We start from the raw sequence: 60,948 nt of genomic DNA, 5'->3' as shown, positions 1-60,948 counted from the left end.
TGGAAACAGTGTTAGACTTTATTTTTCTGGGCTCCAAAATCACTGCAGATGGTGACTGCAGCCATGAAATTAAAAGACGCTTACTCCTTGGAAGGGAAGTTATGACCAACCTAGATAGCGTATTGAAAAGCAGAGACATTCCTTTGCCAACAAAGGTCCGTCTAGTCAAGGCTATGGTTTTTCCAGTGGTCATGTATGGATGTGAGAGTTGGACTGTGAAGAAAGCTGAGCACCGAAGAATTGATGCTTTTGAACTGTGGTGTTGGAGAAGACTCTTGCAAGTCCCTTGGACTGCAAGGAGATCCAACCAGTCCATTCTAAAGGAGATCAGTCCTGGGTGTTCATTGGAAGGACTGATGCTAAAGCTGAAACTCCAATACTTTGGGCACCTCATGCGAAGAGTTGACTCATTGGACAAGACCCTGATGCTGGGAGGGATTGTGGGCAGGAGGAGAAGGGGACGACAGAGGATTAGATGGCTGGATGCCATCACCAACTCGATGGACATGAGTTTGAGTAAACTCTGGGAGTTGGTGATGGACAGGGAGGCCTGGCTTGCTGCAACTCATGGGGTCGCAAAGAGTTGGACACGACTGAGAGACTGAATTGACTGACTGTGTGGATCACAATAAACTGCAAAATTCTTAAAGAGATGGTAATACCAGACCATTTTACCTACCTCCATAGAAACCTGTAAGCAGGTCAAGAAGCAAAGTTAAAACCAGACATGGAACATCGGATAGGTTCCAAATTGGGAAAGGAGTATGCTGAGGCTGTATACTGTCATCCTGCTTATTTAACTTATATACAGAGTACATTATGAGAAACGCTGTGCTGGAAGAGCATAAGCTGGAATCAAGATTTCCAGGGGAAATATCAGTAACCTCAGATATGCAGATGATACTACCCTAATGGCAGAAAGTGAAGAGGAATTAAAGAGCCTCTTGATGAAGGTGAAAGAAGAGAGTGAAAAAGATGGTTTAAAACTCAACATTCAAAAAAGAAAGATCATGGCATCTGGTCCCATCACTTCATGGCAAATAGATGGGGAAAAAATGGAAACAATGACAGACTTTATTTTCTTAGGCTCCAAAATCACTGCAGATGGTGACTGCAGCCATGAAATTAAAATACACTCCTTTGAAGAAAAGCTGTGACAAACCCAGATAGCATATTACAAAGCAGAGACATCATTTTATCCACAAAGGTCTGTATAGTTAAAGCTATGATTTTTCCAGTAATCATGTATGGATGTGAGAGTTGGACCATAAAGAAGGCTGAATGCCAAAGAATTGATGCTTTCGAACTGTGGTGCTGGAGAAGACTCTTGAGAGTCCCTTGGACTGCAAGGAGATCCAACCAGTCCACCCTAAAGGAAATGAACCCTGAATATTCACTGGAAGGACTGATGCTGAAACTGCAGTACCTGGCCACCTGATGTGAAGAGCCAACTCACTGCAAAAGACCCTGGTGCTAGGAAAGATTGAGGGCAGGAGGAGAAGTGGGCAACAGAGGATGAGGTGGTTGGATGGCATCACTGACTCAATGGACATGAGTATGAGCACATTCCAGGAGATAGTGAAGGACAGGGAACCCAGATGTGCTGAAGTCAATGGGGTCACAAAGAGTTGGACTGAGCAACTGAAAAACAACAACAACACCACCACCTAGATGCACTAAAAGTATTATACTCAATGTTGATGGCTCTAAAGACAGATCTATATTAATTAAATTGTTCCAGGCGAATTCAAGGTTCTCTCTTCATCTCAAGGGAGAAGGCAATGGCATCCCACTCCAGTACTGTTGCCTGGAAAATCCCATGGATGGAGGAGCCTGGTAGGCTGCAGTCCATGGGGTCGCTAAGAGTCGGATACAACTGAGCGACTTCACTTTCACTTTCCACTTTCATGCATTGGAGAAAGAAATGGCAACCCACTCCAGTGTTCTTGCCTGGAGAATCCCATGGATGGAGAAGCCTGGTAGGCTGCAGTCCATGGGGTCGCACAGAGTAAGACATGACTGAAGCAACTTAGCAGCAGCAGCAGCTTCATCTCAAAAGAATTTGGAGACAAGCAAGGAGGTCAAAGAAAGGAAAGTGAGACTTTAAGCAAGAATACTTCCTTAGGGGAAGAACAGTCAGACAGGTGAGGAGCTGCTGCACTGGGTTTCTTTGCAGGCCAGTCATGAGGGGTATACAAATGAAGGGGTGGAATATTTACTGGGGAAGGAGGAACTTGGGGGTCTGATTTTCATTCCAACTGCATTTCCCCAAGGGGAGGAGGGATTTTTGTACTTATTTAGCTTAGATCAGAAGTGACATGGCATTGGTGCCTGCCAGGTACTTCTTATCTGCAAGGCTAATTTTACTATAATGAGAGCATAATGAGCAACAGGTTACACTGGGAAGCAGGAGATTCCTGCCTTTCCCCACCTATCTCTGTCTGCTTCTAAGACACTTACCACCCAAAAGATGTGGTCTCCTGTCAATCTGTAGGTTCCTTCCTTTGTCTGCCCGTGTACCACCCCCCACGTTTGTTTACAAGATGCGTGATTTCCTGCCATCTGGGCCCTGCCCCCCTAGCTACCTGCCTGCTGTAACAAGATCAACAAACAAACCTTAATATCAGGTATTAACTTAGAATATTTCCCTGTTCATGTGAACTTGAAACTCTTTGTGTAGCTTCTTTTATATCTAATTTATAAATGCTCAAAGTCATTTTATTTCCAGTTCCCAAATACTCAATTCAGATTAAACAAACAAATAACAGTAATATACAGTAATACACATCATCTGCTCACACTCACATGCCTTTCTGCCAGCAAAACCAGGAGAAAAAGCGATTTGGACTCAGCTACTGAGACAATCAATCACAGACACACACCCCCTCAAGATAAAAGCAATGACAAAAGACCCACTTTGATTAAGAAATCAAGCTGTTAGGGACCTTTGCTCTCCAGATCTTGGGGAGTATTGAGGCATTTTCTTTTGTTTAGGGGGCATAGCTAAAGAGCTCTTGTGTGTGTGTGTTAGTTGCTCAGTCGTGTCCGACTCTTTGCAACCCCATGGACAGTATCCCGCCAGGCTCCTCTGTCCGTGGAACTCTCCAGGCAAGAATACTGGATTGCCATTTCCTTCTCCAGAGGGTCTTCCTGACCCAGAGATCAAACCTGGGTTCCCTGTATTGGCAGGCAGATTCTTTACCATCTGAGCCACCTGAGAAGCCCATAAAGAGCTCCTAATTTTGCAGACACCCCAGGGGACTATAAGAGGGAACAGAGTTCTGATCACTGACATTATTCACAGCCACTGTTGTCAAATATCAAGTAAATGGCAATCAAATTTGCCTCTTGGGGTCACAGTTTCCTAGCCCCCAAAAGGAAGATTCCCAACCAGTGCCCCATCAATCCAAAAGAGAAGAATCCCAACCAATGCCCCCGTTGGAGATGAAGCTGAATGAATGACCAAGGCTAGTTCAAAAGGGAAAAAAATCCCAACCAATGCTCCTCCAGAGGCAAAATCAATGCAATGGAGAAGATACTCTGGCTTCATCACTCACAAGCCCCTTATTCACCAAAGATGTCCCAACTGGTCAATGCAAGTACTAACACACATACAAACAACAAACATAAAGTCCCAAAACAAAGGATCAGATGAGGCCGAGTCCAGAATTTCCATTTTCATTCCCAGACGGAGGCTCCAGAGTGGCTTGGCTCCTGAAAGAGAATGGACAACAAGTGGCTCACCTCAAAATGATACACACAAGAACACAAACAACAACTAAGCTACAGGCACACAGACAGAAAATCAGAGGTGGTGTAGTCTGAAATGCCACTCCTACTCCCAGACAGAGGCCTCCAAACATACTGGGCGGGCTCTTGAAAGAGAACAGACCAAGTGGCTCAATTCCTGAAAGGGAAGCAGCCCAGATGGAGTGGAGAGAATTCCCAGCCTGAGCAAGCTGGAGCAACTCACCCAATGACACCTAATATGGACCACAGCTCTGGATATTTCTCAGCTCCAAATTGCCTCATGTCCTGGATGTCTGGCGCCTGTTGGGGATAGTTCTTCTGAGATCCGTGGAGTGAAATGAGCCCGGGCAGCTGCTGGAGCCTCAGGGAAGGAGCTGCCCTTAGCTAGGGTTGATTCCTAGGCTGGCTTGCCAAAATTGTTAGCCCAAGTTCATGTGCCTGACATGCAGTGAGGCCAAGCAAAGTGAAACTCTGAGTTTGGAGCAGAGAAAGGTTTATTGCAGGGGCAGGCAAGGAGATGGGTGGCTCAGGTTCTCACAAGCCCCAAGCTCCCCGAAGGGTTTCAGCAAAGCAATTTTAAAAGCCAGGTGAAAAGCAGAGGGTTGCAGGATATGGGATAAGCTTGCACAGCTCTCTGATTGGCTGATGGTGAGGGGACTGGGTAGTGTCACAGAGGTTAACCTTACCAGTCCTTAGGCGTCAAGAAGTTAATATCTTCCATTTGGTGTTTTTTTTTGTTGTTGTTTTTTAAATATTAATTAATTTTTGGCTGTGTTGAGTCTCCATTACTTCAAGGGCTTTTCTACAGTTGCTGTGAGTGGGTGCCACTCTCCAATTGTGGTGCACGGGCTCCTTCTTGCTGTGCCTTCTCTTGTTGCAGAACTCATGTTCCAGGGCCTACAGTCTCAGCAGTTGTGGCATGTGGACTCAGTAATTGTGGTTCCCAGACTCTGGAGAACAGGCTCAATAGTTATGGCACAAGGGCTTAGTTGCTCCGTGGCATGAGGGATCTTCTTGGATCAGGGATTGAACCCATGTCTCCTGCATTAGCAGATGGATTCTTAATCACTGAGCCATCTGGGAAGCCCCTGGTGGGGGCTTTTCACATCTGTAAAACAACTTAGGAAATGTGCATCAAATACTGCTATCCAGGTAGTTCAGAGAGGAGCTAAAGCAGAGGATATGGGGGAAAGGCCTGTCCCAGGAAGGCCCCATAGGGTCCTGCTCAGCTTCATACCCAAGCCCAAACTTTGGCAAAATTCCTTGCTAGTTAAGCACCCAAGCCTAAGTTTCTTTCCTGCAAATTCCTCTTAAATCTATTGTTTCTACATCTAAAAATCAGAAAAGCTGCCTGCTTTGGTCACTTCTCAGGTCCTATTTCTATGATACCTCTGAACACAGAAATCAAGTTGGTTTCTTTTTTCCCTGTTAATCTGTCTTGCATCAATTTTATTATTAGTCTAGCTACAAGAACTCAAGATGGGTGTGTATCTGGGGGGAAGGTTCTTTCCCCCACAGTCAAGGGTTGCCTCAGCGTTAACTGTCTGGTCCAAATAGGTGTGTGCACCTACGCTGGCACGATTGCACAGAACCCCATCAGGTGTCTCATTTGGCAGACGCAGGAACAGAAAATGAGAGTTATGAGAAAGAGGTGAGGTGCCAGCGGGTTACATATGTGTGCAACTGGCTGCTGTAGAAATGCCAGAGCATAAAGGCAGGCAGAGAGGCAGTGAGATGGCTTATAAACACTGCTGGAGCAGAGGTGCCATCACTTGTCCTCTGGAGAGCACCCAACATTGCCATTATCTTAGGATCTTCACCACAGCCCGTGAACCCCCAGACACCATCTGATGCACTGACAGGGGGCAACGGAGGCACCAAGGGCAGTGGGGTTTCATTTGAGGCCACTCAGTGACCCACAGACAGAATTAAAATCAGAACTCATATTTCCTGACTCTCTCTCAAGAATCTTAAGTCTACTGGGCTTCCTAGAAGCCATCTTCCCAGGAACAGGGTCACCTGGCAGACAGGGGATTTGAGTTCTGGACCCAGGCTTTTGGGAATATTGGGAGAGGTCTTTTTTTTTTTTTGGCAGAACAATGTTAGAATGTGAGCTCCTTGTCTGTCTTGTTTATCATTTGAGTACCTAGTGCAATATCTGCATATAGAAGTTATTCAATACATACATGTTGGTAAACAAATGAATCAGTTTGATGACTGGAGAGAATTGCGCCATTCTTGGCTCCTCTTGTCTGCTGGTCTTCTTTTTGATGTTAATCTTCTCAGGCACCAACAGGTTAATTTGCTGTGTGTAACTTGGATCTGCTGGGTTTTATCTGTTCTACTCCCCCACCTCTCTTTCTCCTCCTATTTTCCAAGAATGTATCCATCCTTCCCAGGGTTGAGGCGTCTCTTACTCATTTGTTTCATAACATTACACAGCTCTCTGTTTTATCCAGAACTGAAATTACCTTACGGTTCCAGGTGAAAGGGCTGGGGGCTGGTGTCCTTGGAAGATCAGGGGTTCTAAGCCAAGTCTTCCTCCATTATGCTGCATCCTTATATGTCTTTGTGACAAAGCCATCTTAGGGTGGATCAGAACACCTTGGAAGAACTCTACTTCTCTCTAGACAGAGCCTGCAGAATAACCAGCTTTGATCCAGCCCAACCCTGTCACATTCCTCTTGCCCTCCCCATCCACATGCTTCACACTTGCCTCCCCTATATCTCATACTTTCAGGACCAAGATACTTGGCCAGAGCTGGTTGGGGTTGCTCATGAGCAAACACAGCACAAGCGGAAGGAGCTGGGCTGACCACACAGATCTGGGAGTCCCAGATACCAGGTTGAGGAGCCATCCCTCCTCCCCCCCCCCCCCAACTCACTTCGGGCTCTGACTGTAGTAGAGAAAACCAGCAACGAGCACAGACCATTGTCACGCTCTCAGGATCCTCCTCACAACCCCACGAAGAAGGCCATGTGAGCAGAAGACAGATGTGGATGAGCTCAGAGGTGGGGGTGCATCGAGGACATCAGATGTTTCTGAAACTCTCTAGGTGATTCCAGTGTGAATCAGGATGGAGGACTATTGTTCTAGACACAACTTTTCTTTCCTTGGATGTAATCTGATCCCTCCTCACTCCTATCAATAATTCACACTTACCACTCATTCTATATGTCTGACATCCCTAGGAAATTGAAGCAAGCGTAGTAAGTGTCAGGTTGAGGACAGTCATGAGCTCTGGGCTCCTCACTAGGCAGTGATCCCTGGGACCCAGCCACAAGAGGGGTCAAATTCACTGTCCAGAGTGGTACCAGTACAGCAGTTCCAGTATATTTTGGATTGGTCAATCAACCTTTTCTCACTTTCTCTTCCCCTTATTTCCCACTATAATAGCCAATCCCTTCAAATTTCATTCAACAACAATTATTTATTAAGTGTCTACTGTGCTAGGTGCTGGGGAAGAGGAGAGAACCCTGATACAAAGCCTCCCTTGAAGATTTACTGAGCTATGGGTAAAAGTGGGGCAGTGCAGTGGGTGCATGCTGCCAATATTCTCCTAACTCCAGTAAAACCCAGGGCCTGCAGAACCCTCCAGGGTGTCCATCCTTTCACTCATCCACCTGATCACAGGTTTTGCTGAATGCTTGTATTCTGTCTGTCCTGGCTCAGCCATGTAAACAAAGGAAAAGACCAGCTCAGTCTCTGACACAGCAGAATGGGGAGGTTTGAGACCAAGACAAGCATTCTAGATAAGACAATTGCTGCAAGGCAAAATGTGAACAAACCCAAGAAAAGTTGCAGATGGTTAGAAGACTGGCTCTAGTTTGTGTTTCTGAAATGGAGGAAGGGTGTGTAGGAAGGCTTTCTGGAGGAGAAGAGCTTTTGGAAAGCATTTGGAGAAAGGCAGAGGCTCAATGTCTCCATCTCCTTAACCCAGGTAACTACTGGATTGGAGGTTATCTCTAAGTTTTTCTTTGCAGTTGACATTTTCTACTGGGTCCTTAAGGGCATAGCCAGTGAGAGCTCCAGGAAGGCACATTTTGGTTTCAAGAATCACACTGCCAAGGTAGTGCAAGGGGCAGCTGGTAGGATCAGGGGCTAGGAATTGAATGCTGGCGAGTCTCTGATTCTGGCAATGTGGTGACCTCTCTCTGGTGCTAGAAGTGAGGATGGTTGCCAAATTTCAGCCACCGTGTGAACAGCAGGGTGTGTGACGAGTTGTGTAGCCATCGGCATAATAATGACCACCTTTTCACACAAGTTACCTTGAATGTTACACATTATCTCATTTAACTTAAACAAGAAGGTCATCAGTACTTGCTTTTTAAACTCATTTTCCAGATAATGAAACTGAGGCTCAGCTTGCCTGTGCCTTCTTGCTAGAGAGCTTCCATTGTTCCCTCTGGACACGGACTGCTGGGAGAACTTGCATTTATGTCAGGCTAAGACAGGACAGAAGCGACTTAGCAGCAGCAGCAGCAGCAGCAGCATGATGCTTTAAGTCCTTTTTTTGTTTTGTTTTGTTGAGTCATCTTCAGGAGCAAGGTTCAAGCCCTAGAAGGGAGAACCTGGGTCAGAGAAAGGCCAACTCCACTCCCAAGACCATAACACAAACTTGTGTGTACAAACTTTTCTGACCTTGTTTGGGTTAAATGAGATAGTGTGTGTCAAGTACCTGAAGCAGCCAAGGTAGCTTACATGAAAAGGTAGTCATTATTACGCCAGTGATCATACCAAGAATTGCCTTCTGTTTGTTCCTCTAAGGAACCCATTGCCTCGTTTCTTTGAAGCCCACTATCTAGTTTTCTTCATTTGAGTTTTGGTAGAAATCAGCCAGGCTGTCTCCTCTCTGTGAATTTGGGGACTGTTGTCTCTGCCCCATGGAGCTCAGCCCAGCCTGGGACTGTGGCTGACTGCAGGGTGTGGCTGGACTGGGAGCTGGCAGGGTGCCTGGGCTCATAGTATAAGGGAACTTGAGGGCAGTAGGAGGCAGACAGAAACCTGGGCAACTGCGACTCCAGCCATGGTGCCTGTTTTGCTCTCCCTGAGTCTCTCCCACCTGAGCCTGTGGGCTTTTGCACTGGTCTCAGTCTTGGTCTTCCTTAAGCTCACTCGCCTGCTGCTGCGGAGGCAGATGCTAGCCAGAGCTATGGACAGATTCTCAGGGCCCCCCACCCACTGGCTTTTTGGGCATGCCCTGGAGGTAAGTGACTGAGAGGAGGATAGAGAAAGAAGCCAGCCTCCTTTCCCTCTGGGAGTCTGGCCTAACCTGCTGGGGGCCATGGAAGGAGACCCTATGCTTGGGCAGAGGAATGGGGTTCTGTGAGCCGTGATTCCTGTTCATCTTTCCCACTGGGTCTCCCCCTCACTCTCACTTTCCAAGCTGGCCTCAGGTGGGGGTGGGGAATGGGGGTAGAATTTAAAAGCTGGGACTCAGAAGGGCCACAGATTCCTCCCCATTATTCTGAGGCCCAAGGTTCAGACAGAGCTCTGCTAAGGACTCAAGGATAACCTGGGGAAAAAAATTTCCTAGATAGTCTGATCCTACTAGGCAATCTCATTTAGAACTTAACCAGTATCCTCTTGTTCTGTGCACTGTAAAAATTTCCCTTTTTAGGGCAGAAAATGGAAGTGAAGGCAGGGACAAGTGCTCTCACCTAAGAGACCTCCTGAACCACTTAAATACTGGTGCTCCCAGATGTGGAGTTCTCCCTGCCATGCCTATGAACCGGGTCAGGGGCTAGGCATCTTCCTGGGTTCAGATTCTGATTCATCCTTCCCAGTTATCTCAGGGCGGTGGGGACCCTTAGCACCCATTGTCAGGAAGAGCTCTTAGTTCCTACCTCCATGAGGATCTAGAGTAGAGGTTTCTGAACACACAGAAAGGGACAGCTGCATTGGAATCAACTGGGAGAAGCAGATTCCTTGGCCCTTGAGCCCTGAAAACTCTAACATTTTGGAGCTAGGGGGTCTGAGTTAAAAAATGTCCCCAAGTGTTTTGATCTGCAGCCAGGCTTGGGACAGTAGGTATAGCTGCCAGAGGTTAAGGTTTTGAGGGAGGAATTTAGATTTCTACTACGTCTTGAGTAAACTTTTCCCAGAAGGAGTCTAGGGAATTGCCTTTCCTTCATGATTGACACTCAGGATAAGCTTACCTCTGGGTGGGATCAAGAATGTGATTAGTCACTCAGTTGTGTCTGACTCTTTGTGACCCTATGGACTGTAGCCCACCAGGCTCCTCTGTCCATGGGATTTTGCAGGCAAGAATACTAGAGTGGGTTGCCATGCCCTCCTCCAGGGGATCTTTCCAATCCAGGGATCGAACCTGCGTCTCCTGCACTGGCAGGCAGCTTCTTTACTGCTGAACCAGTGGGGAAGCCTAGGCAAGAATAAGTCTCTACAAATAACTGTCTTCTTAGGATGGCCTGGGCTTCCCTGGTGGCTCAGACAGTAAAGTGTCTGCCTGCAATGCAGGAGACCCGGGTTCGATTCCTGGGTTGGGAAGATCCCCTGGAGAAGGAAATGGCAATCCACTCCAGCGCTCTTGCCTGGAAAATCCCATGGACAGAGGAGCCTGATAGGCTACAGTCCATAGGGTCACAAAGAGTCGGACACGACTGAGTGACTTCACTTTCACTTTAGGATGGCCTAGTAACATACCTGCATCCTAGACACACCCAGAAAAGGACAGAAAGTTCTGGAAGATGAATCAGACCCAGGCTCTGCTCCCAAAGAGCTTACTCTCTAGGGAGAAAATAGATACCAGAGCCTTCGCTGCCACCAGGCTACTAGGGGCTGGGGTGCCTCACCAGTGTTTTGCATCAACCCCAGGTTTGGTATCTCAGTGCTTGTCCTGTATGGTTGTCATCTTCTGTTTGCTTGTTCATCATTCCCACTTGACCATGGAGATCTGGTCTGATTTTTCCCTGTCCCCTCAGGGTACAGTACAAACCTCCCCAGAGTAGGTATCACTGGATGAACAGACAGTGAGTGTAGGAGAGTAGGGCAGGGTATCAAGAGAGGAGACAATGATGGAGAAGACAAGTGGAGGGACCAGGATTTATCTGGGGGGCTGTATTAAGTACAGGGATGTTCTCTTCATGGGAAGGTTGAGGTATGACCCTAATGTGGGAAAGAGAGGCATTTAGAGAGACCTTCAATCCCTTTCCTCTCGTGTCTCCTCCTCTTCTCCTTGCCTCCATCAAAGCTGGATTTGCCATCAGCCTGTGGGCTTTCCTAAGACAGAGACCTTGCTCTGTGACCCCCATATCAGTGCTGTCTGCCCTCTTTCCCCCGGGTGCTCCTGCCTTCACCATGAGAATGTATTAAGGACCTGGAACACAACTTAGCTTTGGCTTCCTGGCTCTCACACAAGTATCTGAAGGGCCTTGGCACCAGGAAGGGTGGGCAAGGCCCAGAGGGGTGGTTTCTCTCAGACACAACAAATGTTTCCTGGGGAACCATGGCAGGCCCAACACCCCTGCATTCCTCCAGGGCTTGGCACCTCTGCTCTCAGCTGAATGGACTTGTGCCTTTTCATCCAGGACATGATCACATACAGAGTAACTGCATGTTTGAGTCTCGGGCCTCGTGGTGATGGAAGTAGGAAAGGAAGGAGGAAGACTGGTGGTAAAAGGAAGGGCCCCAGGGGCTGGGAAGAGATGTCCATCAGGATTCACTTCTCCCTTCTTGGCCTCCAGTTATAGTCTGTCCTCTACCCATCAGCCCCCTCAATTCTTAGAATGTATCACCTTGAGGCAGGGGCCCAGAGAGGACCCAGCACATAATAGGTGCTCAGCCACATTGTTGACTGAAAGTTGGGGCCCCTGGGAGGGGCCCGAGGCTCTAATCTGTGTTGGAAGGAGAGAAAGGAGAATGTCAACTCCAAGCCCAGGACAGGTGATCTCCTGGGACTGTAAAAGCCCTCTTCCCTGGTCCTGCTCATTGCTGGGATGGTTCCCTTGACCATGTGCAGGTTAGTGAAGAGTGCTGGCCTGGGGATGTGGCTTATTTTCACTCAGTAGACATTGATCATGGGCCTTCACCATGCTTCCTCTCTGTACTTCCATTTCCTTTTCTCCACATTTAGAAAAGCCCCTTTACCTTGCTGTGTTGGAAGGGGATCAACAGAGATAAAGTAGAGATACACTGCAAACTGCTGGGCAGATAGACATCGTGTGTCAGTCATTATAGGCAGACTCTTGCTGCAGAACACAAGGAAGCACCTGCTTTCTTCATCTTCTTCCTTCCTCCTAAATCAACCCAGTCTTCAGGAGCCAGATAAGGTTCCCTTTGTTCCCAAGCAGCTAGCATTATCTGACCAATTACTCTGGGTCTGGCCCTATGTTGAGGCCAGCGGAGGAAGAAACAAGACTAGAGCCAGGCCCTAGGGTAACCCGGTCTGCAAGAGAGAGATAACACAGCATAGTGTTCCAGATCCTAGGGCCCAGGGAGGGGTCGATGCGCCAATTCTGAGAAGAATGTGGACATAGCAGTCTGTGAAAGTGCGGAAGGGAGGAAGATGATACCTATGATGATACCAAAGGGAGAGGCCAGAAAGAGCACTGTGTGTTTAAGAAATTAATTTGTTCAACAGATGTTTGTTTCTCAAGGTCTTACATGTGCCTGCATAGGTAGTTCTGAGCTTCTGGAGGGGTGAGAGTGAGGGCAAAGAGGAGAAAATAAAACTGGAGTGGGGTTGGAGACAGATCACATGGGACCTCACAGGCCAGGTCAAAAGGCTTTATTGTGAGCACAACAGGGAAGCAGGGAGTAGATTCATGCAAAGGAGTGAAGAGCTCAGATTTGGGTGGAAGAAAGATAAACTTTAGCTTCTGGGTGAAGACTAGATTGGCAGAGACTCAATAGGAGGCAGGGAGAGCAGGGTGGAGGCTGAGGCAGTGTTGATGGTGTGAGCCAGCTGGATGAGGGAAATGAGAGGCAGAGCAGGCTCTCTTGGTGTTGTGGGCATGGGGGGAGAGGAGGCATTGATGCCTTCACTGCGGCCAGATATGAGATGTGTCAGGGAGACTCCCTTCATGTACCAGGAGAAGGGGGACATAGGATTGCTCTGGGAGCTTTGTTAGACTGTGGCATCAACACAGCTGACTCAGAGAAGAATTTGGCAAAATCACCTAAAGAGAGAAAGAACCCCTGAGCCACAAGACTGCTATGTAACCTGGAGGAATCAATTTCTGTGTCTGTCTATGTGTAGAAATGTGGGGATCTGAGACCCAGGAAGTGGGGGCTCAGGGGTTGGCAGCACCTGTCAGTGTCTGGGTATGGGAACCTTAGGTTCTGGATTTGGGGTGTTTCATGGCAGGACCTCTCTCCTCCCCACACCAGCCCCCAACCCCAGAATAGCTACATTTGGTTCTCTGAATTCTGGTTAGCTGATTCCAATGTAAAAGTCTCTTGGTGGATCTGCAGGGGAGAGGGGCAGCCACCACAGGGCGTCTCCCTCAGTATTAACATAAATCTCAGAGAAAACATCATTCCTCGTTTCTGGTTAGTATCAGCATGGATGGTGTTTCCATCCCTAGGTACGGGAGGAGGGGCAGATTTTGGGGGCAAACACGCTGTGTTCACATTTGGAAATGCTGAGTTTGAGGGGCCTGGAGGATGTTATGCAGAAATGTCCACGGGGTAACTGGTCATGTTTCTGGAGCTCAAGAGAAAGGCAAGCTGGGATGAGAGGTCCATTTAAGAACTAGTCAGGTAGATGGCAAAGGAAGCAATGGGAGGAGGTGAGCACCTTCAGGGAGAAGGTGCAGCTTGGGAGCAGACTAGAGGCTAGATTTTGGGGAGCCTCAGTCTTTGATTAGCAAATGATAGGTGAGGAGCTGCTGAGATGGGGCATCAGGAGAGGCAGGAGGACAACCAGGAGAGAGCTCAAGAGAGAGAGGGGAGCTGACCATGTCCCATCACTGCTGGAGAGGTGGGGGCCGAGGCAGGAGCAAGTGGAAACAAGGAGGCAGCTCATTTGAGAAATTGGGTTATGAAGGGAGGAGGGCAATGGGGTGTTAGCTGGAGGAGGAAGCAGAACAAAAGGAGGGTTTGTTTGGTCAAGGGCAAGAGACTTGAACATGTTTAAAATACCAGTTGGCAAGGAGTGGTAGAGAGGGTGTGTGTTAGGCAAGAGAGGGGGGACTGATGGATGAGGTACTCGAGGGGAGGGTTGAAATCTAAAGGGAGTGGCCTTGGACAAGCCCTGGATACCTCCTCTACTGGAATAGGAGGGAAGGTTAGGAGCAGGCAGTGGTTCTTCAGGTCTGGTAGCTGACTTTAAGGGATCTCTTTTCTGATAGGTTCTACTTTGTGAAGCAGAGCAAGACTGCATTACCAGGAGCAAGGAACAGAGGGGTGGAGGGATAGTTGAGGAAAAAGAATTTTTAGAGGGACAGATTCTGGCCAATAATATGAGGCTTTCTAGAAGGTATTTCTGCCGATCTCTGCTCAACTGTCACCTGAGAGAGGGCTTCCTTGATCCTTTAATCCCCTGTCTACTATAGCACCCCTGCTCCCCTTTCTCTTCATTTTTCTTCCAAGAGTTGCCACTACCTGAAATTGTATGCCTGATGTATTTGATTCTTGTTGATTTCCTTTCTCCCCACTTGGCAAGTAAGTTTAGGGAGGGCAGGGCTTTGTCCTATTCACACTATGTCCCCAGGAACTAGCACCATGCCTGGCATTGAGAGTGGGTGCTCCATGCCCATTTGTTGAATATGTGAGTGTATCCCTGGGAGACCCAACTCTGGGCAGCAAAGTCACTCACACAGGGTGAGGGCCAAAGTTTGCACTCCCCTGGACTCCCGGGTGCCTCTTGGATATCTGCCTTTCTGTCTTCTTAGGTGTTGGATTGCTTCCTGTGTTCTGCTCCAACCTGGTTATTCCTGGTGCTGGAGTTCATCTTTGGTGCTGAAGACAGAGACAGGTGTTACAGGCAGAACATATGCAGGGTATGGGACTGGAAAACCTAGACTTGAGAGTTGTGTGCCATTGGGCAAGGCCCATCATACCTCCCAGCCCATATGTGGTGCTAGAAGAGTCACAGAGACCTGTGTCAACCTCATCCAAAGCCTCCCAAGCTCCTTCTGTTGAGCCAGGGGTTGCTTCCATGCGTTATGTATTCACATACATCCACAGATACATGTGCAGTATTCTACTTGTCTCTGAAACAGAAGATAGAGGATAAAGTCACTTACTTGTCTCTAGAGTTGGGGGGGAACCATTTCTCTGCTCCTTGGAGCATCACGCATAGATCCCTTCCTCCAAGTTCCCCATGGCTCCCTGCTCATCCTCATAGTTGAATCTCCAAAGAGTTTGTGTAAATTGAGTATTTTTTTTTTCTCACTGATTTTCATGTTTTTTTCAAGGACACTGCCTCATCCCAATTTTTGTTGCTGCTTCTTGGCAGGCAGTCCCAACCCCTCTGGCTTTGACTACACAGATTTGCTGTCCTTGACACTACTGGGGCTCACAAACATCCCGAGTGCTCATGAATCTGGTGTGTGTGGGGGGCGGGGCAGGGCCCATGGTGTGGGGAAGACTATAGCACCCAAGGGCATCTAGGAATGTCCATACTGGAGGAGCACAGACCCAGGAGGATCTGGCCCCCAACTCCCAAGGGACAGTAGCAGCCCCAGAGAGCAGACTGCAAACTCATGGGGAAGGCCACAATCTGGCAGCTTTTAGTTCAGTGACTAAGGAGTCTTTTTTAATTTTTATTTTATTTAACTTCTTAATCTTTTTTTTTTTGCCACACTGTGTGGCATGGGGGATCCTAGATCCCTGGCCAGGGATTGAAGCCGTGCCCTCTGCACTGGGAGCGGTATGTCTTAAGTGCTGGACTGCCAGGGAAGTAAGAATTAAGATGATCCAGAGATGGTTGGGACTACTACATTTTGAAAGCAGTAAGTTCTTGGTTGCTTGAGATGTTTGAGCTCTGGGGGCAGAAGTTCCCACATGGTGAAGGAGCTGGGTCAGGCAATTCTGGGTCCTGGGAACCGGAGATCCGCATGACCTGCCTCAGGGGAGCCCCGCAGGCTGAGGAAGAGGAAAGCCCATCCCCTCCCCTCCTTAACAATTTGTTTTTCTGAACTGCTACCCCATTTTGTGAACAGATTTGTTTGTTCCCCGTGGGAGAGCTATGGCTGCAGCAGACTGGCTAAGCGGGTATCTTGTTTCCTGATTTGGCTCAACTGACTGATGACTTGGGCAGGCTCATTAACAGGAGGGGCAGTAGGAAGTGCCTCTGCAGAATCCCAGTCGGCCCCACTCCTGTGGAATGGTTCTCTTTGTCTTTGGAATGTACCATTCCCACCTATAAAGAAGGACGATGGTTTGGCAATATTAATATCTCTTTCAGATCTACTCCTCAGGGCAAAACTTCCTCCAGTTCTGAGGAGGCAGAGAAGAGAGTGGTGCCCATGCTTGCTCTTTCCATCCCCTCCTGTTTATTCTTGGTGATGTCTACAATGGGTGCAAATGTGAGGATGAGTGGCATGTGGCTCTGGAGCCAGGGTCAGGGAATTATCTCCACAACTTGTTCTTTTCCTGATTCCTTCCTTTTGGAGAAAAACAAGCTGGCCTAGACCTCGGAGTCCTGTAGGCGTCCCAACTTGGGTCATCTGAGGACTGGTCTGAGATGTCCAGTTATGCAACCCAGAGAAGCTAGCCAGGCAGCCATGACCCCTCGAGAGAGGATATCCCAGCCCTTTTGATGGGGCTGCCCTCCACTAGTGGGGCCAGGTGCCAAGAGCTATCCTCACTCCTGCCAGGATCCAGGGGTGATCAAGGGCATGCAGAAGAAATCTGGGCATGGGGAGGCAGGGCTTGCTCAGGCTGTGTATGTGCTGTGGGTGTGCTATGTGTCAGCATGAGGTCAAATCTCCCATCCTGGGTGGGGATGCTCCCGTCCTCAGGCCAGGGGGACACTCACAGCTAATAAGGAGAAAAACAAGGCACAGATGAACCAGATCAGCCAAGGGTTCCTTCCAACCCTGAGATTCTGTGAGTCTGGCTTTGTGATTTAAGCCTCTCCTTGTCCCCTGTCAACTGAACTTGAGAGGGATGGAGAGAAAGGGCACAGTCATGGTGTTCAAAAAGTCAGCAAGGAAAACCCAGGAGCGCAGATGGAAAAATAAGAGGGACACAGGAGGAAGGGATTATTTCCAGGGATACCAAACAAGAAGGAAGCAAGAAAGAGATCAGGGACACCAGAAGGAAGGTTCCCTTTTACTAATCGGCAGAGATTATGTTGCTCACTTGTAACCTTTTGGACACTGTGTTCACAAGGGCAATGAAATTCTTACAACCCATTATTCTGGGTTGAACTCAGAATAAAGAGTTCAGAGGCAGAGGGGGAAAGGCTCTATGGGGAGATTACACTGGACCCTACAGAGGGCCTGGAAGGAGAGGAACCCCAGAAAAACCACAGATGATTGGCTGGAGGCCCAAGTAGCCAAGCCCAGTCCCTCTTTGGGATCTTGGTCTAGACAAGGATTCCTGGGGCTAAATTTTCAAATGTCCTGTGTTCTTCTTCAAGGTTGTTTCCTGGAAGAAACAACATGGATTAATTGAGTGGGTGAGGACTGTGAAAAGAAACTTTACAAGGAGGAAAAGCTGGGCCAGTCCTTGCACGGCCTTGTCGTGAACAGCACGCCCTAGGATTGTGCAGTATACAGTTTATACAGCTGAACACAACAACCCTGACAGATTTCAGTACAGGGAAGAGAATGTGGGGCTCTAACCCAAGTTAGAGCACTACTAAGCTACAAGCAAAGTGCAAGTCAGTTCATACCTCTGAGCCTCAGTTTTCTCATCTGTAAGATGGGAATAATTGTTCTGCATTAGGTACCTGAAGTGATCTATGAATTCACTCCCATAGCTCCTGATTTACGGGAGATACACAATAATATCTGTACCCTCCCATCCCCTATGTTGTAAGAAAGAATGTGGAAATGAGCAGTGAATCTGAACTTTAGCCAGAGCAGGCAGGATAGGGTCATCTGGGAAAACAAAAAGAAATCTGTGGTACTGTTTACCACACAGGAAGTGCTGATGGTGGCCTTTCTTCTTTCACTTCCAAGATTGAGTGAGACTTGAACTGGTTCTTCATGAGATGGCCTATCTCTGGCCAATGTTTAGACTAGCCAGATGCTTTGTATGCTTTCTCCCTCCTTTCTAGTCTTCTCTGTCAGCTCCTTTTTCATTCTGTTCATCTGGCACACTGTTTATCAAGGATACTCTGTATCTGGTGAGCTCCATAGTGACCTGGGGACGCCCCACACATGATCTGTGCTTCTGGGAAACTCACGGCCCACAGGTGGGGTCAGGTCAGGGGTCCTGGGTGTGAATCCCAGGTCTATCGCTAACAAGCTGTGTGACTAAGCTTCTCATAGTTGACTTGCCCTTAACTCCGAAGTAGGAATTATGATAGTGCCTATCTTATAGAATTTTCTGAGAGTTAAATAAAAGAATTTGCATGTAGTATTAGCTCAGTATCTGAACGCATCAAATGTTCAGTGAATGTCAAATATTTTATTAAATTTTGGGGGTCTTGGATAAAAGCAATTATAGCACAAGGCAGAATACGGGTAAGGCCCTGGTAGGGCTAGAGAGGTCCAGAGGAGGCAGAGATGTCAGCTGGTGGAAGGTTAGAGAGGTCCCCAGAGAGGTCATTCAGGCTGGATGCCAAGGTACAGACAGAACATCAATGGGCTCTCTTGGGTAGAGGGTATATGAAGAGTGAGGAATGGTATATAACAAATGCACAGAGATGATGCCACACCCCAAGAGGTCAACGTAGTTTCAAGCACTCAGACTCACAAGGCTACCAGAGGCACAGTTAGCACTCGTTTCCTCCAAGGATATGGGCAACCAGCCAGCAAGGCAGCATCAGGCATTCCTCACAACCTCCACATAGCCATTAGCCACTGTTTGCTCCTCAGGGGACGGCCAAAGGCAGGGAGATAAGCTCCCCATCCGGGATGTGGGTCAAGCTTGTTTTCGAATCTCCAAGTCCCACCGAATCCCTGTGTCCACTAGCAGTCCCAAGGGTCCTGCAAGGTCATGCACATTACCAGAGTCACCACACTCAGAGAAGCCCAAAGCATGGTGCTCTCATCAGGTGTGCATGGTTCTTTCCAGTCCAGATATTATTTACCTCCCAGGGTTCATTTGGCCATAGCTATGTTGCCTAGCAACACAGTTGATGTTCTACAGTTGTCAAGTTTCCAGGGGAATGGGTTGGAGAGTGTAACGCAAGGGTCAATTTACCTTGTAACAGGAGATAATGTTTGGTGAATGCTTTACCTGCAGTTGGAAGTATCTCAGGGCATGTCCAGACCACACTCTTTATTGCATTTTAGGGGCATTGAGGAGGAAGATGTGTGCAGGAGATGCAGGGATGAGGCTTGGAAGAAGATATTGGGAATGGGAGGGAAGGTTTGAAGGAGAGGAAACTTTTAGTCAGTCGAGGGCTTCCCTTGCCCAGGATCCACATGACCTCAAATAATGACATACCTGCCTTGTGTGTTCATTAATGTCACAGTGACTTGCCCGAGTTCACACATCTGAAAAATAGGGGAAATCAACATTCAAACCCAGATCTGTCAGGCTCCAAAGACTGCTGTGAGTTCTTGGGAAGCAACCTCAGATCTCTGTACTTAGGCTCCTCTTACTTCCCTTGTGGCTCAGATGACCTTGGTTCAATCCCTGGGTTGGGAAGAGCCCCTGGAGAAGAAAATGGCAACCCACCCCAGTATTCTTGCCTGGAAAATCCCATGGACAGAGTATCCTGGTGGGATATGGTCCATGGGGTCACAAAGAGTTGGACACGACTGAACGACTTCACTTTTCCCTGAAATGGGAAGAATGGTTTTGAAGATGCGATGAATCAAGATATAAGGTGCTTAGAAGAAGGCCTGGCACACAGCAGGTGCTTAATGAAGATTGGTTGTTACTATACTGTCTCCCAAACTATGGTGCTAACCCATGGGCAGGCAACTGGAAAGTTTAAAGTGTACTTCTAAAAGGCTCCTTCAAAATAGGGGGAAATGGATAAATGCATAATGGTATACCCCTGAAGTGGAATACTAGGCAGTTGTTGGAAACACTCTGAAAAAAGTGAAGTCGTTCAGTTGTGTCCGACTCTTTGCGACCCCAAGGACTGTAGCCTATCATGCTCCTCCATCCGTGGGATTTTCCAGGCAAGAGTACTGGAGTGGGGTGCCATTTCCTTCTCCAAAGGATCTTTCCGACCCAAGGATCGAACCCAGGTGTCCCACATTGTTGGCAGACACTTTGCTGTCTGAGCCATCAAATATCTTAAATAAAAAAGCCATGTCTTGGAAAGGTATTTATCATATACATAAGGCATATACAGTATATGTATATGTATCATATACATATACCACTTACATAAGGCAGCTCTAGGTGAGTAGATGTGGCTAGAAAAACCTCCGAAGTTGGTCTCTGCAGCCTCGTCTCCAGCCACTGCCCCACCTAGTGGCAGCTCCTGGGAGACACCATACTTTTTCCTACTCCAGACACTGCTTGCTGCTCCCTCTGCCTTAGAGTGCTCTTCCCTTACTTTTCACACGGTCAGCTCCAGTATCATCTTTCAGTTTGACCTTGAATGTCCTCGCCAACAAGAGTCCATCCTGGGTCACTCTATCTCAGCAGGGTCTCCCTGTTAAGTCTCTCTCCCAGCGCTGTGCTTATTTCCTTGTGAGTACTTCCTACTGTCTGCAGTCATTTGACTTTGTTGTTTACTTGTTTATTAACACTTCCCCACCTAGAGTGAATTGGAAGGACTGTGTTTATCTCATTCCCCTGAAACATCTAGACAGTGCTCTGCACATAGTACATCCTCAATTAAAAAAAAAAGTGCCCCATGATTTAGGGGTGGAATCGAGGTGATTTTGAGGTGTATTGAACAACAAGCTGGAATTCTCTAATGAAAACTTTGATGCTGAAAGAAACCTCTTTTTGGCTGCAGTGGAGATAGGTTGGTGACAGGTACCAGATGGAAGTAAGTTGGCCAGTTTGGGTTGCTGTGCTCACCCAGGGGCAATAAAGTGTGGCCTGGACTTAGAGCAGTGGCTCTGGGGCTGGAGAGAGGACTGAGCCCAGAGATGTGCAGGACTGTAACTGGCTGGGAGGGAAGGGCCGCAGGAGGAGGGAGGGGTGCTCCCTGCACCTTCCCGGGCAACCTCCTCTCTTCCCTGCTGGCCTGGCTGGTGATGCTGGGGTCCTGAGTGGCCTGGCCTTCTGTTGCTATTTCAGATCCAGCAGACTGGGAGTTTGGACAAGGTGGTGTCCTGGACTCACGAGTTCCCTTACGCCCACCAACTCTGGGTTGGACAATTTCTTGGCTTCCTGAACATCTATGATCCTGACTATGCCAAAGCTGTGTACAGTCGAGGAGGTGAGGACTCCTGGAAGAAGTTGGAGCTTCCTGAGAGCAGAGGGCTCAGGGTGCCATGTGGGGAGGGGTCCTGGGCCTGCACCCTAAGTCTGGGCAGGTGAAGTCCTCACCTTATTCATCACCAAACATCCTCCAGGAATCCCCCAGTCCCTGTTTGACCAAGCTTCTCTTTCTCTTATAGACCCTAAGGCCCCAGATTTCTATGACTTCTTCCTCCAGTGGATAGGTGAGTAGGCACTTGCCCTCCCTGTCCTTGGTGCTGGGTGACCAGGAGCCTTCCCTGTCTGATCCCTCCTTGCCCAGTGTCCACTCTTATGGTTACTCCATCCACCGGACCACCTGGCCCCAAGTTGCCACCCTAAGCTCAGCTTCTCAGTAGGAAATAGTGGAGGAGGCAGGAGAACTCTGGGCTGCCTGAGAGGTGGGGTTCAGGCAACTTGTCCTGCCAGGGTGTCCTCTTCCCTGGGCAGGCAGGGCAAAGGCTCTGGGCAATGTTCCTCCCCTCATTATCGAGGAACAGCTTCCTGGAGGAGGTGGCACTACAGGAGATCTGAGGAGATTATATTGGTGGTGCTGGCTGGGGCAAGGGCCTGTGGAAAGGAATGTGGAAAGACAGGATCCAGGCTGTCTTTCCAGGCTGCGAGGCTGGGTGCCTGAAAGGCAGACCTGGGTTTGGATGCCAGGCTGATCAGGAGGATGGGAGTGGGGTTAGGTGGGGTGGTGTGTGCTTGATCCCAGGCTGCCAGGGGTGGGGGCAGGATTGTGTGAACTGACCAGCCATCCCTCTCCCATGCCTCCCCCAGGGAAAGGCTTGCTGGTTCTCCAAGGGCCTAAGTGGTTCCAGCATCGCAAGCTGCTCACACCTGGCTTCCACTATGATGTGCTGAAGCCCTACGTGGCCCTGTTTGCTGAGTCCACGCGTGTCATGCTGGTGAGCTCCCTGTGCCAGGCTCCTGGAGGCTGTGCTGTGGGGCCAGCCCCCCGCCCCCCAGTTTTTCCTGGGAGAGGGCAGTGAGGAGAGTTGTTGAGGCCCGAGGCCCTGTTCTGCCTGCAGCAGCAGTGTGAGCCTTGCTCTGCCTGATACTTACTGCTGGCTGTGTGCTGACAACGTGCTGAGGCTCCAAGCCGCCCAACAGCCCCAGCTTTTGTCTCCACCGGGAGACCAGCACTCCCTCTTCCTACATCAAAGGGCCTCTGCGAGACCCCAGGAAAGCTCCTACTGTAGCAGACTGGAGGGCTGCCTGTATCTGAGAATATTAGGAAGACCTTTCATATCTAAAAAGTGTCTCCTCATCCTTGGCCTAGCACAACTGCCTGAACTAATGTCGAGAGTAACTCTAAAATGGATGCTGGGAGTCAGGGGTCAAGAACTAGGCTCAGAGGCTTATAGCCGGATAATCCCTGAGGTTACCTGGGCTAGCCTGTCTTCTTGCAGGAGACTACCCCCTCCCCACCCGCCAGCATCACTGCAGGCCTGACGCACACAGACTGAGCTGGGGAGCTTACCACCTTTGGCCCTCCTCTTCCCTCATACACAGCTGCCCTGGCTGTGTGTGCTGGGTGAGGTTCTGTGGGTTCTGAGGGTTCTGAGGTTCTGTGGGTTCTGCCCTCTGAGCCTGAACCACCCCCCACCCCCACCCATAACAGCAGGATGAGGCCAGGCCAGGGACCCGGAGTGCGTGTGGGGAGGACAGTGGTGGGTCCTGCAGGCACGGTGGGGCACCCAGCCTGGTGGGCCCCCTCCCCTACATCACCTCCCATCTCTGGGCTCTAGGACAAGTGGGAGAAAAAGGCTCGTGAGCAAAAGAGCTTTGACATCTACAGCGATGTGGGCCACATGGCGCTGGACTCGCTCATGAAGTGCACCTTTGGCAAAGGAACCAGCGGCCTGAATGACAGGTCAGGGGCCCTCGGGGCTGACCACGGTCTCCACCCAGGTCGGCTCAGAGGGCATGTGAGGTGGCAGGAATCCTGGGCCCTGGTCTGAGAAGAGAGGGGCGTCCTGCTCTACGGAGCCCCAGCTCAGGTGGAGCCGGGCCTTTCCCATGGCTCTCATGGGAAGCTTGATGGTGGGGCGAGGACGGGCAGAGAGTGCAGTACTTGGAACTGGATTCCACTCACTCGGGGGCTCTGCTGCGGGTCAGGGTCTCAGCATCTCCCCTTCCCTCTACTGTGCAGGGACAATAACTACTACCTGTCGGTCAAAGAACTCACACTGCTGATGCAGCAGCGCATCGATTCCTTCCAGTACCACAATGACTTCATCTACTTTCTCACCCCACATGGCCGCCGCTTCCTGCGGGCCTGCCAGGTGGCCCATGACCACACAGGTGGGCCTTTCCTGCGCCGCCCGCCCACAGGAGGCCTAGGTTCTGGTCTAGCTCCTCCTGGCCCCTGGGGGACCCCTCCCATTGCAGGACCTCTGTTCCCCTTTTGGGCAGAGGGTGGGTCCGCAGGCAGTGACACCCTGTGCTCCCGGCCCAGACCAGGTCATCAGGGAACGGAAAGCAGCCCTCCAGGATGAGAAAGAGCGGGAGAGGATACAGAGCAAGAGGCACCTGGACTTCCTGGACATTCTCCTGGGGGCTTGGGTGAGTGCGCAGTCACCCACCCTTGCCTAGAACATGTCCCTGACGGGTCTTCAGACTGTCCTCCTGAGACAGGGCTCCCTGGACAGCAGCAGGGGCTGTTAAGCATCTTTTCCCTCTTTCTCCAGCAAATATGACCTGTTTCTTGTCCTGTGGTGCTGTGCTGTGCTCTGTCGCTCAGCTGTGTCCAACTCTGCAACCCCGTGAACTGTAGCCCGCCAGGCTCCTCTGTCAGTGGGGGATTCTCCAGGCAACAATACTAGAGTGGGTTGCCATGCCCTCCTCCAGGGGATCTTCCCAACCCAGGGCTTGAACCCAAATCTCCAGCATTGCAGGTGGATTATTTATCGTCTGAGCCACCAGGGAAGCCCAAGAATACTGGAGTGGGTAGCCTTTCCTTTCTCCAGGGGATCTTCCTGACCCAGGAATCGAACTGGAGTGTCCTGCATTGCAGGCAGATTCTTTACCAGCTGAGCTACCTGGGAAGCCCTTGTCCAATGGTATATATCAGCAAAGGCTCAGAGGTGGGAAGGTGACTGGTGTGGTGCTGGGGAGAGATGTAGTGGCAGGGAGGCTGGGTCTACATGAAACAGAAGACCAATTCCAGCCTTTGAAGACTCTGAAGAATCTTAGCAACCTAGAACCTTAGACTTTATACATTACTCATTCATTCATTCAAGGAGGTCATGGCAACCCATTACAGTACCCTTGCCTGGAGAATCTCATGGACAGAGGAGCCTGGGTGGGGCTAGAGTCCATAGGGTCACACAGAGTTGGACATGACTGAAGTGACTGAACACCCGCAGCAACATTCATTTATTCACTCATTCAACTGGTCCTTCCACTCCACAAACTCACTGAGCCCTACTCTTGGTTAGTTCTCACGCTAGGGATGCAGATGCTGAGAAAGCCCTAGCCCTGGTCTCCTGACTCTCACAGTCAGGTGGCAGGGACAGGAGGTAGATGTTGACAAAGACTTCTTCCTCCTCCAGAAGGCATTGTGTGTGTCAGGTGAGCCCAATTGATAGGACTGGGTAAAATCACAAGTCATTTGGCCAGAGGGATCAAAGAAGACTTCCTGGAGTAGGAGTCATCCAAGCTGGCCTTGGGAGAACAGATAGGAATCAAAGAGACGCTCCGAACCCCTAGTCTGAAAAGGAATTTCCCTCCCTCTCCCAGACCTTCATTTGACAGCTACTCTTGTGAGGCCTTGTTGGAACCTACCTCACATGCCTTGGGCTGTCCCATTGTGCTTTCCTGACCCAGGATGAAGAAGGCATCAAGCTATCAGATGAAGACCTCCGGGCCGAGGTGGACACATTCATGTTCGAAGGCCATGACACCACCACCAGCGCCATCTCATGGGTTCTCTACTGCATGTCCCTGTACCCCGAGCACCAGCGTCGTTGTCGGGAAGAGATTCAGGAGATTCTTGGGGACCGGGACACTTTGAAGTGGTGAGTGAGGCTGCGGGTGAGCCCAGTCTGTCCCAAGGAACAGCTGCGCCTACAGGGCCATCCTGGAAACCAGGCGACGGCAGTTAGCCCTTGTCATTTTCCCCTCCAGAGTTGTGGCTTTTGGGGGGAAGCTATGTGTGGACACAGCCCCGAGCCCTTTCTCTCACCGTGGACCATTTTCAGATGTGTCTTGTAAAGGTGGTCAAGAGGCTGACTTTTATGTTGGCTCCCTCTGGTGGCAGAACGTGACTACCCTTCTGAGTTCCCAGATAGATCAGGGAGCATTGGAAAGGATTTGAACACTGAGGATGAACAGAGCTGGGGTAGCAGGAAGAGCTGATTCCCTCCCACCTGCTTTTGGATGGCCAATGTGCAGCCTCTAGACTCCTCTGATGAAGGAGAAAAGGCTGTTGCCCAAACATCATCACTTAGAAACTTACAACTATTTTGTTTCTTCATTCAAGCTTGAGCTCATATCACGACACTGATTGACGCTGACCTCTCTCTGGAGAATGATCTTTGGCAGTTTTGACTGGCCCCCCTCCTGCATGTGCCCTCTGCCCCGCCTCTCCCTGCCTCTTCCCCTTGGGCTTTCGAGTCCTGTCACCTTTCTCTCTAGACTCCTGTGTTACCTCCAGCCCAGGGATAGGACACAGCAGGGGCCACAGAAAATGCTCAGTCGAGGGAAGAAACTTTAGACTCGCTGAGGGAGACTGACTTAGAATTCCAGAATCTGGGATTTGAAGGATGTGGTTTTACTGGTCAGAGGTTGGAAACCTCCTAGGGTGTCCAGCCAGGTGCCAGATGCTGTTAGGAGTGTGGGGGATGAGAGTGAGTGGCCAATACTGCCTTGGGGGAGTTTTTAGAAAGACAAACTCTTGCAGAACCAAAAAGCTAGAGAAAACCACAGAGTGGGGTAAAATTGAGCGGCCCCATGTTCAGAAGAGAGGAATCAAAAGGGGTGGGCCCAAGTTGGCTTTCTAAAGAGATGTGTGAGGCTCAGAAAGGCCAACGGGGAGAACTGGGTGCTCTGGGTTGGGGAACAGTGTGAACACAGCCTGGAGGCAGGGAGTTGAAACATTTATTTAATTTTCATTTTATTCCATCTCAATCTTGAAGCAACTTAAAGGACACATTCAATTAAATGTAGAACACAAATGAAAAATGAGGACCGAGGGAATAAACCCTAGAGTTTGGGGCTCTGTAGTTAGCTGTTGCACAGTCATTATAGCTGGAGCACATTTGAGGTCTGAACTTCCTAGTGGCAAAATGGAAATATCTATCCATCTGTCTATCTATCTATCCATCTGTCTATCTATCTATCCATCTGTCTATCTATCTATCCATCTGTCTATCTATATGTAGTTACTCACCCCCTCCAAGCTCGTTATTGTTTGACATTTATTCATTCAGCCACTGTATGTCAGCCCCTACCCCTTGCCATTCCAGCTCCATGGGGAATGAAGCAGAACCTAAAGAACTGTTCCTCGTGGGGTTTCTGGGGGACACTGAAAGAGTGACCTTGCCTTTGATGGCCAGGAGCACATACACCCCTAGGATCCTGTGCTTTCCCTTCCTAGCTGTGAAAATGAGGGAGGGATGGAGAAAAGTGGAGCCAGGCCCCTGAGTCTGTGTGTCCACTCCACGTCTGGCCTGGACACTTGGAGCACTTGCGTCCCTCTGACTCCCTTATGTGTGATGGTGGTGAAGTGGGGATTCTGGCTGGGCCTGCCTTCCTGCAGGACTGTGCTGCCCCCCAGTCCACAAAGGCCTGCTTGTGTTGCTGGCAGGGACGATCTGGCAGAGATGACCTACCTGACCATGTGCATCAAGGAGAGCTTCCGCCTGTACCCGCCTGTGCCCCAAGTGTACCGCCAGCTCAGCCAGCCTGTCAACTTTGTGGATGGTCGCTCTCTACCTGAAGGTGGGATGTGGTAGATTTCGAGGTGGAGCCAGAGTCCCTGTGGGTGCTCTCTCTACCCCTGTACCAGAGGGGAAGAGACCAGGCTTTGTGTTCGGCCAGCATCAAAGTCCTAGCTCCATAATGTGTGGGTAAATCCACCAACATCTACACCTCTGGTCTGTCTCCTATGAACTGGGGGTGAGAAGGGTCCCTGCCATACAGGGCTGTTTTCAGAATTAAAGAGGCAGTATTCATCAGGGATGTCATGTACCACCAAGCAGATTGTGCCCTGAACAGCTTCAGGAGGCGTCATTCACTTAGACTATGATGTGGTGCAATGGACAAGCTGTACAACTGTGTGTGGTGGCTTTGTAAGGAGCATTTGACTCTGGATCTGACACATAGTAAGCGCCCAATGAATGGTAGTTGTTACTACTGATGGCATACTACTTCTCTTGAGAGTCAGTTAATGGAAAGTGGGAAGTGGGTAATAATCCTTGCCTGTCCTTCCTCGTGGTGCGGTGGGTTTGGTCCTCTTTAACTTTTCCGTTCTACAAATGTCTGTGTCAGGTGCTACACCTGGTGCTGGGGCTATGGGAAGTAGGTGTGCTGTTGATCAACACACTTTGATGTGTTGAGGGTGGGTATGAACTTTCCGTCACTGGTAGTGCTCAGGGACGGACTGGTGCTCAGTTAGGGGCACCAGTTAGGGGATTCTGACCCTGTGAAGAGGTGGGCCTGGCTGTCCCAGGACTGTCTGGTCACCAGTTTTCTGCTCTGCTCTGCCCACAGGCAGCCTGATTTCTCTGCACATCTATGCCCTCCATAGGAATAGTACAGTGTGGCCTGACCCTGAGGTATGCCATCCCTGGGCTCGGAGTTCAGAGGAGGTGGGCTTCTGTGGGGTCAGCCTGCCCTGGGACCTGGCAGATATTCAAGCAAGCCCTGTCCCCTCAGGTCTTCGACCCCTTGCGCTTTTCTCCCGAGAACGTGGCCGGACGTCACAGCTTTGCCTTCATTCCCTTCTCTGCTGGGCCCAGGTAAGGAGAGCCCAACGTCCCTGTCCAGAGGTGAGGATGGAGGATGTCATGGAACATCCTTTGGGGGAACTCTGCGATGAGGAGGGCCATGCTGGGTGTGCGGTGACCCTGATGTGAGGGAAGTTCCAGGGACCCTCTTCCTGCCATTAGCATACTCTTGTCTTTGGCAGGTGGGGTGGGTGAGTCATTCCAAGAGAGACCCCTAAGTCACAACCCACAGTATGAACCTACCTAGTCTGGGACCCTCACTATGCCCCCAAGATCTGTTTCTGAAGACCAGGCCAATCAATCGATCAGTCAATGATTCATCCATACACAGTGACTGATTTCTGTTGGACACTTAGAGCGCTAGTTTTCATCACTCTGGATGTCTCATAGCCTGATGTCATTTTGTGCTGCTCATTGCAGGAACTGCATTGGCCAGCAGTTTGCTATGGCCGAGGTAAAGGTGGTCACAGCCCTCTGCTTGCTCCGTTTTGAGTTTTCCCCGGATCCCTCGAGGCTACCCATCAAGATGCCCCAACTGGTCCTACGCTCCAAGAATGGCATCCACCTCCATCTGAAGCCGCTGGGGCCAGGCTCTGAGAAGTAGCTCTGCTGAGATGAGAGCTCCAGACAGCCCAACCTGTGGCCTCTTCCTGGACGCTGCCCTCTCCAAGCTGGGTTGTAGAGTAGCTGTGCTCCCCTGTCTTCTGTAGGCTTATGGACTAGAATCAGAATAGGCATCTGATAGACAATCACCTCAAAGGCAATGCCATGTAAACATGTGTGTCTATAAATGCTTACTGCACATGTGTTCCCGAGCTCACTCATTCATTTAACAAACATGCTGAATAACTACTTGCTTCTAGATTCTTTATTGATCTCCCATAATTGTCCATCTTTCTAAAATTTACACGGCATTCACATGGAATCTGTGCCTTGGGACTGGTGGTTATGATCAGACACTCATCCACTCCACACAATAGACAGATGGCTTTCGGAGCTTGCCCCTTTCACCAAGATCTGTTTCTTTGTTTAACTTTGTATGTATGTGTCTGGAATATAACGGACATAAGGAAAAACTGCTTAAATCAAAGATACATAAGAAGGAATTTTTAGAGAAAACTCCCTGATAACCACTGTTGAGGTTGAGAAATATGGACTATGGTTTCATGGGTATAAATTCTGCCCCTTCTGAGATGGCCTCTGGGGTACTCCTGCCATCATCAGCATCTGTATCACTGTTACCTGGTGCCCTGGGCATGTGAGTTTTGGCTGGGGAAGGTAGCAGAGTGACATTAAAGGGTGGCTTCCTGGAAGAGATGGTGCTTGAATCAGGCTTTAAGGCAGGGTGAGGTATGAGGGTGCAAAGAGGGACTTTTGGAGAAGGACTCAGGCTGGGGCTACGTGGGGAATTAGTGCTCTTCCCAAAGTAGTCCCTGCCTGATGGCTGGGAGCATATACACCTCTAGGGTTCAAGTCTAAAGCCATTAGTGGGCTTCAGTCCAGGAATTGGACAGGTGTGGAAGGAAGGGAACTGGGCTCTAGGGGAGAGGCAAGAGAGGGAGAATTCTGGCTTTGGGACTTGGGGATGTCTTTATATTGCCCTGGGGATAGACCACCTGGAGACACATCCTTCCTGCTGCTGATGCGTGGCCTCTGAGAAGAAGGTCACAGCCTTGGGAGTCGGGCCATGGGCCTCATGCTCACTCCTACAAAGCCTTGTCAAGACTCAGATCTCCTTGCTCACCTGAGGCTGGGATGCTGAGGCCTCACCAGAGTGTCTCCCATGCCACCCACTTTCCCCTCTGTCCTGGCCCTGGACAGAACTTTCTCTGCACAAGTGAAAAAATGGTTTCCATAGGCATTCCTGGGGAGAAGAGCTCAGTGTACCATCCATCTCTGACCCATGGGTGGAACTCAAGTCTAGGATGCATCTACTCCTCTGATCCCTGGATTGTCAGGAGGCCAGTGAGGCAGGACTGGAAGAAGCTGTTATCCCACTTAAACACTAAGGGAAGGAACCTGACTCTGCCCTCTTCTGACTAAGACTCCATGGGTAGAATTGCATCTCTCTCTGAGGGCACATGCCCTTGAGTCAGAAGGAATGGGGAAGGTCCCTGTGAGAGGGGAGCTGGGGGACCAATGGGCACCAAAGCTGAATTCCATTTAATCCTACCAGCTCTCCAAAGAGATCCTGCTGCCTCATAGGATCCAGGATTTGTGCACATGTGTGTGAGCAGAGTGTGGAGTGTGTAAGGGGCACATATAGCTTGAGGTTGCACAGGGATTGTCTATGTACAACCCCAGCTGCTACATGTATATGATATGTACAACCCCAGTTGTATCCTGGCAGATGCACGTAGGAGTATGGATGCAGCTGGGGTCTTTCCTACTGCCTGGAACAAGCCGGGTCTCTTCTTGGTAATTCTCTTCAGCTCCTGTAAAATCCTGTGATTACAACTCATGTTCATGGCTGGCCACACAGAAGAAAAAGTTCCCATCTCCCCATGCTCTGAGAGTGACTAGACTGACCCTTTCGGTGCCACTTCACTCCAGGGGACTCGTCAAACTTCCTGCCTAGGACACACCCAGCTAACTCTACTGCTCCATTCCTGGTCAAACACAGTGTCTACCTGGCCACTTTTTTTTTTTTTTTTTTCCATCCAACAAGAAGCATTAACTTTATTAATGTTAGAAACAGTACAAACTTCAAAGTCAGCTGCAGTTACTCTTTTGAAGCACCAAAAAAGGTCCTTTTTTCAGATAGGTATTGTTAATGCCGTAATAGCACTTACAATATCATTACTGTTGTTCTTCAGGGCTCGGACTGCCTTTGTTCTTGACACATTTGCTTGTGACGTGACCGATTCTAGCCCCTTAACTTCCACACCTGTTTCATCAACCTCTTCCTCTTCACTCTCCTCTTGTACAGTTGGAATCTGTGTTTTCCTGAATTTTGGAAACAGCTTCACTTTGAACGTTGAATTTCTCAGCAGCTGCTAATTGTACTTGCTGAGATAAGTCCTTGATCTTGGCTTCCCTCAAAACTATCTAGGTATTTGAAGCTGGGCTCTTGTACACATCTGGTTTCTTGATGACAAAAAGGATATTCTTAGATGTCTGGATAGCCACTCTAGTAACCCCTGTAACCTGGTGAAGACCTAGTTTGGACATAGCCTTCCACGCCTTCCTTTCACTCCAGCTCTGTTTTGCTTTCCTAACTGGTTCTTCATCAGTTTCAGCTGCTGCTGCCAGCCGGGCTTGTGTGGTTGCTTGCACAGAATCCTGTTCCTCAAGTTCTGGTTTCTGTTCTAGACCTTGTCTCAGCCTGCGACTGTGGCAACTCCTGCTCTAGGGCAGGGATTTTTCTGCGGCTTCACCGGGTGTTTTGTAGGGGGAGTGCAGAACTAAGATGGCCATAGAAAGAGAGCAAGTGAGAGTGTGACCCACCTGTTGCAGAAGAAAGCCTTCCCCTGGTCACTTCTAGAAGCAGAATGAACTAGCCTGGTGACCTAGGAACCTGGAGATGGGGAGAGGATTACTGGTCTGAAGGTCCCGGCCACAGGCACTGGCTGGGGAGAGGTCCCATTAGGAGGCACATGGCAACAGCACAGCACAGCGCTGCTGGGAGGTCTCCTCTGGCACCAGGACACTGGTCTAGGAAGGGCAGGGGTGGAAGGGAAGAGGACCTGTGTGCAGAACCAGAAGAGAGCAGGGCTGGGTGCAGAGAGGCTGGAGGAGGAGTGCAAAGGGTCTGGTTCTGGTCAGTGCCCAGGGTCAGGAGGACAGGCCCCAACATGGTCTCCAGGAATGGCAGGGTTGAAGAAGCCTGTCCTCACTCAGAGTGGCCAGGCTGCATGCCAGGGACTCCAAGGTGCTATCCTGTGGGGGAGGTGCCACCAGCTGTCCTGGATTTGGGTCTGACACCTGTTAGCAGTAGCCAAGCCTTGTGCCCAGTTGGCTCCTCCTATACCCTCCAGCACAGCTGCCCACTCTAGGCTTCTGAGGAGCCTGAGGCCATGCCTGAGAGGAAGGGCTGCCAAGGGACTGGAGAGAAGGCCAGCCTGGACTCTGCTCAAATCTCATTTGGAGTGAAGAAGCCCCTTGTGTCTGGCCAAGTCTGTAATGTCTTCCCTGCTAGCACAGGGTGGGTGCTGGCTGGGCCCCTCTACAGATGGGGTGAGGAAGCCACCACGGAAGAGCAGGAGGCTCCTTCCCTGACAGGTGCTGGTGTGAGCATCTTCCCTCTGAGCCTTTGGAGACAAGCCCTTTCTCCTGACTCAGCTGTCATGGGAGCTTCAGGTGCCAGGCAGCATGTGGGGCATGAGGGACCTCAGAGTGTGAGGCTGCAGTGGGGCCAGACACACTTTCCCTGCTGGGGTTCCAGCCCCACAGAGCAGGTGTCATCTCCCCTCCTCCTCTCTACTGTCTTCCCTCCGCTTCTTTCTCTTTTGTTTCATCCAGATCCTTTCAGAGAAGACAAGTACACTCCATATGACATGCAAACTTTATTAAGGGAGAGCAAGAGAGGGGAAGCCACATGACTGACACATGGGTAGGCACTGGAGAGAGCCGGAGACAGGCTGATGGTGGTCACACAAGACTTAACATGTCCAGCAATGGCTGCCCAGGTGTCCTCATCCTAATCACCAGACAGGAGAACAAGTCTGTCTTATCTGAGTTGTTCATCTAATCACAAAAGTCCTGGTGAAAGAGAAAGTGATGTGAAGACAGAAGCAGAGGGATGTTTGAGATGCTGCTCAATTCACATAGGGAGGAGGGCCCAGGAGCCAAGGAATGCAAGGATTGCAGAGCTAGATGCAGAACAGGCAAAGAGTGGGACCCGGTCCTAGATCTTTGGAGGTGGAGCCCACCAACATCTTCCTTTTCCCAGGGAAACCCACTTCAGATTTCTCACTCCAGAGTCTTCAGAGAATAACTTTGTATTTTTCTAAGTCTCTAAGATATTCTGCCCTGTGCTTAGTCAAGTCCAACTCTTTGCCATCCTGTGAACTGCAATCCACCAGGCTCCTCTGTTCATGGGATTTCCCAGGCAAGAATACTGGAGTGGGTTGCCATTTCCTTCTCCAAGGGATCTTCCTGACCCAGATATTGAATTTCTCTCTGGTGGCTCCTGCATACCAGGTGGGTTCTTTATCCCATAAGCCATCAGAGAAGCCCCAAGTCCCTAAGCCAATGGCAAATTATTTTAGAAGCAAATATACGTGAATTCAGGGTCAGATAGGCAGGCAGAAGGGGAGAAACAGAGGAGAGAACAGACAGACTGGAGGGTATCAGGTGATCAGGATTCCAGTGGACAGTGAGAGATACAGGGGGTCAGAGACAGATGGAGAGACAGCAGATAGAGAGCCTGGAGAAAGGTGAGAGGAGAAGGGCAGAAAGTCAGCTGCTGGGCAGGAGGCAGGAGATAAGGCAAGCTGGTAGGGGGTAGACAGAAGCAGGAAATGGGCAAAGGGGCAAGGACAGGGAGAGTGACAGCAAGACAGGATGGCGGGCAGGGGCCCTCAGAGCTTGTCCTTGTCTCCACCTGGATCAGACAGTTTCCTGAGCTGCAAGTGGATCCCATTTTTGGATCTCAGCACCATGATTGGAGTGGGCACAGGGACCCTGGAGGGATCTGGTGACAGCTCAAAGCGAAGCAAGGTCAGGGCCACGGCCACCTTCAACTCATTCATGGCAAACTGCTTCCCGATGCAGTTCCTGGGTTGGGAGATAAAAAGGAAGAGAGCAGAGGTTTCTAACCCCTGCTGATCACAGGGATTCAGGGCTGCCCTCCACATGGCCCAGCCCTGATCCCTTCCTTACTCATTGCATTGAACTTGACAGCCAAGCCTTGGGCCAAACTCTTCCCCTGACCTATGACAAAGCCCACCTCTCCAAGGACTATCTCCTACCTTCTACTTCTGCTCTCAGCAGGAAAACCTGGGGAGCGTCAGTGCTCTAAGCTACAGAGTCAAGTCAACTGGATCCAGACTGTGAACTAGTATTCACTCATCCACTGGCAATTCCCGGTTTCAGGTCAGCCCAGGGCACTGTAGGGGCAGGGTGGACAGCCTCTCAGGACCTTACCACCTATGGTAGACAAACAGGCTGCCCAGTTCCCAGAGATGACAAGACAGGGTTGTGTAAGGAGTCAGAATGGCAACAGGGAGGCTTCCTGGTGGGACATGGGTTAACAACCCTAACCAGCTGACCATTTGCCTCTGAATTAATGGTCTGGCTTCCTGTCCCCCTCAGCCCCTCAGTCAATCTACCTTTGGAATGCTCCATTCTAATCCAGAAATGACCTTCCTAACCATTCCTTGGGCTCCTCATCTGGCCTTTTCAGCCTCCATTCCTCCCCTCCCTCTAAAGCCCCAGTAGCTCCAGGCCTGCTATCTTCCACATCACAGGGAGCACACGTCCCAGTGCCTCAGCGGCATCACAGCCCTCTCTGGATTCTTCCTCACTCACCTGGGATCTGTCCAGCTCCTCTTTCTGACTCAGCAACTGTTGAGGTCCCCTCCCCTCCTCACCTCTGCCATCCTCATGCTCAAGGCTCCATCCAGTGACCACCACCCTCACCCCCTCTGCTGGCTGCACCTCTTCCCACTCTGGACCCTGAAGGTACCATGGGTGTAACTCAAGGACACAGCACATCCAGTGCCCAGCACAGTGCCGGATCATGGATCCTCCACAGTCTTTTCAAGGAATGAATGAGTGAAAGAGTGGATGTGTGAATGATGTCTGTCTTGAGGAGACATGTTGTTGACAGTGAGCCCTGGGGGAGGACAGCGTTATCATCCCTGTGTTCCCATCTCCTAGCACAGGTCTTGGCACATGGACACGCTTAATACATACTTTCACATTTGAACAATATTAATTGAATTGAAAACAACTCAAGTGGACTGAGAGTATAACAAATATTCATTCTGACCTAAAATCAAGCTGCCTAGTTTCCCCTTTCCTCTAGTGGCAGCTGCATGATGTGCAGCCATGTCTACAAGGAAGGACTGGACCCTGGTGTAAACCAAATTCTAGAAGCAATTCAGGAAGACAATTTGCTTCAAAGCTGTTCTGTGAATGTTGATTCACAGTTGAAAATTTCCTAGAACTGTAGAGTCAGAAAAAACTTGTTTCTACTAAGTTACAAAGCCACTGAAGTTACTATTTTAGGGGAGGTTCTGTAGCCCATGGACGGAGGAACCTGGTAGGCTGCAGGCCATGGGGTCGCGAAGAGTCGGACACGACTGAGTGACTTCCATTTCACTTTCATGCATTGGAGAAGGCAGTGGCAACTCACTCCAGTGTTCTTGCCTGGAGAATCCCAGGGACAGCGGAGCCTGGTGGGCTGCCGTCCATGGGGTCGCACAGAGTCGGACACGACTGAAGTGACTTAGCAGCAGCAGCAGCTGTAGCCTTTAAGATCTTCAGTCATTTAGGAATGTATCATCCAGGTTAATAGCTATTTCAAAGGTGCTTTATACTTTACATGCAAGGGACTTTACAAATGCTTGTCAAATAAAAAATAGTTTTCTCCCCAAAGCTGACTTGATTGTCCTCCACTTTACTCTTTATCTTGCTAACATTAGACTCTGTAGACTCTGAGACTATGATATATAACTTCTGCTATTATATAAAGAATTTTGGCAACAGGAAAATATGTCATGGTTATATTAATATGAAGCCAAAATTATGTCAGATGTACTGTAGAACTAGAGAACACACTCATGACTGTGAAACTTATTCAAACAACAACTGACTAATCACAGACATGACTCAAAGCCTCAGGACATGGAAGGCAACCGATATTCCAAACCCATGCAAACACAATAGATACAGTGAGAGGTGGACTGGTGGATTAAGTAGAAAGGCAGTAGGCTGGCTAGCAATGTGGGAACAGAAGAAACCGTCTTTTAAGGTGACTGAAATTGTCCAAACCAAACATGTGTAGCTTAACTTTCAAGAAGACTTCTAATGTTAAGATGTCATACTCCTAAAGTGAGGAAAACCCTGGATACTTTGGATCAGTCACTGACATGGAAATGATGTCCATCCTTGTGGACATCAGGAGGTCAACGTCATTGTGGCGGGCCCTAAAGACCTTCTTGTACATGGAGACCCATGCCTCCTTCTCACCACATCAGCACACAAGGACAGAACTGCATGCACCACATACTAATGTAGACAGTCACACATATCAGGGAGCAACCAGTGACACCTGCTTCCCCCAGTACAGAGGCCTCACCTGGATCCTCCTGAGAAGGGCAGGAAGGCATAGCTGTGTTGAGTAGAACCTGGTGAGAACCGGGTTGGGTCAAACACCTGCAGAGAGAACAATGGGGCTAGGACAGTGGTGGTCAAACTCCTCACATCAATCCACAGAGCAGGAGCAGCAGCGGCTGGTGTGGAGCGAGCATCCCATCCCCTCCTCACACCATCAACTTGCCTCTGGATTCGGCCACACGTTTGGGTTGTGATGAAGTCCATAAAAGGAGAGGGAGACTAAGATTCCTGCGGGGCAGAGGAGAGAGAGAAGCCTGATGGTCCCCATGAAGCAGGGGGAGTATGTCTTCACAAAAGTCCTGGGAACCACCATGGGAGCACCCTCCATCACTCTGAATGAAATGATGTTCTTGCAAGACAGGTGGGCTGGGCATGAAAAAGCACATGAGCTCCATTAGGAGTAGGTGACCAGGAAATAGGACTGAGAAGTAAAAGAATTGGAGGCTTACATTTAGGAGCAATTCAGGTGACAACTCACATTTATCAAGTGCCATCATGACCCTGGGGAATGTGCAATAACTCATTTAATCCTCACACAGCCCTCAAGGAAGGCAGTTCTATCCCCATGAACCGATGAAGCACCTGAGCCTCAGAAAGATTAAGGGATTTGTCTATGATCACACAGCTAAGATGGGGAAGGGCTGGGATTCAGACCCACTGTGAGGTGAATCAGTGGGTGGCCTCCAGCCATGGCAGGGCTCTCAGACTTCATCATCAGCTGCTCTCTGCCACCCACCAGAGAAATCCTCAGAGACTGGACTCTCCGACCCATGACAGTGGAGTCCCTAAGCTCCCTCCTTTACTTGGATCCACGTGGAAGAAGCATGCTTCCCCCTGCTTCTGTCTGCTTTTCTCTTAAGTCTTCAGGTTTCAAGGAATTAGAGTTTTAGTTTCCATTATAAGACCACATTCAAGGGTTAACATTTGTTTATTGAGCTTTTGTTGCATTCAAGTTCCGTGTCAATCATGTTTTTATTGGATGTTACTAGCTGTACAATGTTGTGTGTGTACATTGAGAGAGAGAGAGAGAGAGATGGAAATAGCAACCCACTCATTGTTTTACTTGGATGTTACTAGGACTAGATCTGATAGACAGAGTACCTGATGAACTATGGACTGAGGTTCGTGACATTGTACAGGAGACAGGGATCAAAACCATCCCTATGGAAAAGAAATGAAAAAAAAAAAAAAATGGCTGACTGAGGAGGCTTTAAAAATAGTTGTGAAAAGAAGAGAAGTGAAAAGCAAAGGAGAAAAAGAAAGATATTCCCATTTGAACGCAGAGTTCCAAAGAATAGCAAGGAGAGATAAAAAGAAAGCCTTCCTCAGTGATCAATGCAAAGAAATAGAGGAAAACAACAGAATGGGAAAGACTAGAGATCTCTTCAAGAAAATTAGAGATACCAAGGGAACATTTCATATAAAGATGGCTTCAATAAAGGACAGAGATGGTAAGGGGTATGGACATAAAAGAAGCAGAAGATATTAAGACGAGGTGGCAAGGATACACAGAGGAACTGTACAAGAAAGATCTTCACGACCCAGATAATCACGATGGTGTGAGACATTCTGGGATGTGAAGTCAAGTGGGCCTTAGGAAGCATCACGATGAACAAAGCTAGTGGAGGTGATGGAATTCCAGTTGAGCTATTTCAAATCCTGAAAGATGATGTTGTGAAAGTGCTGCACTCAATATGCCAGCAAATTTGGAAAACTCAGCAGTTTTCTGAGGACTGGAAAAGGTCAGGTTTCATTCCAATCCCAAAGAAAGGCAATGCCAAAGAATGCTCAAACTACCACACAATTGCACTCATCTCACACGCTAGTAAAGTAATGCTCAAAATTCTCCAAGCCAGGCTTCAGCAATACGTGAACTGTGAACTTCCAGATGTTCAAGCTGGTTTTAGAAAAGGCAGAGGAACCAGAGATCAAATTGCCAACATCTGCTGGATCATCGAAAAAGCAAGAGAGTTCCAGAAAAATATCTATTTCTGCTTTATTGACTGTGCCAAAGCCTTTGACTGTGTGGATCACAGTAAACTGTGGAAAATTCTGAAAGAGATAGGAAGACCAGACCACCTGACCTGCCTCTTGAGAAACCTGTATGCAGGTCAGGAAGCAACAGTTAGAACTGGACATGGAACAACAGACTGGTTCCAAATAGGAAAAGGAGTATGTCAAGGCTGTACATTGTCACCCTGCTTATTCAACTTCTATGCAGAGTACATCATGAGAAACGCTGGGCTGAAAGAAGCAAAAGCTGGAATTAAGATTGCCAGGAGAAATATCAATAACCTCAGATATGCAGATGACACCCTTACGGCAGAAAACAAAGAGGAACTGAAGAGCTTCGTGATGAAAGCGAAAGAGGAGAGTGAAAAAGTGGCTTAAAACTCAACATTCAGAAAAATAAGATCATGGGATCTGGCCCGATCACTTCATGGCAAATAGATGGGGAAACAATAGAAACAGTGACAGACTTTATTTTCTTGGACTCCAAAATCACTGTAGATGGTGATTGCAGTGATGAAATTAAAAGACGCTTGCTCTTTGGAAGAAAAGCTAATACCAACCAAGACAGCATATTAAAAAGCCAAGAAATCACTTTGAGATGAAGGTCCATATAGTCAAAGCTATGGTTTTTCCGGTAGTCATGTATGGATGTGAAAGTTGGACCATAAGGAAAGCTGAGCACTGAAGAATTGATGCTTTTGAACTGTGGTGTTGGAGAAGAGTCTTGAGAGTCCCTTGGACTGCAAGGAGATCCAACCAGTCCATTCTAAAGGAAATCAGTCCTGAATATTCATTGGAAGGACTGATGCTGAAGCTGAAACTCCAGTACTTTGGCCACCTCATGCAAAGATCTGATTCATTGGAAAAGACCCTTTTGCTGGGAAAGACAGACAGCTGGAGGAAAGGGGGATGAAGTTTGGATGGCATCACCGACTCGATGGACATGAGTTTAAGTAATCTCTTGGAGTTGGTGATGGACAGGGAAGCCTGGCGTATTGCAGTCCATGGGGTTGCAGTCAGACACGACTGAGTGACTGAACCGAACTGATGTCTACATCTCCATTCCTTCTCTGCAAATGGTTCATCAGTACTATTTTTCTGGATTCTATATATATGTGTTAATATATGATATTTGTTTTTCTGTTTCTGAGTTATTTCACTCTGTATAACAGGCTGCAGGTTCATCCACCTCACTGCAACAGACTCAGTTTCATACTGTTTTATGACAGTAATATTCCCTTGAGTTTATGGACCACATCTTCATAATCCATTCATTTGTTGATGGACATATAGTTTGCTTCCATGTCCTGGCTATTGTAAATAATGCTGCAATGAACACTGTGGTACACATTCTTTTTTATTTCCAGGGTCTCAGGTTAAATTCCCAGTAGTGGGATTGTTGTATATATGGTAGTATTATTCCTAGGTTTTTAAAGGAAAACATTTTTCAAAACTCATTCAAACTAGTGGGTAAGTATTAACTTCTGGCAGAAAAAAATCAGAGCATACTGCAACTGGGAAAGCATATGTGGATTTCTGGTCTACCACATGGTCCTACAGAGTGCTTAGGTGAGTGGTGAGGTGAAGTTCATACCTGCAGGTAAGGAGCGTCCATCAGGAAAGGTGATGGGCTTTCTCAGCTCTCTGCCAATGAATGGTACTGGTGGATAAAGTCTCATTGCCTCCTTGATGCACATGGTCGTGTAGCGCATCTGGTCCAGGTGATCCCTGCAAGGAAGCCCATCTGAGAGCAGGCAGGACAGGACAAGCAGGGATTCTCTCTAGCTAGGTGGGACAGGGCTCTTCCATCTCCTGGACGCTCACCAGGTGATGGAGGCGCCATCCCCCAGGAGGCTCTGGATCTCTTCCCGACACCTCTGCTGATGCTCAGGATGGGAGGCTAGAGCATAGAGGATCCAGGAGATGCCACTGGCTGTGGTGTCATGACCCTCGAACATGAACGTGTCCACTTCAGCACGGAGGTCCTCGTCAGACAAGCTGCTCCCATTCTCCATCTGTGGAGGCAGGGCCAGAGTGCAGGGTCTGCCCTTCCTGTGTACTTCTGCCCAAAAGCTCAGGCTTCTCTTGGCTACACTTACTCTGGCAAGGAGGAGGATGTCCAGGAAGTCCAAGTGCCTCCTGCTCCTCACCTTCTCCAGCTCTCCCTCCTTCTGCAGGTGAGCCTTCCTCTCCTTGATCACTGCATCTGTCCCAGAAAAGAGGTTCCCAGCCAGAGCTGAGGACTCTGGGGGCCCATATGCAGCCCCACCATAGCCCCATCTGCCCCTCAGGCCCAGTCTGGGTGCCAGGTGGATGAGGTGGGTGGCACTGGGTGAGCATGTCAGGACTGAGAGCTCCAGCGACATCTACTCCAGGCAGCAATCCCTAAAGTAACACAGCCCATGAAGGCTCTGCCTGAATGCTGCTGGGAAGGGGGGTCTCACTCAGTCATCACCAACCTGGTGACTCCTGTAACTCCCTACACAACACCTGAAACCCCGACCTCTGGGTTCCCAGTCCCTGCAGCAGGTGGGCGTGTGCCATCTCCTGAAGAGGAAACAGGAGTCTGGCCTCTGCCTGAAGAATCAAGGCCAGGTCCTCCCATATGTGCCTGATGAAGGTGGGGGAGCAGCCCAGGAGGGAGGGGAACCTGTGTGTTGATGGGTGAGCTGGCAGGCCCGGTGGTTCCAGCGGCCTTCAGGAGTCAGCCTGTAGATGAGGTCGTTCTGGTGGAAAGCATTCCGGAGTCGGGAAACAATCAGATGACTGAGGTCCCTGATGGCCTGGATGTAGGACTGGGAGCTCCTGAAGGGAGAGGATGCAGAAGAGGCTGGAGTTGAGGGAGGCGCTGACTTAGAGAGGGACTGGGGCTCTGGGTCAAGGATTCCTCATCAGTGGGGACAGGGAGCACTGAGGTATTGCCATTTCTGTCTTAGCCTGTGGAGCCCCTCAGTATTTACAAGTGGCCTGAGGATCCAGGCTTCTCCCTGTGTAGGAAACTGGAACTAGTGATTGAGTCAAGAATAGTCTGGGTAGAATTTGACTTTGGTCCATGTCTCTCGCAGAACTTACTTTTTGTGCTGAGAAGCATTAACACTGCCCTTATTGCCTCTCAGGTAAGTCATTCCCAGCTGGTGAGAAAAGGACCCTGCTGTTGAAGAGCTGTCACTGACCTGTCCATCTGGACGCTGCCCTGGTGGCTGAAGGCGCACTTCATGATGGTGTCCAGGGTCATCAAGGAGACATGTCCAAAGATCTCCAGATGTGAGTCCTGGCTGACAAGCTCTTCCCACTTGTCCTGTGGAGGTATGGGGATTGACCCTACTCTGCTTCCCCAGAAGGCCTGGCTTTCTCTCTGTCTCTACATCTTCAGATGAAATTTCCTAATTTTCTAAGCAGACTTGTTTTAGCAACTTAGGGCTGTAACACACATGTATAATGCAATGACTATTTCTTTGAACTGTTACTATATAATAGTTGTATTCTCTTCTAATATCCTAATTAATTATGAATTTTAGGAATAATTTATGATATTAACCAGCTTGTGGCTGAGCAGAAAGCATAGTCAGGGGAGAATATTTTGTGTCCTGAGGTCAGATCTGGAAAAGTGTTATCAACACTACAAAGCAAATATTTCAAGGCAAGGAAAAGCTAAAGTGACTCTAATGGGGCTCTTAGAAGGGGCATGAACTACTCAATTCCTTTCATTCATTTAATGTTACCTAAGACCAGGTGATGCCCAGTCCAGATCAGAGGTGATGTTTGTGAAGACCCAGCTCTGTGATGTAGACCTGGACTCATTTCCTCCCATGAGTGGCTCAGTGATGTGCAGAAGCCATGGAACCCAGGCCAGAGCCCACCTGTGTGACATCCTGGGATGTCCACTCTGCCACCGAAGCTGCCATTGCCCAGGCCAGCCAGGGCCAGTTTGCACTGACCTCCTTGATCTAACCCCCTGTGTTCAAACATGGAGATGGGAGAAGAGTGGACCCTGAATACACCAAGACCCTGATTTCTCTTGGTGAGGAGAAAAGTATGCATCCAAGCTGGTGCCTAGATGTTCCTCTGTCCCACCTAGCTTTAATGAACACTGTCTCATACTAAGTTGAGAATGCATCATTCCGTGGGGCTCTATTCAATGGATGTCTGAGGGACATAAATGTCTGATAGTGGACTATGTCAGCTGTCCTGGATTCTAGTGCATATGGTGACAAGGGATGGACTCACCAGCATCACTCGGACAGAGTCGGCCATGATTCCCACGTAGGCCTTCAGGATGTCATAGCGGAAGGCTGGGGTCAGCATCCGCCGGTGCTGGAACCACTTCTGCCCCTCCAATAGCAGCAAACCTGTCCCTGAACCATGGATGGGTGTGTATGGGCATTGGGGAGAGTGGGGCCAACTTGGGAGGAACCAAGGGTGTCAGGAGAAGGCTCATCATGGGCAGGGGTGGGAAAAGCCAGTACATTTCAGGGATGTGAATTTACAGTATGTCTGTCCATAGGATGTGATTACGAGAGCAGTGAAATCGAGGTTGAAAAAGAGTAGGTGGACAGGTGATCAAAGGACTTATCGAAAAGTTAGACTGGGAACATTAGTAAAGACTGAGAAATTATGAAGAAGAAGCTTAGGTAAAAGGAGGGCTACAGCACCATTATAAAGGCTGAGGGTTTTATTAGCAGAAGAGAAATGAGGTTTGATTCAGAGATGAGGGTGCCTGGCACCTGTTGTTCTCCATTTACGCAGAGAGACTGCTCTTGTTTAACCTAAATGGTGGGTGGTCTGCAGTTGTATTTAAATGTACTTACCAATCCAGGGAGCCAAGTATTTGTAGGTTCTATGAGGCTTTGGGTCTGAAAGGTATAGAAGGAATGTGGATGGCAACAGACTTGGCAAGGAGCCTCCAGAGCAGCTGAGGTCTAGACCATAGACTCCCTTCCTTTCTTGGTTCTTATCAGATGACAATCTTTCTGAAGCCACAGCACTCTTGCTTCCCATCCCTGACTCTTTCTGTCCTGATAGTCATTGTGGTCCCAGGAAGGGAGGCTTGGTGCTCCAGAGCAGAACACCCACAGGACTAAGATGGTGAATTGCCCTGAAACATAAACTCAGTTCACTGCCAGAGAATAAGAAAGAACCTGTGGTTTTTCTAGAGCGTGTGGTCATCTGGCCATCTCATGACCCAGAAGAGGCAACAATGAGAGGTGCCCAACCTGTATCAGTGTGGACAGGGAATCATATTCCAGTTCTGGGATCATCTCAATTCGTTTGTAAAAAGTAAGACGAAAGAGAAATCCTAGTCTTGCTTTTGGTTGGGAGGGTGTTTGGAGGAGCTCAGGCCTTGATGTCTGAAGTGTCAGTCTCTTCTGGAATTTCACATCCAGGGACATGTACTCAAATGAAAGATTGTCTCCAGCTGAGGGTTTCCTTCTTACCTGATCTCCCCAGGAACACCTTCATGTAGTCAGGGTCGTAGACCAATACTAAGGCCTTTGTGCCCCACAGCCAGCGAACACAGGCCTTTGGGTATTTCTCTACCCTTTCCAGTAGTGGTGGCAGCTCACTCTCCTTTTGGAACTGTCATCAAGGGAAAGACAAGTCAATAATGCCTTTCTTTTAGTTCTGGAGCTGATGTCAGGGTGAAGGTCTGGAAGGGTACCGGATTATCATTCTGGATCCATCAGCAGAACTAAGAGTTTAGAACTATTTCTTCTGACCTGGAATCTAATCCAACCTTGCAGGCTGTCCATCACTGTCCTAAGATCGGATTCTGTCCCATGTCAGGTAGAGGTATGGGCCAACACTACAAACTGCCTACAGAAACTTACATCAAAGATAATTACTTGGTTTATGACAATTTTGGAAATCATTTGTTGCTTGAGCAACTGATAATAATTTCTATCACTTGGTAAGCAGTATTGTCATATGATTCAGTTCAGTCTAGTTCAGTCGCTCAGTCATGCCTGACTCTGTGACCCCATGAACCGCAGCATGCCAGGCCTCCCTGTCCATCCCCAACTCCCGGAGTCTACCCAAACCCATGTCCATTGAGTTGATGATGCCATCCAACCATCTTATTCTCTGTCGTCCCCTTCTCCTCCTGCCCTCAATCTTTCCTAGCATCAGGGTCTTTTCAAGTGAGTCAACTCTTTGCATCAGGTGGCCAACGTATTGGAGTTTCAGCTTCAGCATCAGTCCTTCCAATGAACACCCAGGACTGATCTCCTTTAGGATGGACTGGTTGGATCTCCTTGCAGTCCAAGGGACTCTCAAGAGTCTTCTCCAGCACCACACTTCAAAAGCATCAGTTCTTCGGCGCTCAGCTTTCTTCACAGTCCAACTCTCACATCCATACATAACCACTGGAAAAACCATAGCCTTTAATAGAAGGACCTTTGTTGGCAAAGTAATGTCTCTGCTTTCTAATATGCTGTCTATGTTGGTCATAACTTTACTTCTAAGGAGTAAGCATCTTTTAATTTCATGGCTGCAGTCACCATCTGCAGTGATTTTGGAGCACAGAAATATAAAGTCTGACACTGTTTCCACTGTTTCCCCATCTATTTGCCATGAAGTGATGGGACCAGATGCCATATGATTAGATTTATTTAAAGAATGAACAGATTATATCTTAAGAATTAAATTTATATGTTAATTTAATTTTGCCGTACCAATCACTACACACGTTTAATATTATCCCAGCATACATGTTAATGTTTCTTAGTAAGAAAGATTGTTTGGAATGTATATGGCTAAGTGGAAAAAATTAAATACCACATTGTGTGTATATATTATTATTTTTCATACCGAGTGTGTGCACAGTTGTAGGACAGATTCTGAGTGTACACATATGAGAATGGTATTGAAATAAGATTTTGATATGTGGATTTTTCATCTCATTTTCATTGACTAACTGTCAGAAACTTTTGTACACTTACCACTACTTAGAGGAATCTTTGTAAACTCCTGATTATGGACCACCAAGGCGTTTCCTTTCTGTCTCTACCGTCTCTACTCTTGCCCTGATGAGGTGGCGATTCCACAGGATGCATTGCCTCTGCCTTCAAGATGCTGCTTCCAGTGCTTCTTGCACTGGCTCCACCTGTTCATCTTCCAGGTCTTTGCCCACCTTCTTCCCTCTACCTGGTGGCCTTTTTTCTGTGCCACAGAGCAACTGCCTTTCCTCAACTTTGGAGACTCAGTTTGTTTTGTCACCTCCGGATTTCTCATCAACAATTGGTCCCAGGTGTGTTTCATGTAGTCAAACTGTCTTCACTTCAATGACTCTGTGTAACTCAGAGCAACCCTCTGCCCCTTTGGTATCTGATCTCGGCCTACATTTTTCTGCCATCAGAGTTCCCCAGCTTTGAGGCAACTTGTACTGTGGGTCACGTTCCTTCACTAAGCCTGTGTTTACTGAGCATTTACTTTGTGCCAGGCATGGATTTAAGGTACTAAATTAGGATGCGGCTCTAGATGCTCATCTGTTTGGACCCTGCAGGCTAGTGGAGGAAACTCAGATATTAAGTGGCCAAAACAGGAGTGGGTCATGAAAGTGTGATGGAGAAAAGACAAAGCCTATGGGGACGCTTTGGGGAATAGGGTCTAACTCAGAGCTGGATGTTAGAAAAGTCTTCTTCCTGCACTTGCTATTATTTGATTCATAATTTACCAAGATGATTTCAAGATAGAAACATGAACCAGAGGCAGGCTTTCCAGAAGAAGCTCATAGCTATGATCTTGAAGAGAGAAATAGCTGAATCCAGTTACCACTGAGTTGTGAGAAGGACATCCAAGAGAAAAAGAGTTGTCCTCTCCACTCCTGGGAGACCCAGAATGAAAATGAATTGGGCCTGGGGCTTGTGAGAAAGTCATGTGAGGGATGAGATCATTCCAGGGAGAGAGCACATGGGGAGCCAAGTCCCAGAGGCTGGAATGCACAGGCAGGTGGAGAGGACCTTGAGACACCCAAGGTGCAGGAGATTAGGAAGGAGAGGGGAGAGAGGTACTGGGCCAGCCTGCATGGGGCTTGGGCTACTTCTAGTTCTTCTCTTTGTCTCCACTCTGCTCTAATCGTGCTGCAGAGAAAGAGAGGCCTCAGATCTGTTCAACCTGTGATTGTCTCCTAACAATTGTTTAAGCCACAAACCCTTGGTGAGCCATTTCCACGTGGCCCCTGACTTTGCTCTGAGCTCCCCGTACCCCTAGGCAAGTGCTGCCCCTCCAAGCCTGCAAGCTGCTCTTTTCTCTCCTGCCTGTCCCTCCACACAATGGACTGACACCTCTCTGTGCAGGCTCTGGGCTGGGTGCTGAGGGTGAGGGGGATTACAGGCTCAGTTCCAAGAGCTCATAGTTCAGACAGAGGACACCAAACAGGCAGTTCTCCTCACCTAACCCCATCCTGGGAAACCGTTCCTGCGTGACAGCAACTTGTCAGGAATTAAGCACTGTAATTACATACCAGGAAAAATCCCTCAGTCCTAAGAAACGAAGCCAGTTTTTTCTAATACCTGACATAACACGACCCAGGAAGTGAGCCTCTTTTCCTGTGACCCGCACCGTCTTAGATTCCTGTGTGTTGTCTCCACACACAGTGAACCCACAGGGCTGATCCATCAGACTGATGTCTGTGCTCCCAAGCAAGCTCGGGGCCAGGCAGGGAGCATACAATTGAGTAATGAGCAGGGAAACATCTAGAAGCCTGTTTTGTAAGGACAGTTAAAGCTGCTCTGCCTGGAGAGCAGGGAGAGTCAATAAGGAACAGCCATTGTCTTCAAAGGGCAGGGTTTCCAGGACAGCCTGAGATCTCTCTGAGGAAGGGGTGTCTGACAGACTCGAGGACACCAGCACAGGGCCTGGGAGGAGTGAGCCCCCAGGACTGGATGAGGAGCCTAGATCTAAGAGATAAGCTGTGTTACTTCGTGGGGCCATGTGCTGGTCACACAAAAAGGCTTTGTCCCATGGACTAACTGACCGTGACCATCCCTTACCCCAGCCTTCCCTGCCCTCCCACTCCCCCATCCTGCTCCATCCTACCTCTTTCTTGTGTCCATAGAACCAGTGGGAAGGAGGAGACGGGAATTGATGAAGGGCTTTGAGCAGCCACTGTCTGCGCAGGTAGAGCTGTGCCGCCTTGAGCAGAAGCAGAACCAGGCCGAGCAGGGAGACCACCTGCAGGAGCCCAGAGACCCCACCCAGGGCTCTGGTGGGACTCAGCACAGAGACACTCATGGTGCAGTGGCTTCTGGATCACTGACTGTCCCTGACTGTGGCTGACCTTCCTGGACACCTAGCTTGGTCTGGGAGGATCTCCCCGCCCACATGGGGGAGGGTGAAGGTGAAGGCAGATCTCACACCTGGGCCTCCAGAGTTTTTTTGTGTGTTAGCATTTGGTTTTATTAAATGTAATCTCTCTTATGTTACAAAATGTAAAGAATAAAAAAGAGAAGATAGTATTTATAACTTGAAGGGGGAGTTTGGGTTGTTCTAGGATCCTGCAAACTATCAAACTATCATATGCATATATATTTTTTGAAATAATTAGACAATTTGAAATAAAACAGGAAAGTAAATGTTTTTTGAAGTTTCCGATGGCTGAGTTCCCTCAATGTTCCCCTGAAACTATCAAACATTGTTAACTGACTATGCTCCAGTACAAAATTGGGCTGGTAGTTCAAATGGTAAAGAATCTGCCTGCAATGCAGGAGACCTAGGGTTCGATCCATGGGTAGGGAAGATTCCCTGAAGAAGGGAATGGCAACTCACTCCACTACTCTTGACTGGAGAGTTCCATGGACAGAGGAGCCTGACAGCCTATCTATAGATATCTATACATAGATGTCTAAGAGGATAGGCTGTCAGAGGAGCCTGATATCTAGACATCTATCAATGTCTAAAGACATCTATCCTCTTAAAATTTTAAGTGTGTAATACAGTACTATTTTCTATCCCAAAATATATTTGCAATTTGGGGTTGCAAACAGTTGGACACAACGAGCAACTAATACTTCCTTTTCAATATAAAATCAGTTCAGTTCAGTTCAGTCGCTCAGTCGTGGCCGACTCTTTGTGACCCCATGAATCACAGCATGCCAGGACTCCCTGTCCATCACCATCTCCCGGAGTTCACTCAGACTCACGTCCACCGAGTCAGTGATGCCATCCAGCCATCTCATCCTCTGTCGTCCCCTTCTCCTCTTGCCCACAATCCCTCCCAGAATCAGAGTCTTTTCCAATGAGTCAACTCTTCGCATGAGGTGGTCAAAGTACTGGAGTTTCAGCTTTAGCATCATTCCTTCCAAAGAAATCCCAGGGCTGATCTCCTTTAGAATGGACTGGTTGGATCTCCTTGCAGTCCAAGGGATTCTCAAGAGTCTTCTCCAACACCACACTTCAAAAACATCAATTCTTCGGTGCTCAGCTTTCTTCACAGTCCAACTCTCACATCCATACATGACCACTGGAAAAACCAAAGCCTTGACTAGACGGACCTTTGTTGGCAAAGTAATGTCTCTGCTTTTCAATATGCTATCTAGGTTGGTCATAACTTCCCTTCCAAGGAGTAAGTGTCTTTTAATTTCATGGCTGCAATCACCATCTGCAGTGATTTTGGAGCCCAGAAAAATAAAGTCTGACACTGTTTCCACTGTTTCCCCATCTATTTCCCATGAAGTGATGGGACTGGATGCCATGATCTTCGTGTTCTGAATGTTGAGCTTTAAGCCAACTTTTTCACTCTCCACTTTCACTTTCATCAAGAGGCTTTTGAGTTCCTCTTCACTTTCTGCCATAAGGGTGGTGTCATCTGCATATCTGAGGTTATTGATATTTCTCCTGGCAATCTTGATTCCAGCTTGTGCTTCCTCCAGCCCAGTGTTTCTCATGATGTACTCTGCATAGAAGTTAAATAAGCAGGGTGACAATATACAGCCTTGATGTACTCCTTTTCCTATTTGGAGCTGTCTGTTGTTGCATGTCCAGATCTAACTGTTGCTTCCTGCCCTGCATACGTGTTTCTCAAGAGGCAGGTCAGGTGGTCTGGTATTCCTATCTCTTTCAGAATTTTCCACACTTTATTGTGACCCACACAGTCAAAGGCTTTGACATAGTCAATAAAGCAGAAATAGATGTTTTTCTGGAACTCTCTTGCTTTTTCCATGATCCAGTGGATGTTGGCTATTTGATCTCTGGTTCCTCTACCTTTTCTAAAACCAGCTTGAACATCAGGAAGTTCATGGTTCACATATTGCTGAAGCCTGCCTTGGAGAATTTTGAGCATTACTTTACTAGTGTGTGAGATGAGTGCAATTGTGCAGTAGTTTGAGCATTCTTTGGCATTGCCTTTCTTTGGGATTGGAATGAAAACTGACCTTTTCCAGTCCTCTGGCCACTGCTGAGTTTTCCAAATTTGCTGGCGTATTGAGTGCAGCACTTTCACAGCATCATCTTTCAGGATTTGAAATAGCTCAACTGGAACTCCATCACCTCCACTAGCTTTGTTCGTAGTGATGCTTTCAAGGCCCACTTGACTTCACATTCCAGGATGTTTGGCTCTAGGTGAGTGAGACCTCAATATAAAATAAAAAGGTTTTAAAAAACACAGATAAAAAATGCTCAGATATTTCTTTTTTTTCTAGAGCTCCAGATATGTTTCTAATGAGCAGTCATGTTTAAAAACAACTGGACTATATGATGATCTTTTACTTTTATCTCGTTTGTTTCACTTTTTCTATTTCATATTCAGTGCTCCCATTTCATTTTGTTTATGTTCTCCAATTTCTCCATCTCTTCTTTTTTTTTTTTAATGCTCTTTCTCAAGCCTTTATCAAGTGTAGTAGAAAAGATTTTGTATACATGCATATACAAATATGTATAATATATATATTTTAGAAAACATGAAATTTTGCCTAACTAAAAATGTATGACATTTTTATTCCACTTATTTGACTTAGTATGAATAGAAGGCTATATTTCTAATTTAATAATAGATATACAACAAGTAACAAAGGTTTACTGTATAACATAGGGAACTGTAGTCAATACCTTGTACTAAGCTATGATGGAAAATAATTTCAAATATATATATATGTATTTGTATAACTAAATCACCTTGCTGTGCACCTGAAACACTGTAATCAACTATACTTCAATAAAATGTATATATTTATTTAAATTAAACCTTTCTCGAATATCTGATGCCTGTGTTATCTTATTTAACATTGTGATGTTGCACAGAACTGGAGTTGAAGTCTGTAGGAACATCTAGCTGTGGAGTACCTTACAAGACAACATGGCTCATTTTCATTTGTCCAATGCAACTGAAAATTCTACCTTTTCTTTTATTTAAACCCTCCAATAGGTTAATACACGCTGAGGCTATGGATGCTTATGTATTTTCTTAAGTTTGCAGTGACTTGTCTGTGTGAATATCCCTATCTTCCATCTTAAGAGATGAGAGAATATAAATTTGAAATGCAGTGAAAGATAACCACTACTGAAATATGAGAGTCTTAGTTTTTTGTTTTGATTTTTAAAATTGGGATCGTGTAATTAAGGTTTTGGAAATTTTATTAAAATCTCTTGCTTTAGTTGCCTTTTATAGCCGTCAGTTTCTTAAAGCAAGTTTCCTTTCTGAGTTATTGTTTTCATCCTGTTGCTTATTAATCATCTGCTTCATCTAGATGGGGAAACAGTGGAAACACTCTCAGACTTTATTTTTCTGGGCTCCAAAATCACTGCAGATGGTGACTGCAGCCATGAAATTAAAAGACACTTACTCCTTGGAAGGAAAGTTATGACCAACCTAGATAGCATATTGAAAAGCAGAGACATTACTTTGCCAACAAAGGTCCATCTAGTCAAGGCTATAGTTTTTCCTGTGGTCATGTATGGATGTGAGAGTTGGACTGTGAAGAAGGCTGAGCGCCAAAGAATTGATGCTTTTGAAGTGTGGTGTTGGAGAAGACTCTTGAGAGTCCCTTGGACTGCAAGGAGATCCAACCAGTCCATTCTGAAGGAGATCAGCCCTGGGATTTCTTTGGAGGGAATGATGCTGAAGCTGAAACTCCAGTACTTTGGCCACCTCATGCGAAGAGTTGACTCATTGGAAAAGACCCTGATACTGGGAGGGATTGGGGGCAGGAGGAGAAGGGGACGACAGAGGATGAGATGGCTGGATGGCATCACTGACTCGATGGACGTGAGTCTGAGTGAACTCCGGGAGATAGTGATGGACAGGGAGTCCTGGCATGCTGCGATTCATGGGGTTGTGAAGAGTCGGACACGACTGAGCAACTGAACTGAACTGAACTGAATGGATGTATATGTATATGTGTATACCCCATTATTTTAATTATTGTTTGCCTGATTTTGTAACTGCCATTTGTCTGGCAGTCATCTTTGGTTTCTCATTTTTGGATATTTGTTTTAATCTCACTTAATGTCATAACAAACCACTTGTGGAATCTTTGTTCCTCACTAGAGATCAAGCCCTGAGCCTTTGAAGAAGGAACACTGACTCCAAGACACTAGACTACCAGTGAACTGAACCTAGTGGGTATCAAACAGTGAGAACTCACACAAAGGAAACCACTTGAGTACAAGACTTGGCATCAGCTAACCACCAATAGCACCCTGTGCAGGATGCCTTATCTAAACAACAAACAAATAGGCCAATATCACTGATGAACATAGATGCAAAAATCCTTAACAAAATTCTAGCAAACAGAATCCAACAACATATTAACAAGATCATACATCATGACCAAGTGGGCTTTATCTCAGGAATGCAAGGATTCTTTAATATTTGCAAATCAATCAATGTAATACATCACATTAACAAATTGAAAGATAAAAACCATATGATTATTTCAATAGATACAGAGAAAGCTTTTGACAAAATTCAACATCAATTTATGATAAAAACCCTCCAGAAAGCAGGCAGAGAAGGAACATACCTCAACATAATAAAAGCTATATACTACAAACCCACAGCAAACATTATCCTCAATGGTGAAAACTTAAAGCATTTCCCCTAAAGAAAGGAACAAGGCAAGGGTGCCCACTCTCACCACTACTATTCAACATAGTTTTGGAAGTTTTGGCTACAGCAGTCAGAGCAAAAAAAGAAATAAAAGGAATCCAGATTGGAAAAGAAGTAAAACTCTCACTGTTTGCACATGACATGATCCTCTACACAGAAAACCCTAATGCCAACATCTGCTGGATCATGGAAAAAACAAGAGAGTTCCAGAAAAACATCTATTTCTGCTTTATTGACTATGTCAAAGCCTTTGACTGTGTGGATCACAATAAACTGTGGAAAATTCTGAAAGAGATAGGAATACCAGACCACCTGATCTGCCTCTTGAGAAACCTATATGCGGGCCAGGAAGCAACAGTTAGAACTGGACATTGAACAACAGACTGGTTCCAAATAGGAAAAGGAGTATGTCAAGGCTGTATATTGTAAGCCTGCTTATTTAACTTCTATGCAGAGTACATCAAGAGAGATGCTGGGCTGGAAGAAGCACAAGCTGGAATCAAGACTGCTGGGAGAAATATCAATAACCTCAGACATGCAGATGACACCACCCTTATGGCAAAAAGTGAAGAGGAACTCAAAAGCCTCTTGATGAAAGTGAAAGTGGAGAGTGAAAAAGTTGGCTTAAAGCTCAACATTCAGAAAACGAAGATCATGGCATCCGGTCCCATCACTTCCTGGGAAATAGATGGGGAAACAGTGGAAACAGTGTCAGACTTTATTATTCTGGGCTCCAAAATCACTGCAGATGGTGACTGCAGCCATGAAAGTAAAAGACACTTACTCCTTGGAAGTAAAGTTATGACCAACCTAGATAGCATATTCAAAAGCAGAGACATTACTTTGTCAACAAAGGTCCGTCTAGTCAAGGCTATGGTTTTTCCAGTGGTCATGTATGGATGTGAGAGTTGGCCTGTGAAGAAAGCTGAGTGCCAAAGAATTGATGCTTTTGAACTGTGATGTTGGAGAAGACTCTTGAGAGTCCCTTGGGCTGCAAGGAGATCCAACCAGTCCATCCTAAAGGAGATCAGCCCTGGGTGTTCTTTGGAAGGAATGATGCTAAAGCTGAAACTCCAGTACTTTGGCCACCTCATGCGAAGAGTTGACTCATTGGAAAAGACTCTGATGCTGGGAGGGATTGGGGGCAGGAGGAAAAAGAGACGACTGAAGATGAGATGGCTGCATGGCATCACCAACTCGATAGACATGAGTTTGAGTTAACTCCGGGAGATAGTGATGGACAGGGAGGCCTGGCGTGCTGCGATTCAATGGGTCGCAAAGAGTTGGACAAGACTGAGTGACTGAACTGAACTGAACCGAAAGACTCTACCAGAAAATTAGTAGAGCTAATCAATGAATATAGTAAAGTTGCAGGATATAAAATTAAAGTACAGAAATCCCTTGCATTCCTATACACTAACAATGAGAAAACAGAAAGAGAAATTAAGCAAACAATTCCATTCACCATTGCAATGAAAAGAATAAAATACTTAGGAATATATCTACCTAAAGAAACAAAAGACCTATATATAGAAAACTATAAAACACTGGTGAAAAAAAATCAAAGACACAAATAGATAGAGCAATGTACCATGTTCATGGATTGGAAGAAACAATATAGTGAAAATGAGTTTACTACCCAAAGCAATCTATAGATTCAATGTAATCCCTCTCAAGCTACCAACGGTATTTTTCAGAGAAATAGAACAAATAATTTCACAATTTGTATAGAAATACAAAAAAACCTTGAATAGCCAAAGCAATCTTGAGAAAGAAGAATGGAACTGGAGGAATCAATCTGCCTAACTTCAGATTATACTACAAATCTACAGTCATCAAGAGAGTATGGTATTGGCACAAAGACAGAAATATAGATCAATGGAACAAAATAGAAAGCCCAGAGATAAACCCACGCACCTGTGGACACCTTATCTTTGACAAAGGAGGCAAGAATATACAATGGAGAAAAGACAATCTCTTTAACAAGTGGTGCTGGGAAAACTGGTCAACCACTTGTAAAAGAATGAAACTAGAACACTTTCTAACACCATACACAAAAATAAACTCAAAATGGATTAAAGATATAAATGTAAGACCAGAAACTATAAAACTCTTAGAGGAGAACATAGGCAAAACACTCTCTGACATAAATCACAGCAGGATCCTTTATGACCCACCTCCGAGGGTAATAGAAACAAAAGCAAAAATAAACAAATGGGACCTAATTAAACTTAAAAGCTTGTTCACAATGAAGGAAACTATAAACAAGGTGAAAAGACAGCCTTCAGAATGGAAGAAAATAATAGTAAACGGAACAACTGACAAAGAATTAATCTCAAAAATATACAAGCAGTGCCTGCAGCTCAATTCCAGAAAAATAAAGGACCCAATCAAAAAATGGGCCAAAGAACTAAACAGACATTTCTCCAAAGAAGACATACAGATGGCTAACAAACACAAGAAAAGATGCTCAACATCACTCATTATCAGAGAAATCAAAACCACATTGAGGTACCATCTCACACCAATCAGAATGGCTGCTATCCAAAAGTCTACAAACAGTAAATGCTGGAGAGGGTGTGGAGAAAAGGGCATCCTCTTACACTGTTGGTGGGAATGCAAACTAGTACAGCCACTATGGAGAACAATGTAGAGAGTCCTTGAAAAATTAGAAGAAGAACTGCCATCAGTTCAGTTCAGTCGCTCAGTCGTGTCCGACTCTTCACAACCCCATGAATCGCAGCATGCCAGGCCTCCCTGTTCATCACCATCTCCCGGAGTTCACTCAGACTCAGGTCCATCGAGTCAATGATGCCATCCAGCCATCTCATCCTCTGTCGTCCCCTTCTCCTCCTGCCCGCAGTCCTTCCCAGCATCAGAGTCTTTTCCAATGAGTCAACTCTTCGCATGAGGTGGTCAAAGTACTGGAGTTTCAGCCTTAGCATCATTCCTTCCAAAGAAATCCTAGGGCTGATCTCCTTTAGGATGGACTGGTTGGATCTCCTTGCAGTCCAAGGGACTCTCAAGAGTCTTCTCCAACATCACAGTTCAAAAGCATCAATACTTTGGCACTCAGCTTTCTTCACAGTCCAACTCTCACATCCATACATGACCACTGGAAAAACCATAGCCTTGACTAGACGGACCTTTGTTGACAAAGTAATGTCTCTGCTTTTGAATATGCTATCTAGGTTGGACATAACTTTCTTTCCAAGGAGTAAGTGTCTTTTAATTTCATGGCTGCAGTCACCATCTGCAGTGATTTTGGAGCCCAGAATAATAAAGTCTGACACTCTTTCCCCATCTATTTCCCAGGAAGTGATGGGACCAGATGCCATGACCTTCATTTTCTGAATGTTGAGCTTTAAGCCAACTTTTTCACTCTCCACTTTCACCTTCATCAAGAGGCTTTTTAGTTCCTCTTTACCTTCTGCCATAAGGGTGGTGTCATCTGCATATCTGAGGTTATTGATACTTCTCTCGGCAATCTTGATTCCAGCTTGTGCTTCTTCCAGTCCAGTGTTTCTCATGATGTACTCTGCATAGAAGTTAAATAAGCAGAACTGCCATATGACCCAGGAATTCCACTGCTGGGCATACACACCAAGGAAACCAGAATTGAGAGAGATGCATGTACCCCAATGTTCATCACAGCACTGTTTATAATAGTCAGGACATGGAAGCAACCTAGATGTCCATGAGACGAACGGATAAGTAAGCTATGGTACATATACACAATGGAATATTACTCAGCCATTAAAAAGAATACATTTGAATCAGTTCTAATGAGGTGGATGAAACTGGAGCCTATTATACAGAGTGAAGTAAGCCAGAAAGAAAAACAACAATACACTTTGCTAACTCATATATATGGAATTTAGAAAGATGGTAACGATAACCCTATATGTGAGAAAGCAAAAGAGACACAGATGTATAGAAGTCTTTTGGACTCTGTGGGAGAAGGCAAGGATAGGATGATCTGAGAGAATAGCATTGAAACATGTATGTTATCATATGTGAAACATATCGCCTGTCCAGGTTCAATGCATGAGACAGGGTGCTCAGGGCTGGTGCACTGGGATGACCCAGAGGGATGGGATGGGGAGGGAGGGGGGAGGAGGGTTCCGGATGGGGAATACATGTAAACCCATGGCTGATTCATGTCAATGTATGGCAAAAACCACTACAATATTGTAAAGTAATTAGCCTCCAATTAGAATAAATTAATTAAAAAATAAACAACAAACAAAACAAAAATACAAACCCAATCATCAGCAGACATTACCACCTCACTCAGCCTTGCCCATCAGAGGAAAAACAAACTAGTAAACAAACAAACAAAAACTCAGCACAAATCTCACCCTATAAGAAGCTTACACAAACCATTGGACCAACCTTAGAGGGCAGAAACCAAAAGGAAGAACAAATTCAACCTTGAAGCCTGGGAAAAGGAGACCTCAAACATAATAAGTTAAAAAAATAATGAAAAGGCAGAGAAATACTACACAAATGAAGGAATGAACTAGAAACACAGAAGTCCAAATAAATCAAGAGGAAATAGGCAAACTACCTGAAAACAAATTCAGAATAATGATAGTAAAGATGATCAAAAACCTTGAAGGCAAAATGGAGGAAATGCAAGAATCAATTAACAAAGACCTAGAAGAATTAAAGAATAAACATGCAGAGACAAACAACACAATTACTGAAATTTAAAGTACTCTAGAAGGAATCAATAGTAGAATATCTGAAGCTGAAGAATGAATCAGTGGGCTGGAAGATAAAATGGTGGAAATAACTTCTGAAGAGCAGAATACAGTAAAAAGAATGAAAATAACTGAGGATAGTCTCAGAGACCTCTGGGGCAATATCAAATGAACCAATATTCAAATAATTGGGGTCCCAGAACAAGAAGAGAAAAACAAAGGATATGAGAAAAATTTTGAAGAGATTATCATTGAAAATTTCCCCAACATGGAAAAGGAAATAGTCAATCAAGTCCATGAGGCACAAAGAGTCCCATACAGGATAAACCTAAGGAGAAACATGTCAAGGCACATACTAATCAAACTAACAAAGACAAAACACAAAGAATACTAAAAGCAGCAAGGGAGAAGGAACAAGTAACATACAAGGGAAACCCCACATGCTTAACAGCTGATCTTTCAGCAGAAACTCTGCAGGCCAGAAGGGGATGGCAGGATATATTTAAAGTACTGAAAGGGGAAAATCTACAACCAAGACTACTGTACCTGGCAAGGCTCTCATTCAAAATTGATGGAGAAATCAAAAGCTTTTCAGACAATCAAAAGTTAAGAGAATTCAGTACCACCAAACCGGCTTAACAACAAATGTTAAATGGACTTATATAGTCAAGAAATACAAGAAAAGAAAAAAGATCTACAAAATCAACCCCCCCAAAATTAAGAAAATGGCAATAGGAACATATATATCAATAATTACTTTAAATGTAAATGGATTAAATGCTCCAATGAAAAGACACAGACTGGCTGAATGGATACAAAAACACAACCCATTTATATGCTGTCTACAAGAAACCCACTTTAGACCTCAAGACACATATAGACTGAAAGAGAGAAGATGGAAAAATATATTCCATGCAAATGGGAAGCAAAAGAAAGCTGGAATAGCAGTCTTCATATCAGACAAAATAGAGCTTAAAATAAAGAAAATTACAAGAGATAAGGAAGAACATTACATAATGATATAGGGATCAGTCCAAGAGGAAGACATAACAATTATAAATATCTGTATACCCAATATAGGAGCACCTCAGTACATAAGACAAACACTAACAGACATACAAGGAGAAATTGACAGTAACACAATAATAGTAGGAGACTTTAACACCCCACTCACATCAATGGGCAGATCATCAAAAAAGAAAATTAATAAGGAAACACAAGTCTTAAATGATACATTAGATGAGATGGATCTCATTGATATCTTCAGGACATTCCATCCAAATGCCAAAGAATACACCTTCTTCTCAAGTGCCCATGGAACATTCTCCAGGATAGACCACATCTTGGGTCACAAATCAAACCTCATTAAATTTAAGAAAATTGAAATCATATCAGGCATCTTCTCCAACAACAACCCTATGAGACTAGATATCAATTACAAGAAAAAAAATCTGTAAGAAACACAAACACATGGAGATTAAACAATACATTTCTAAATAACCAACAGGTTACTAAAGAAATCAAAAGGGAAATCAAAACATTTCTGGAAACCAATGACAATGAAAACACTACAACTCAAAACGTATGGGATGCAGCAAAAGCAGTCCTAAGAGGGAAGTTTATAGCAATACAATCCTACCTCAATAAACAAGAAAAGCATCGAATAGATAGCCTAACTTCACACCTAAAACAACTGGAAAAAGAAGAACAAAAAATCCCCAAAATTAGTAAAAGGAAAGAAACCATAAAGGTCTGAGCAGAAATAAATGAAAAATAAATGAAAGAAATAATAGTAAAGATTAATAAAACTAAAAGCTGGAACTTTGAGAAGATAAACAAAATTGACAAATGTTTAGCCAGACTCATCAAGAAAAAAAGAGAGAAGAATCAAGTCAACAAAGTTAGAAATGAAAAAAGAGAAGTTACAACAGACAATGCAAAAATATAAAGGATTATAAGAGAATATTATGAAAAACTATATGGCAATAAAATGGACAACCTGGAAGAAATGGACAGATTCTTAGAAAAGTTAAATCTTCCAAGCCTGAACCAGGAAGAAATAGAAATTATGAACAACCCAATTACAAGCACTGAAATTGAAGTTGTGATCAAAATCTCTCAAAAAACAAAAGCCTAGGACCAGATGGCTTCACAGGAGAATTCTATCAAACATTTCAGTTCAGGTCAGTCGCTCAGTCATGTCCAACTCTTTGTGATCCCATGAACCACAGGATGCCAGGCCTCCCTGTCCATCACCAACCCCTGGAGTCCACCCAAACCCATGTCCATTGAGTCACTAATGCCATCCAGCCATCTCATCCTCTGTCGTCCCCTTCTCCTTCTGCCCCCAATCCCTCACAGCATCAGGGACTTTTCCAATGACTCAACTCTTTGCATGAGGTGGCCAGAGTATTGGAGTTTCAGCCTCAGCATCAGTCCTTCCAATAAACACCCAGGACTGGTCTCCTTTAGGATGGACTGGTTGGATCTCCTTGCAGTCCAAGGGACTTGCAAGAGTCTTCTCCAACACCACAGTTCAAAAGCATTAATTCTTCGGCACTCAGCTTTCTTTACAGTTCAACTCTCACATCCATACATGACCACAGGAAAAACCATAGCCTTGACTAGATGGACCTTTGTTGGCAAAGTAATATCTCTGCTTCTTAATATGCTGTCTAGGTTGGTCATAACTTTCCTTCCAAGGAGTAAGCGTCTTTTAATGTCATGGCTACAATCACCATCTGCAGTGATTTTGGAGCCCAGAAAAATAAAGTCATCCACTGTTTCCACTGTTTCCCCATCTATTTGCCATGAAGTGATAGGAACCAACATTTAGAGAAGAGCTAATGCTTATTCTAAAACTCTTTCAAAAAATTACAGAGGAAGGAACACTTTCAAACTCATTCTGTGAGGCCACCATCACCGTGATACCAAAACCAGACAAAGACAACACACACACACACACAAACTACAGGCCAATATCACTGAAAAACATAGATGCAAAAATCCTCAACAAAATTTTAGCAAACAGAATTCAGAAACACATCAAAAAGCTCATACAGTATGATCAAGTTGGGTTTATTCCAGGAATGCAAGGATTCTTCAATATATGCAAATCAATCAATGTGATACACCATGTTAATAAATTGAAAGATAAAAGCCATGATAATCTCAATATATGCAGCAAAAGCCTTTGACAAAATTCAGCACCCATTTATGATTAAAACTCTTTAAGAAATGGGTACAGAAGGAACCTACCTCAACATAGTAAAGGCCATATATGATAAGCCTATGGCAAACATTATTCTTAATGGTGAGAAACTGAAAGCATTCCCTCTAAGATCAGGAACAAGACAAAGGTGTCCACTCTCACCACTATTATTCAATATAGTTCTGAAAGTCCTAGCTACAGCAATCAGAGAAGAAAAATAAAAAAGGAATCCAGATTGAAGAAGAAGAAGTAAAGCTCACACTGTTTGCAGATGACATGATACTGTACATAGAAAACCCTAAAGATAGTATCAGGAAATTACTAGGGCTAATCAATGAATTTAGCAAAGTTGCAGGATACGAAATCAATACACAGAAATCACTTGCATTTCTATATACTAACAATGAAAAATCAGAAAGTGAAATTAAGGAATCAATCCCATTCACCACTGCAACAAAAAGAATTAAATATCTTGGAATAAACTTACCTAGGGAGACAAAAGAACTGTACACAGAAAATTATAAGACACTAAT

General features: G+C 46.8%; 2 protein-coding genes and 1 pseudogene across 3 annotated transcripts; 1 reads left to right on the top strand and 2 right to left on the bottom strand.

Annotated features, from left to right (window-relative positions):
* Positions 1-8,745: 8,745 nt before the first annotated feature.
* Positions 8,746-28,969, top strand: CYP4B1 (cytochrome P450 family 4 subfamily B member 1). The gene is given in 12 exon segments (NM_001076202.2): positions 8,746-8,957; positions 21,044-21,185; positions 21,367-21,411; positions 21,989-22,116; positions 22,960-23,084; positions 23,364-23,515; positions 23,670-23,776; positions 25,040-25,230; positions 27,021-27,154; positions 27,926-27,990; positions 28,091-28,173; positions 28,582-28,969. Coding segments are annotated over 12 exon segments (1,536 nt in total). The 5' UTR covers positions 8,746-8,777; the 3' UTR covers positions 28,766-28,969.
* A 1,948-nt stretch (positions 28,970-30,917) lies between these two features.
* LOC787656 (nascent polypeptide-associated complex subunit alpha-like) lies at positions 30,918-31,957 on the bottom strand (annotated as a pseudogene).
* A 690-nt stretch (positions 31,958-32,647) lies between these two features.
* Positions 32,648-47,727, bottom strand: CYP4A22 (cytochrome P450, family 4, subfamily A, polypeptide 22). Of its 2 annotated transcripts, NM_001098990.1 has the most exon segments (13): positions 32,648-32,862; positions 33,707-33,879; positions 36,407-36,483; positions 36,608-36,672; positions 40,052-40,185; positions 40,282-40,472; positions 40,557-40,663; positions 41,108-41,262; positions 41,631-41,755; positions 42,685-42,812; positions 43,266-43,310; positions 43,893-44,034; positions 47,494-47,727. In NM_001098990.1, coding segments are annotated over 13 exon segments (1,548 nt in total). In that variant the 5' UTR covers positions 47,689-47,727; the 3' UTR covers positions 32,648-32,851.
* Between the last annotated feature and the right edge of the window lie 13,221 nt (positions 47,728-60,948).

The sequence above is a fragment of the Bos taurus genome, chromosome 3 (genome assembly GCF_002263795.3).
Source record: "Bos taurus isolate L1 Dominette 01449 registration number 42190680 breed Hereford chromosome 3, ARS-UCD2.0, whole genome shotgun sequence".
In the NCBI taxonomy this organism is placed as follows: domain Eukaryota; kingdom Metazoa; phylum Chordata; class Mammalia; order Artiodactyla; family Bovidae; genus Bos; species Bos taurus.
Note: the sequence above shows the minus strand (reverse complement) of the source record. Positions and strands in the feature narration are given on the sequence as shown.

Excerpts from the sequence above, each read along its gene's own strand:
- CYP4A22 (XM_024988717.2), bottom strand. The coding sequence starts at position 47,688 with ATGAGTGTCTCTGTGCTGAGTCCCACCAGAGCCCTGGGTGGGGTCTCT. Across the intron at positions 40,473-40,556 it reads ACATCCTCCTCCTTGCCAGA|ATGGAGAATGGGAGCAGCTT; the intron begins GTAAGTGTAGCC and ends CTGCCTCCACAG. Across the intron at positions 40,186-40,281 it reads GATGGCGCCTCCATCACCTG|GGATCACCTGGACCAGATGC; the intron begins GTGAGCGTCCAG and ends GCTTCCTTGCAG.